Source organism: Rattus norvegicus, unplaced genomic scaffold (assembly GCF_021556685.1).
Source record: "Rattus norvegicus strain SHRSP/BbbUtx unplaced genomic scaffold, alternate assembly SHRSP_T2T haplotype2-0000026, whole genome shotgun sequence".
Taxonomy (NCBI): Eukaryota; Metazoa; Chordata; class Mammalia; order Rodentia; family Muridae; genus Rattus; species Rattus norvegicus.
In genome coordinates this window covers 725,828-796,648 of record NW_028238785.1, presented here as the reverse complement: position 1 = coordinate 796,648, position 70,821 = coordinate 725,828, and the positions used below count along the sequence as shown (strand labels likewise).

The 70,821-nt window shown below is 43.2% G+C and overlaps 3 protein-coding genes, 1 long non-coding RNA gene, 1 other non-coding gene and 1 pseudogene across 15 annotated transcripts in view; 4 read left to right on the top strand and 2 right to left on the bottom strand.

The window, feature by feature from the left end:
- Positions 1-4,953, top strand: part of LOC147997905 (disks large homolog 5-like) — a 15,902-nt gene extending 10,949 nt beyond the window's left edge. For 3 of the 6 annotated variants that reach the window (XM_087601521.1, XM_087601522.1, XM_087601523.1), the window contains 5 exons: positions 206-311; positions 1,377-1,536; positions 2,795-2,938; positions 3,570-3,732; positions 4,449-4,953. In XM_087601521.1, coding sequence (XP_087457647.1) covers positions 206-311; positions 1,377-1,536; positions 2,795-2,938; positions 3,570-3,732; positions 4,449-4,478 — 603 coding nt within the window. In that variant the 3' untranslated portion in view covers positions 4,479-4,953. The remainder of the gene's footprint in view (positions 1-205; positions 312-1,376; positions 1,537-2,794; positions 2,939-3,569; positions 3,733-4,448) is intronic. The other 3 variants (XM_087601526.1, XM_087601525.1, XM_087601524.1) reach the window with 3 other exon arrangements.
- Positions 4,954-13,936: 8,983 nt separating this feature from the next.
- Positions 13,937-14,043, top strand: LOC147997904 (U6 spliceosomal RNA). Its single transcript, XR_015647520.1, has one exon. It is a non-coding gene; the product is annotated as a U6 spliceosomal RNA (small nuclear RNA).
- A 10,027-nt stretch (positions 14,044-24,070) lies between these two features.
- Positions 24,071-55,274, bottom strand: LOC147997902 (disks large homolog 5-like). Of its 4 annotated transcripts, XM_087601503.1 has the most exons (7): positions 55,156-55,274; positions 51,797-51,897; positions 27,415-27,574; positions 26,088-26,231; positions 25,287-25,453; positions 24,465-24,570; positions 24,071-24,341 (listed from the first exon to the last, which is right to left on the bottom strand). In XM_087601503.1, exons 3-6 carry the CDS (start codon positions 27,423-27,425, stop codon positions 24,506-24,508), a joined length of 387 nt encoding a protein of 128 aa, XP_087457629.1. In that variant the 5' UTR covers positions 27,426-27,574; positions 51,797-51,897; positions 55,156-55,274; the 3' UTR covers positions 24,071-24,341; positions 24,465-24,505. The 4 variants fall into 4 exon arrangements, with proteins under 4 accessions (XP_087457629.1, XP_087457630.1, XP_087457628.1 ...); XM_087601504.1 differs by lacking the exons at positions 51,797-51,897; positions 55,156-55,274 and adding an exon at positions 50,979-51,523; XM_087601502.1 differs by lacking the exons at positions 51,797-51,897; positions 55,156-55,274 and adding an exon at positions 28,608-28,764 and having other exon boundaries at positions 27,369-27,574.
- On the top strand, positions 34,895-63,136 carry LOC147997900 (uncharacterized). 2 transcript variants are annotated; one of them, XR_015647513.1, is made up of 5 exons: positions 34,895-35,536; positions 53,616-53,782; positions 56,596-56,763; positions 58,909-59,022; positions 62,506-63,136. It is a non-coding gene; the product is annotated as an uncharacterized LOC147997900 (long non-coding RNA). The 2 variants fall into 2 exon arrangements; XR_015647512.1 differs by lacking the exon at positions 62,506-63,136 and adding an exon at positions 60,195-61,226 and having other exon boundaries at positions 34,908-35,536; positions 56,569-56,763.
- LOC147997903 (zinc finger CCCH-type antiviral protein 1 pseudogene) lies at positions 51,261-52,547 on the top strand (annotated as a pseudogene).
- LOC147997901 (uncharacterized) lies at positions 58,063-62,765 on the bottom strand. 2 transcript variants are annotated; one of them, XM_087601539.1, is made up of 6 exons: positions 62,599-62,744; positions 61,408-61,567; positions 60,085-60,228; positions 59,284-59,450; positions 58,458-58,563; positions 58,063-58,340 (listed from the first exon to the last, which is right to left on the bottom strand). In XM_087601539.1, exons 1-3 carry the CDS (start codon positions 62,723-62,725, stop codon positions 60,165-60,167), a joined length of 351 nt encoding a protein of 116 aa, XP_087457665.1. In that variant the 5' UTR covers positions 62,726-62,744; the 3' UTR covers positions 58,063-58,340; positions 58,458-58,563; positions 59,284-59,450; positions 60,085-60,164. The 2 variants fall into 2 exon arrangements, with proteins under 2 accessions (XP_087457665.1, XP_087457666.1); XM_087601540.1 differs by having other exon boundaries at positions 59,284-60,228; positions 62,599-62,765.
- Positions 63,137-70,821: the final 7,685 nt, after the last annotated feature.

Below are 70,821 nucleotides of genomic sequence, written 5' to 3'. Positions count from 1 at the left end.
AGTGGCTATGCCACAGGGAAGTCCCCTGAAAAGGGTCCATCAGCTTTTGCTCAGTACAGGGAGAACATTAGCAAGGAGGCAAAGTCTGTTATCCATGACATCAGCCGTCCCTTCGTGGACATTCTATTGTCTCCTAGAGAGACCTTGGAATCCCTGTGATGTCACCAGTATCGTTGTGACAACCAATCCCTACTTTTTCTCTTAGTGTCCAAAGGATATATCCACAGGCATGTTTGCCCGTCTTCTCAGGCGCTTTGGGAGAGTTGATGTTGATAGAGAAGAGTCTAGAGTGAAGCAAACGAAACCTAAAGGTAATGATGGACACAGGACATGGGGAATGTGGAGTAAGTTCTGGGCAGTGTATGTTGAGCTTCCTCTCAGGGGTGAATGTGGGGGACTTCAGCTGGCCTTTATAGCAATGGGCCACAACTACTGGAACATCTCCACAGATATTGAATTCCATGATTATCACAATTCCTGAAAGTCAGGGTTTTCACATTATTAGTTTCTCCATAACCACATGGAGGATATGGCAATGCCTATGCTATTATTGGGTGAACTTCTAGTCTTTACTTTTACAGTGCATTCGGTATGTTAAATTGATATAATAACACCATAAGTAGTCATGGAGGGTATAACTTTTCTGAATTAAACAGGGCATCAATGTACTTCACTTTCATTGCTTCTTTTAATTCAGTGACTATCTGACAGTAGTAAGAGGGAGAGAACTGTGCTCCTGGCATGACCTTATATTCTTAGAACTCCTTTGACTACCTCTGGCTGACGGGGCCAATCTTACCTTCATATATTAGAGGTTCTGTGTGGCAGATATTTTTCTACAGTAGCCAAACTATATGGAGCAGGTAGAGAAAGAGCCTGTAACCTATTGGCACTTCTGGGGCATTTGTCATTTCAGTAGGGGGAATTAATAAATCTGTTGACCATGTCCTCCCCCTACATGACTTTTTAATGCAAAGTTATTGGATTAGAGTAACAGTGTAGGATATCTGAGTATCCCTGATCAATCAAGTCATTGTGGATGCTGAATTGATGATCTGACTTCTGAAACCAGAGGGGTAGGGTCCTGAAACCAGGTTGTAGCCTGCGTACCTGATAATAATCCTGGAGAAGGCATCTCTCTGGTACTTGTAAGCCTGTGTGGGCGGGCATAGGGAACACCTGGCTGCTTACATCTCTTGGTCTCTATATAGTAGTGGGGGAACTGTGATCCACTTAGGATGCCTCTTTCACATAGACCAAACTCCTTGCAGTGACACTGGCTTCCAAGCATGTTCTCCTGTTTGGACCTCACTGTGGTCTGTGTATGCTCTATGCATTCGCCCCATGAGGGTTCACTTGTGTTCTTCTACCTACAGCAGCCTGCAGACAGACGTCATCCCCTGAAAATGTCCTAAACAAGGTGCAGGCCAACGAGGAAGAGGAGAGGCTGAATAGAGAACTGGAGCTAACTACGAAGGAGAGAAATGAGCTGACAGATCGCCTCCTTTATGTGACAGGTGGATCCATGAGCAAGAGGTATGCATTGCTCCAAACAAACGACCTTGTTCTAAACCTCATCTCCCATAGAGAGGAGATGCAGAACCTGACCCTTACTGAGGAGTGAGATTGAAAATGGACTCTCTGATTCTGCCTGTTGAAAATCTGAACTTGCAATCTGAGTGAAGATTTCAGGGATAAAGTCACTGGAGCATGAGTTCCCAGTGTACAATTGGAAAGCCCTTGACAGGTGGTAGTTTTGCAAGGTTCTAGGTGCTGTGAGTTTGTGGAGAGTGTTTGTACTTGCTAGGAAGGTGACTGAACGCTATCATCTCCTGGCAGCAGCCTTAGGTGACAGGACCCACAGTGTTCATATCAATGCTTAAGTAGAAGGCCTGAGGCTCTGGCCTGCTCCTTCTTGTCTCTGTGCCTTACACTCTGAGACAGTAATGGTGCATGCATTTCTACTGATTCTCATTGTGCTCTTTCCATATTTGTCTCTCTTTCTCATTCTCTGAGTCTGTTTACTTTTCTTTTCTTTTTCTTTTTTTTTTTTTTTTGGTTCTTTTTTTCGGAGCTGGAGAACTTACTTTTTTTTTCTTGTGGGTGTGCCCCAGTTTGTGTGTCTGTGTGTGCACAGGTCTGCATGCATATGCACAACCTTTATATGTTTCTCTATCCCTCCACCTTTGGAATTTAGGGGTCTGTTTTTTGACCTCAGGATTTACCTTTATAATAGTTTCATGGAGGTGTAAGTGCTTTATTTTGGAAGCCCCACTTTCAACAGCACAGTTCTTTGCCTGTGTAGTCACATTTGTCTATACATTTGTATGCCTTGGGCAGATTATAAGTTTGTGGCAATATCTGGTCTCATCTCCAGAATTATGTGTACTGTCTGCCTCTAGAATATTAGTTATTCGGCTTGTAGCATTCCACTTGTCAAAACAGGAAAAATGAAATCAGAGGTTTCTGGATGTGTGTGTGTGTGTGTGTGTGTGTGTGTGTGTGTGTGTGTGTGTGTTTGGGTAAGCTCTGTGGCCTAGGCTCTTGACAGCATAACAGGTTTGAATGCAGATCCAGCCCTCCTGATTGAAAAATGTGAGCCAGGGGACCCTTTATCTGGGTGCTTAGCTTCTGTTGTCCTGGGCACACAATTCCAAGTTTCTGAAGCTGAAGAAGATCCAAATATGTAGAATTCAGAAAGTGTCCTTCCAGGGCTGGGGTAGTACAGGACACAGCCTGAGTTCCTCTAATCCTAAACCTCGATGTTCATTGGGTTCTATCTTCCTGGGGCCAGCCCCTACTTCAGGCCAAATCCATTTTATGAAAACTTGAAGATAAAGGAGAAAGAGGTCATGTCATTACTGCACAACTTAGACACAAAGAACATTGAACATCGTGAGAAATTTCAGGAGCTCAAGAAGGAGATTAACTTCTATCGGTAAGTACTTGTCAGAAGGGCCCATCACTTGTGGAATATCCATTCCCGCCTCTCTTTGTTCTGGACTGGAGAGCCTGTAGCTCTGGGTCCATGTCGTCTGTTGTTTGAATATCACTGTGCCGTGGGTCTTTTGGACTCAGATTCAGTTCCATAAGGGACTGTCAGTTATCACCACAGTGTCTATGCATCTTTAGAAGGCTCTGGATAGAACTACACTGATTCAGGCATCAGAGTGTTATTAGGCCAACCTGCGGCTCTGGGGTCATACCAGGTTTAACAAAGCTCAATGTGTGGACCACATGGTTTACATGACCTCCCTTGGTTCTACTGTTCTCTTGTGGTTATTTGCCGCCTACTAATTGATGTTGCCCCGATGCATTGGGCTCTCATGGGTAGTTGTAGATCCCTTGTTCTTTTGGAGAGACATGGACTCTTATTGGTGCTTGGGTCACAGGAACAATTTATTCTTCCCTGGATTGGCCGTTTGCTGTTTGTGCAGCAGCCTTACATGTATGGAGATGTATTCTTGAAGTCTTTATGGGTATCTGGGTCCTGGTGGACTTTGTGGGATTTGGCAGTTGGAATGGGAGGAAGAAGCTTCAGGATCTTACTATGCAGAGTGTGTTTCCAGCAACCTGCACAGCCGGCTCCTGATGGACCAGGCATGTATGAAGAAGAAGTTGGTCACATTGAAGCAGGAGAGCAAGGAGTTACAGCGATATTTGTTTGAGTTGAACCCGAATGCTGAAGACGAACAGGAGAAGACCAGCAACCTCCAGACCCAGCAAAATGTGGTAGGAAAAAGCAGCTGAGTCAGATTAACAATGTCTGATACCATTTGCCTATTGGATACATCTTTGCTTCCCCTATCATCTTTCTAATCTCCCCACACCCAATCAGTCACCCACCTCATGTGATAGAGTTATTCATGGCTCTGTCTATGCACAAGTATTCTGGGATGTTAACCACTCTCCAGAAACTGAATTATTGGCAATTATACTTCTCTGCCCTTTTTGAAACTGCAGTCCAGAAATGGTGACAGAGGAATAACATATCACATGACTGCATCTCCCTGTCATAGATTGGATGCTATGAAGAGTTTTGAACGAGTTCTTGGTCGTGTGACAAAGGTCATACAGGGGTCATGTGATGGTTGGAAGCACCTTGTAGGGATAAGAACCAAGTGCAAATGGCAAATGAGTCCTGGTCATTGGCTTTGATCTCAGTATCATGTGGCCTTCTCCTTTCTTCCTGCAACCCAGTTAGGTCTCTTCTCCTTTCCCCGTTCTTGGTTTTCACTGGTAGAAGTTTGAGGAGCAGCTTGTTCTCCCACAGTACTGTGAGGGTTGTTGGTGACTTTCCCCAGGCTGCAGAGATATCAGCAATGATTTCAGTGAAAAGATCAGTGCTGTCTCTGCAATGCAGCTGAAGGGACAGAAGGCAGCAACTTGACAGCTGGTATGCGTGTCCCCACCAAATCAGTGTCTTAATAGCTGCCTTCTCCTCCCAGGTCTCAGAAACTGCAGGAGACATGGAATAGGACAGATCCCAGGAAGACAGCCCCCTGAAGAGTGAGTTTCTCTGTCAGGAGTTCCCTGCTGACGACAATCCTCAACAGTCAAAGACTTTTTTGGGGAGAATATTCTTCTTCTCAGTTAATTTCCTCATTGTATAGAGACCCTAAATTTATGTATCCGTATGCCAGCCTGTCTCATTGAGGTCTTTCTCCTCTCTCATACCGACAACACCATTTGAGAGACATCTGAGGGGACTGCCTTGAAATCTCGTGTCCTAGAGGAGAAACAGCACTACAACTGTGTTTCTAAATGTTCATTAAGAAAATGCTGTTAAGAAATATTTTTGGTTATGATTTTCATTGAAGTTTTCTTTTTGTTATATCATAGTTATATATTCTTGTTACTGTTTTTCATTTTTTATACCATTTTAGTTGTTCATTTTATGCCTGTTTTTTGTAAATTGTATTCCTTATGAATAAAAATTGATTTGTAACTCTTGACTCTTATGACCATCTTATTCAAGGGTCCTTTCCCCTCCTGTAGACTTAGAACTGACAGCTAGATATGGATCTTTGCATGGTCCAGTGAATTCAAAGCCACCAAGGGGTACACAGGGTGATGGTGTCTTTTGTGTATGACTTTTTTTATGGAAACACACTTTATGATGTAATCACTGACATACTGTATCCATGCTCTCATGTCTTCTGCTCATCCTAGTCTATATCAGTCTACAACACACATTCCTTATTGACTGTGTGCACCAGATATTGAGTAACACACACTCATGCCTGTAGAGCTGCAGAAAAAATGACAACTTTCACAAAGGAATATAGAATAATCCTAATCGAGAACCATGTGCCTCAGTTTTTCTTACAATACAGCATTATTATTAAACCACAAAGATAATGACCATCAACGTCATTTTGGGAAATAGGTTTTTATAGGTGCTGTTTCACTTGATCATTCATATGCTGTGTTTTTTATTGTTGCTGATTATATTTATTTTTATCATTTAACTCAATGGATCTTTTTTTTTTTCAAATGTATCTGGGCCACTCCTGAGTGCATTTCCCTCATGATCAAAAGAGGGAATAGCATTCCCCAGTGTAGATGATTGTTAGGGACCATGTGGTTCTTCTGAGAGAGAAGCAGATGCTCTAACCTGTGAGTCATCACCACAGCTCCTGTAGGTAGCTTTTGTCCTTCCAGGGCATGTGCTATACTAGATGGATATGATCACCTTCAATTAAGGAGAGAGATCTCAGGAGATGTGTATGTACAGGTGGTTGAGCGGTGCCTGCTCAATGTGGTAGCCTGCTAGGCATCCACACCGGGCTCTGGTGCCTCCACTGCTCATTGTGCATTCAGGATCATCCTCCAGCACCACTCAGTTTCAATTCCAAACAGATCTTTCACTTACTATCGATGATTATATACATTAAGCACATCTGATAAAATACAGAAGAGACTAGCCTCCTTCTACAGGCCAACTTGGCATAATGAATTCTTTTGATAGAAAGCAAGATAATTATCTCAATCTATGCAGCTTAGGGAGGACCTCAAGAGCATCCATATTGAATCCAGACTGCAGCTGTGACCACATGTTTCTTTTCCAGAGCAGGTCTGTGCAAGCCCAGAAGTTAGGTGGGATAGTTCATGTTTCACCTTTTACCTTGAAATCTGTGATTTTATTGAGAAAGTATATTTTCCACGTGACTCATTTCCAATTTATGGAATTAAACTGACTTACTGAGAGTGGAGGTGACTGGGAGAGATTAAGTGAAGAAGAATAATCCAGTATGCCTGCAAACAGATGCTGTCTCATTAGGGCTTTTCAATGCTCAGCAGCTGGAGAAGCAAGGGAGAGGCATTGGTGACTCTCAGGCTTAGGTCCTCTAGTCATTATAAGCTGAGCATGACACACAAAGGGTCATAGGCATCACACTAGAATCTAGTAACTAGATTTAACCAACCTATCACATTAATGCTGTGTTTGGTGGTATTTTTTGCTCTCCTAGAACCTGGAAGAGGCTTGGGGTTTTCTAATCCTACTCATAATTTATTAATCTTCCCAACACTATGTGCTTTGTTCTGTAAATGCTAACAGCGCCATCCAATACCTAGGATATTTTCTACTGACATGTGTGACATGAGACAAAACAGTCCCTGTCATCCCTCACCTCAATAAACTTCCTTAGAGTTCAGTGTAGTTGGAGGGTCCTTCTTTCCTCTCCAAGATCGAGAAACATTTCCAGTCTTCAGACAAGTGTGTCAGCCATTGTCCAGTGACTGTCCTGAGATGTCCACATTGTCAGCTGAGTGAGGGCAGGGCAGGGCAGGGCAGGGCAGGCCAGGGGATTGGGGCAGGGCAGGGCAGGGCAGGGCATTGGGGCAGGGCAGGGCAGGGCATTGGGGCAGGGCAGGGGTTTGGGGCAGGGCACAGCAGGGCAGGGCAGGGCATTGGGGTGGGGCAGGGCGGGGCAGGGCAGGGCAGGGCAGGGGATTGGGGCAGAGTCCATGAGATGTCAGTAGGCAACAGGCCAGCTGGGGCTAGTGTGGGTACAGGGCTTCTAGTGTGGGTGAGAGAGGAGGAAATTAGGAATGGTCAGATTCTGATGCAGCACATAGGCCGGAAGCAGCTTAGATCATCTCAGTGCCATATAGGGACATTGTAGAAACTGATGGGCAGTGTGGGGATGGTAGGATCCCATATAGTGCTCTCTGCAGGTGTCAGGAGAGCATACAGTGGCTCTGTCAGACTTATGACAATCAGGCAGGCACTGGGTGCAAGTGAGAATCATGGGACAAGTCCTGTGTGCAGCCTGGTTTGGGGACATTCCCAGGTGCCCCATGGACTGCAAATTAAAGGCAAAGGACACAGGGAAGCCAGCAATTCCCATGCACAGGACATAAATACCTGTAGAACTTTCTAGAATTTCCATAGACTATCTGTTACTAGTCCTCATTATAGAAGGCACCAACATTCTGCCCTCTACTTCAACTTGGTGAGACAGCTATTCTAACTCCAGCAGGAAGGCCTCAGGGAAGACAGTAAGAACTCGCAGGTGACCCCTTTTACCATTGAAACAGGGTCTTCCTATGGAGCCCAGAGTGGCTGTAGGATACTAATGCTCCTGCCTCACAGTGACTAGAATTCCAATCCACCCTCAAGAGCAGTTGATTCATCACTAGATCAGACTAAGGACATGTGAGGCCCCAGGGTGCTAGGATTACAAGGGTCCTAGTAAGTTTCTCCAGCCTAAATTACAACCTGAGTCAGTGCTGCTATTTGGGACACTGCCTGATGCCCAGTGACATCACACCTTGGAACTCTTTTTCAAAAATAAGCTGTTATAGGAATGAAGTAGCCACACAATAAACATTGGTCTGGACACTCCTAGGTCAAGAATCCCCTGTTGGAAATGCCTTGGATCGCAAAATTTTAAATTCTAGATCCTTCTGGGTTTTAGAAGATTTATAAATACAAAAAAAGAAAGATGGGCATAGTAATTTAAGCCTGTGATCCCAGTCATGGGAAACTGAGTCAGAGTGATGGAAGACTGTAAGTTCCAGGCCCACCTGTGTTTCAAGAAAAAAAAAAGGCATGGTGAAGATTCCACTCAAGTGGAAACCAAAAGGGTTTCACATGGGCCCTGCCATCCACTGGTCACTACATCCACTCTCATCACCACAGCCACAGGCAGACACTGGGGAACATTTCCCACTGTCTCTCTTTGGGATGCAATCCACCCCATGATTCTATGTGAGGAATCCCCCAAAGGTTGCATCATGTGAGGGACCTAGAAAGTTCCAGGATTGGGAGAATTTAGGAGTTTATAATTAAGGATGATCTACAGCTGTGGCAAAGCCTTTTCCCACCACATGGCAGCCCTAGGTTTGCCCCCAACAGTAAAAATAAAATCCCCCAAAATAATTCAAACAAAATGTCCTGAAGCCTGCGCCCTGACCAGTCTCTTCAAAAGTGCCAGGAACCTGGGTCCACATTTAGGACCCAGCACGACCTCTGTGACCCATGAGAAGGGATCTAATATGGGAATTAGTACAGTATGACTTATCCTTGTGGATACCTTTGGTGACAATAACCACCTGACCCCTGAAAACCCATCTACCTGGGAGGCTCAGCACTCATGTCACCTAAAAAGCCCAGATCCTAGGGCCAGCATGGGCAGGTGGTGAAGAAAGTTTGTCTCTCGTGAACATCAGTTGCCACTCCTGACTTGACTCTATCCTCAGGAGACAATGTCACCCCAGAAAGTGTGGGTGTCAACGGCTCTTCCCAGGCCAAGGCTGGAATACTGCTTAAGTTCCACAATGCACAGCAGTGCTCACTCTAGAGCTAAATGTTCTACAGCTGAAAGGGGTGGGTGCTCTGCTGGCCATGCCCCTTCCCTGCAGTATTTAGTGCACTCAGAGTGGTGCTTCAGATGTGAGGGACTTCTTGAGGCTACTCCCATGGAGAATGGCAGATTCATCAGAACGGGGCACAGGGTGAGTTCAGAGCACAGCTGGGAGGAATTTAGGGATGCCAAGCCATGACTAAGACCAGATCCTGGGCTGACAGGCAGTTGAGCTGGAGAACTGGCATCCAAAGTGTGACTGCCTGAATTCCTCTTAGACCAAAAGCCCTGGATCTGAGCTACTTTGGTGCGTGCTCCTAAGTGGGGTCCCAGACACAGCTCAGAATTGGGGCTGTGCATGGACTTTGGTGCTGGCAGCAGGTGGCTTAGCCATAAAGTGCCGAGCTTTCCCATCTGTGCCCACTCAAACTCCTCTGTTTCATTTTAGGTGTGTTTGGTATAATTTTGAGACAGGGCATCTTGTAGCAGCCCAACTCGCTTTGAGCAACAATGTAACATAAAAATAACCTTGAATTCAAGATCCTCCACCCCCTCTGTCCCAAGTCCTGGAATTAAGACCTCCAGCTGTGACCATTTTACTGTAGCATAGGATCCATCTGTATTAGAGTGAGCTTTGGAAATACTGGAGCTCCGACTGTTCCTTAGAATTCAGGTTTCCTTAATTCTTAGCAGGAGTTTTGTGATGATGCTGATGAGAGAGTCAGGAGTTACACTGGGAGAGGTAACAGTCCTGGCAGCCCTGAGTTCTCAGTGAAAGTCAAGACAGAAGCCTGCTGATTAGCACCTGAGTGAAAGTGGGAGGATTCAGAGTTCAAGAACAGACTCAGTTACATACCTACGACCATATTGCAACATTTTTGTTTCATTTTTGGCTTGTTTTCTTTGAGACAAGGTGTTAATTTATAGCCCTGGCTGTCCTGGAACTCACAATGCCTCTACCTCCCAACGGATGGAATTAAAGGCATGCGCCAACATGCACTGCCACTAATTAATTTTTAATTAAACATGCTGGCACAATCCAGTAATCCCAGTGCTTAAGAGGCCGAGGCAGGCAGATATCTGGTTTCCTGACAAGTCTGATCTACAGAGAGCCTGTCAGAATAGCCAGGGCCAAACAGAGAAACCCTGTCTCAAAAAATAAACAACAAAATGAATTTGTTTTAAAGAAGAGAGGAACTATTTAACAGAATTAGAGGCAGAGAACCAAAAGGTAATGGACAGTGCAGAGTCTAGCTTCTGAGATGAAAGTGGACACCAGGGGTTAGGGTGGGGATTCTCATCTTGTACTGGGACACAGAGGGTGGCTTCAGGGATGGAAGGCTCAGTCAGTCATTAGTCAGGATTCTCAATCAAGAGGGTGTTGTAAGATCCAAAATGTGTGAGCAGTGTTCTGCATGAGACTAGAAGAACCTGCCTACCTATACAAAACAGCCAATGAAGAGTAATCACAAGCATACATCTGGAGGTCCACAAGAGGTTAACGTCCACCTTAGTGTGGATTATACAGAGCACAGGTGGAGAGGAGTAGAAGAGCTGATGGTGGCTGAGGCAGGAGAGGAGTTCAGGTGTGAATTTGAGCCAGTAAAGGAGCTTGTAGGTCGGGCAGAGCAATGAGAGGTCTAACAGCATAGCTGTTGAGATCCTTCAGATTAATTTGTCTTAAGAGCCTCATGCCATAGCCAAGGACAGGAGTAGATCTGACTATTGGGTGGCTGGGCTCACATAGCCCAACAGGTTTGGCCTTGCATCTGTGAGATTCCAAGTCTCTCCCTTTAGACACAGCCATGGAGAAGGTGTAGCAGTGAAGGTGCAGATGGCTTTGCAATGCTTGGCTTATGGTGTTGAGTACTTCATGCTCCATAGAGCTAGGAAATGTCCTAGAAGCCAGGGAGGCTGAGCATGAGGAAGACAGGTCTCTGGGAGAGAGAAATGATAACCAAAGTCACTAAGAACTTCCTGAATCACAGTGTCTGTTAACCATATATTTTATTTACTTATTTTTATGGGCCTGAGTGTTTCACCTAATAAATGCTTGTGCACCATGTGGTATGTGTGGTGCCCGTGAAGTACAGACTGATTCCCTAGAATTGCAATTACAGGTTAATAGGAGCCACCATGTGGACACTGGGAACTGAACCTTGGTCTTATGCTCTTAGCCACTAAACCAACCATCTCTTCAGCACCACCCCCCAATTGTATAGTCATTAAGATTTAACCATTTGGCCTTCAGTATTTGAATTAATACAGATGTGACAAGAGTTATAGTTAACATGGTGGTTCAGGTATAGACAGGCAGGCATCTCATTGTATACAAAACATGAATCCTTCCTTCCTTTCTTTCTTTCACTTCTTTCTTTCTTTCTTTCTTTCTTTCCTTCTTTCTTTCTTTCTCTCTTTCTCTTTTTGTTTTACTCTTGGAGACAGTGTTGTTTTTTGTGTAGCTGACCTGGAATTAGCTCAGTAGAGGAAGCTGCCTTGAATTCAGAAATCTGTCTGCCTCTGCCTCCCAAGTGTTAGGATCAAAGGCCTGTGCCACCACCACCACACATCCTTCTGTTTAAAGGAAAAATGTAGTCTTACAGGGCAGCATGAATTTAGCCCCGGTATAGACATTTTCCTAGGCCTCAGGAGCTGTAGAGTTCATGAAGGATTTGCTGCCTTACCCTTTAGCCTGGCTAACTATGAGAGCTGCACACCCATGGGTGTTTGCTTCACAAGAGTCTGGAGGATGAGGGTCACAGGCTGAGGTAACTGTGTAGAGCAAAGGATGCTTGGTGAAGGTCAAGTGGGTAAAATGCTGAAATGCTGAGAGAAGAGGCCTATGGTAGGCGCCTCCTACACCTGAGACTTCCAACCCCGAAAAGCAGGGGGTAGAGAGTGAGGATGCAGAGTCCACACAGGTCAGGAAAAGGCCATGTTCCTGAAGCCTCCATGTGTGGTGGACAGGCTCTAGGGCACCATGAGGGAAATCAGGAGCTTCTGGACTTTGTAGAATTACAGGGTTCCATGTTACCTCACATGCCCATGATTTGCCCCCTACTGCATGGAGAAGCCAACACCAGAAGCCTCCAGCTCCCAGCCCTGCTTTTGCCATGTAGGTTTATCCAGAAGAGCTTGGAAGTCCCTGGACCTGGAGTCTCAGGTGGTTGTGAGCCACCTGACCCGGGTGCTGGAGACTGAACTCAAGTCTTCTGCAAGAGCAGCAAAGACCCGTGCGCTGCCTGGCCCAGCCAGGGCTGTGAAATGGTGTTTATTTTCATCTGAACAAGCCCAACAACAGTTTAGGTCCCTAGAAGCCACATAAACCTGGATGCAGTAGAGTCTGTCATCCAGCCCTTCCCACAGGGAGATAGGAGCCTAAAGTGGACAGTCTCTAGGATTAGAGGGAAGGGCTAGCCTAGCATACACAGCCATGGACGAGAGGTAGAAGGTGAGGATCTGTGCTCAGGTTGTCCCTGACCTTTACACAAGCACATGAGTACCTGTACTCACAGAACGCCATACAGACATACGTGAGTAAAGATATAAAACAAACAACATTGAAAATACAATATACTGGGGCTGGAGGGATGGCTCAGTGGTTAAGACCACTGACTGCTCTTCCAGAGGATCTGAGTTCAATTCCCAGCAACCACACTGTGTCATATAACCATTTCTAATCTCATCTTCTACCCTCTACTGTTGTGTCTGAAAACAGGGACAGTGTACTCACTCATATGGACAAAATAAATAGTTTTTGTTTTAATCCTTTTCTAAAAAAAGAAACCCATCTGTGACACATGATCATTGTGTGATTCCAAATGTGCCTAAGTCAGTACAGTCCTATTGCTACATGGTGCACCAGTTGTGTCAGCCTTGGTAGTAGAATGGCACAGTTGAAAAGATGCTGGTCACAGTGACCAGGCAGCCTAGAAAGTTCACCATGAGCAGAGAAGGCTGTGCTGTGTCCTAGTCCTCTACCCCACACTGCCACCTCATCCCTACGAATAGAGCAAAAAAGAACAGATGAGGAATCTTCCAGGTTTCTTTCCTCTTTGATTTCTTTATTAACCTAGCCCCTGTGCTACATGTAAACTTGTCACATCCACTGTCCCATCCCTAAGCCCTCATACCTGTCAGATAAGACCGGAATCTTGCTTTGGGGGGAAGCTCTGGTCCCTCTCTGTCCTAAGAGGCTCTGAGCCATCGCTGAAAGAGAGTCCTCTGAGGATTGAGGGAAGTCCATAGCCCGTACTCTGACTTCCAGGAAGGTTTGAGGAAGGTGGTCCTCTTCTTGTGGTTCCTCTAGTAGGAGCAGCCCACACTTGGGCCCAGCTCCCACTATCAGGAAAAGACAGGTGGCTCTGGTCTTTGCACAGCTCCAGCGGAATGAAGAGTGCATCTCTCCTCTCTCTCTTTCAGGAAGTCTCAGCCTCTGGTGCAGGTGATGTTCCCAAGGCAAAGGAAAGGGAAGTGCAGAGTGAGGACTCCCAGGATCCTTTAAAACATTGTCTGCATTGTCTTCATTAATTTTTCTGTTTAATTTTTATTCCATGTGTATTGATCTCATTGTAGGGGTGTGCATTCCAAAGCATGAGTGTTGAAGGTAGAGGAAAAAGCATGGGAGTCACTTTATCCTACCGTGTGGGGTCCCAGGCTCTGAACCGGGTTGTTGAGCTTGGCTACAACGATCTTTCATACTGAATTTCCTGCTGGCTCTGATTTCAGGGAGAGCGTCTCATAGAGCCCAGATTGGCCAGTAAACTACTGATCATCCTGCCTCAAGTATTGCCATCTAGTTCATGAAAGGGTTGAGTTATTGACACGAGGAACTGGGGATGGGTAGAGGTGCATGACTGAGGCTATCTCTGCTCAGTGGCATGCCTTTGGGGACTGATAGTTTTCATCACTGATATGTCATTTGACTGCAGTGCTCCTCTGGAGAGAAGGAGTCTCTTTTGCCAGGGCATCAGGCTCTCCAGACAGGCCTGGAAGGTGGAGGTCTAGAGGCCAGGCCTGCATTCCTCTTCAGAAGCTGCATTTACCACTCTGGACAGTGCTGTAGAACAGGGTCACATATCCAGTTCTACCCTGAGACCTGCTGATAAAGAATGTCTATCCTGGTGCTCGCTTCGGCAGCACATATAATAAAATTGGAACGATACAGAGAAGATTAGCATGGCCCCTGCGCAAGGATGACACGCAAATTCGTGAAGCGTTCCATATTTTTAGAAATAATTGACTCAACTGTCAAAGATAATGTAAAGCGGAAAAAGCTACTGGTCCAAAACATACAGGAAATCCAGGACTCAATGAGAAGATCAAACCTAAGGATAATAGGTATAGAAGAGAGTGAAGACTCCCAGCTCAAAGGACCAGTAAATATCTTCAACAAAATCATAGAAGAAAACTTCCCTAACCTAAAAAAAGAGACACCCATAGGGATACAAGAAGCCTACAGAACTCCAAATAGATTGGACCAGAAAAGAAACACCTCCCGTCACATAATAGTCAAAACACCAAATGCACAAAATAAAGAAAGAATATTAAAAGCAGTAAGGGAAAAAGGTCAAGTAACATATAAAGGCAGACCTATGAGAATCACACCAGACTTCTCGCCAGAAACTATGAAGGCCAGAAGATCCTGGACTGATGTCATACAGACCCTAAGAGAACACAAATGCCAGCCCAGGTTACTGTATCCTGCAAAACTCTCAATTAACATAGATGTAGAAACCAAGATATTCCATGACAAAACCGAATTTACACAATATCTTTCTACAAATCCAGCACTACAAAGGATAATAAATGGTAAAGCCCAACATAAGGAGGCAAGCTATACCCTAGAATAAGCAAGAAACTAATTGTCTTGGCAACAAACAAAGAGAATGAAAGCACACAAACATAACCTCACATCCAAATATGAATATAACGGGAAGCAATAATCACTATTCCTTAATATCTCTCAACATCAATGGCCTCAACTCCCCAATAAAAAGACATAGATTAACAAACTGGATACGCAACGAGGACCCTGCATTCTGCTGCCTACAGGAAACACACCTCAGAGACAAAGACAGACATTACCTCAGAGTGAAAGGCTGGAAAACAATTTTCCAAGCAAATGGTCAGAAGAAGCAAGCTGGAGTAGCCATTCTAATATCAAATAAAATCAATTTTCAATTAAAAGTCATCAAAAAATATAAGGAAGGACACTTCATATTCATCAAAGGAAAAATCCACCAAGATGAACTCTCAATCCTAAATATCTATGCCCCAAATACAAGGGCACCTACATATGTAAAACAAACCTTACTAAAGCTCAAAACACACATTGCACCTCACACAATAATAGTGGGAGATTTCAACACCCCACTCTCATCAATGGACAGATCATGGAAACAGAAATTAAACAGAGATGTAGACAGACTAAGAGAAGTCATGAGCCAAATGGACTTAACGGATATTTATAGAACATTCTATCCTAAAGCAAAAGGATATACCTTCTTCTCAGCTCCTCATGGTACTTTCTCCAAAATTGACCATATAATTGGTCAAAAAACGGGCCTCAACAGGTACAGAAAGATAGAAATAATCCCATGCGTGCTATCGGACCACCACGGCCTAAAACTGTTCTTCAATAACAATCAAGGAAGAATGCCCACATATACGTGGAAATTGAACAATGCTCTACTCAATGATAACCTGGTCAAGGAAGAAATAAAGAAAGAAATTAAAAACTTTTTTAAAATTTAGTGTAAATGAAGGTACAACATACCCAAACTTATGGGAAATATGAAAGCTGTGCTAAGAGGAAAACTCATAGCGCTGGGTGCCTGCAGAAAGAAACAGGAAAGAGCATATGTCAGCAGCTTGACAGCACACCTAAAAGCTCTAGAACAAAAAGAAGCAAATACACCCAGGAGGAGTAGAAGGCAGGAAATAATCAAACTCAGAGCAGAAATCAGCCAAGTAGAAAAAAAAAGGACCATAGAAAGAATCAACAGAACCAAAAGTTGGTTCTTTGAGAAAATCAAAAAGATAGATAAACCCTTAGCCAGACTAATGAGAGGACACAGAGAATGCATCCAAATTAACAAAATCAGAAATGAAAAGGGAGACATAACAACAGATTCAGAGGAAATTCAAAAAATCATCAGATCTTACTATAAAAACCTATATTCAACAAAACTTGAAAATCTACAGGAAATGGACAATTTCCTAGACAGATACCAGGTACCGAAGTTAAATCAGGAACAGATAAACCAGTTAAACAACCCCATAACTCCTAAGGAAATAGAAGCAGTCATTAAAGTTCTCCCAACCAAAAAGATCCCAGGTCCAGACGGGTTTAGTGCAGAATTCTATCAAACCTTCATAGAAGACCTCATACCAATATTATCCAAACTATTCCACAAAATTGAAACAGATGGATCACTTCCGAATACCTTCTACGAAGCCACAATTACTCTTATACCTAAACCACACAAAGACACAACAAAGAAAGAGAACTTCAGACCAATTTCCCTTATGAATATCGACGCAAAAATACTCAATAAAATTCTGGCAAACTGAATCCAAGAGCACATCAAAACAATCATCCACCATGATCAAGTAGGCTTCATCCCAGGCATGCAGGGATGGTTTAATATACGGAAAACCATCAACATGATCCATTATATAAAAAAACTGAAAGAACAAAACCACATGATCATTTCATTAGATGCTGAGAAAGCATTTGACAAAATTCAACACCCCTTCATGATAAAAGTCCTGGAAAGAATAGGAATTCAAGGCCCATACCTAAACATAGTAAAAGCCATATACAGCAAACCAGTTGTTAACATTAAACTAAATGGAGAGAAACTTGAAGCAATCCCACTAAAATCAGGGACTAGACAAGGCTGCCCACTCTCTCCCTACTTATTCAATATAGTTCTTGAAGTTTTAGCCAGAGCAATCAGACAACAAAAGGAGGTCAAGGGGATACGGATCGGAAAAGAAGAAGTCAAAATATCACTATTTGCAGATGATATGATAGTATATTTATGTAATCCCAAAAGTTCCACCAGAGAACTACTAAAGCTGATAAACAACTTCAGCAAAGTGGCTGGGTATAAAATTAACTCAAATAAATCAGTAGCCTTCCTCTACACAAAAGAGAAACAAGCCGAGAAAGAAATTAGGGAAACGACACCCTTCATAATAGACCAAAATAATATAAAGTACCTCGGTGTGACTTTAACCAAGCAAGTAAAAGATTTGTACAATAAGAACTTCAAGACTCTGAAGAAAGAAATTGAAGAAATCCTCAGAAGATGGAAAGATCTCCCATGCACATGGATTGGCAGGATTAATATAGGAAAAATGGCCATTTTACCAAAAGCGATCTACAGATTCAATGCAATCCCCATCAAAATACCAATCCAATTCTTCAAAGAGTTAGACAGAACAATTTGCAAATTCATGTGGAATAACAAAAAACCCAGGATAGCTAAAGCTATCCTCAACAATAAAAGGACTTCAGGGGGAATCACTATCCCTGAACTCAAGCAGTATTACAGAGCAATAGTGATAAAAACTGCATGGTATTGGTACAGAGACAGACAGATAGAACAATGGAACAGAATTGAAGACCCAGAAATGAACCACACACTTATGGGCACTTTGATTTTTGACAAAGGAGCCAAAACCATCAAATGGAAAAAAGATAGCATTTTTAGCAAATGGTGGTGGTTCAACTGGAGGTCAACATGTAGAAGAATGCAGATCGATCCATGCTTATCACCCTGTACAAAGCTTAAGTCCAAGTGGATCAAGGACCTCCACATCAAACCAGATACACTGAAACTAATAGAAGAAAAACTAGGGAAGCACCTGGAACACATGGGCACTGGAAAAAATTTCCTGAACAAAACACCAATGGCTTATGCTCTAAGATCAATAATCAATAAATGGGATCTCATAAAACTGCAAAGCTTCTGTAAGACAAAGGACACTGTGGTTAGGACAAAACGGCAACCAACAGATTGGGAAAAGATCTTTACCAATCCTACAACAGATAGAGGCCTTATATCCAAAATATACAAAGAACTCAAGAAGTTAGACCGCAGGGAGACAAATAACCCTATTAAAAAATGGGGTTCAGAGGTAAACAAAGAATTCACAGCTGAGGAATACTGAATGGCTGAGAAAAACCTAAAGAAATGTTCAACATCTTTAGTCATAAGGGAAATGCAAATCAAAACAACCCTGAGATTTCACCTCACACCAGTGAGAATGGGTAAGATCAAAAACTCAGGTGACAGCAGATGCTGGCGAGGATGCAGAGAAAGAGGAACACTCCTCCATTGTTGGTGGGAGGCAGACTGGTACAACCATTCTGGAAATCAGTTGGAGGTTTCTCAGAAAATTGGACATTGAACTACCTGAGGATCCAGCTATACCTCTCTTGGGCATACACCCAAAAGACGCCCCAACATATAAAAAAGACACGTGCTCCACTATGTTCATCGCAGCCTTATTTATAATAGCCAGAAGCTGGAAAGAACCCAGATGCCCTTCAACAGAGGAATGGATACAGAAAATGTGGTACATCTACACAATGGAATATTACTCAGCTATCAAAAACAACGGCTTTATGAAATTCGTAGGCAAATGGTTGGAACTGGAAAATATCATCCTGAGTAAGCTAACCCAATCACAGAAAGACATACATGGTATGCACTCATTGATAAGTGGCTATTAGCCCAAATGCTTGAATTACCCTAGATGCCTAGAACAAATGAAACTCAAGACGGATGATCAAAATGTGAATGCTTCACTCCTTCTTTAAATGAGGAAAAAGAATACCCTTGGCAGGGAATAGAGAGGCAAAGATTAAAACAGAGACAGAAGGAACACCCATTCAGAGCCTGCCCCACATGTGGCCCATACATATACAGCCATCCAATTAGACAAGATGGATGAAGCAAAGAAGTGCAGGCCGACAGGAGCGGGATGTAGATCTTTCCCGAGAGACACAGCCAGAATACAGCAAACACAGAGGCGGATGCCAGCAGCAACCACTGAATTGAGAATAGGACCCCCGTTGAAGGAATCAGAGAAAGAACTGGAAGAGCTTGAAGGGGCTCGAGACCCCTTATGAACAAGAATGCCAAGCAACCAGAGCTTCCAGGGACTAAGCCACTACCTAAAGAGTATACATGGACTGACCCTGGACTCTGACTTCATAGGTAGCAATGAATATCCTAGTAAGAGCACCAGTGGAAGGGGTAGCCCTGGGTCCTGCTAAGACTGAACCCCCAGTGAACTAGATTGTTGGGGGGAGGGCGGCAAGGGGAGGAAGATGGGGAGGGGAACACCCATAAAGAAGGGGAGGAGGGAGGAGGATGTTTGCCCGGAAACCGGGAAAGGGAATAACACTCGAAATGTATATAAGAAATACTCAAGTTAATAAAAAAAAAAAAAAAAAAAAAAAAAAAAAAAAGAGAGAATTCTGGTGTAATTCAGATAGGTCTGAATTCATTTGTTACTGCATATTTATACCTTACCCCTTTTAATATTCTTTCTTGATCTGAGCATTTAGGGTTTTAATTGTTATGTGAATGGAGGAATATTTTCTGGTCTGCTCCCATCTGTCAGATTCTATGGCCGTGCTTCTCAACACTCCTAGTGCTGCACACCTGTAATACAGTGCTTCATGCTGTGATGACTCCCACCATAAAATTATTTCAGTACTACTTCATAACTAATATTGCTACTCTTATAAGTCATAATGTGCAAGGTATCTGATATACATTCTTTGTGAGTGGTCGTAGCCCAGAGTTTGAGAAACATTGCATTATATACATTTTTTTTTAAAGAGAAGCCTTCATCTAAGACGGTCCTGATGCAGGTGTAAGAGCAGAGACACCCTGACATAGTGACAAGTTAGCAGGCCCAAGGCCGCTTGCCTTAATGGCAACAGAGATTCCTGGGTAAAGGCACAATCTGAAATCACTGTCCCCAGGACATTTCTTACCTCAGTTTTTCCCCATTACACGGTGTGTCTGCTTGGCCATGTCTGTCCAGGAAGCCAGTCCCTGTAGTCTCTGATACAGACAGAATCCTAAAGGTGAGAATGTTTTCCCTCTGTTGGCTCCCAGTCACTTCTACAGAAGTAAGTTCAAATCACCCGTGGGTATATGTGTCTCTCTCCCATAATGTGTGAGACTTGAAATGTCATCCATTTGAGTTGACAAAAACCAACTCTCACTTCAGATTTACAGCTGACCAACACTTAGTTTCAGGAGAATGAAGAAGCTGGCCAGGCCTGCAGAGTCAGATCCCCTCCCTGCCTGGGACAATCCCACCCACAGTAGACTTCAGCTTCACCTAGCAGCTGTTATCAGAAAATCTGACCTTAAGGTTCTGAAGTCCACACATGCACAAACCCTAAGGTTGTTAGATGGTGGATATGGGGTTTTTCTCCAATTTAAAATCATTCAGGCCTCTTTTCTCCCCTGGGATGCACTTTGTTCTCTCAGGTCTGTTCTTCTCAGAAGTCAACTCTCAGAAGGGGCACTTTGCTCTAACTCCTCCATGGGACCCACCCAGCATTGTGACTGGAGGATCCTATGGAGTTGTAGCTCTGAGCTGGGAGGGGCTGCTCTCACCCTGACTTGAAGAAGCCTGTTTTCACAGCTGAGCTAGATCTGAGGAACAGGTGCTTTTAAAGAAGCATGTGAAAGTATCTCCTGCAGGAGAGCTCACTATGCAGGGAAAGTCACACAGGACAGGGAAAAGTGGCTTCCCAACTTCCCGAGGGCGCTCAAATCAGGGAAGGTACCTGATTTCAGAGAGTTTGAGAAAGGCCTCCATCTCCCTGAAAGACTTCCCTCAATCATAAGTCCCACCACTATCCCAGGCTCAGCAAAGCCCTGCACCTGCCAGTTTCCTGCAAAGAAACCCAGTGTGGAGAATTGAGGATAACACTTCTAGGAAAAGGAAGACACAAGTCTCTGGGGGTCCTGGCCTGGAGTCTGTCCCTTAGGCTCTCCTCACTTCCCCTAGGTGCCTAGGGCAGAGGCAGGGTCAGGAGTAGGGGGAGGGGCAAGTTCATGGTCAGGGGCAGGGTCAGGGGCAAGCAGTGACCTCCAGCCACAAGATAGGCTTTGGGTGCATGGAACAGGCAGCAGCAGAGCTCGCCCTGCCCTCCTTCTCTCTGGAGTGGGAAAGCATGGAGACCTGAGTGGTAGGGAAGAGTTGGGGAACTCACAGCTGCTTTTCCTCTGGCTGCAACTGCAAGTGGAGGGCGAAAGAAGCCAGAGAGTCTCAGGGGATCCCCCCATTTCCTGATTTCATTGTCCTTGTGGATGTCCAGGATGAAGGCTGTGCTTGGCTGGGCCAGAAGCCCCGCAGACAGGTAGAAGATGCACAACTGGCCTGTGACCTCCCTGGGCACCCACTGGGACCCAGCTCAAGTGGCCACAGACACTCACCAGGCACCCTGCCCCAGCCCTAAGCCTGTACACACCAAGGCCACAGCACCTCTCCTAGTCTCTCCCACCATGAGCACTCACCCTGGCACCCTGGCTGGCTTACACTCTCTGTAGGGAGCTCCTTGTCTGGTTTAGACACCAGGTTGATTATGGCCTCAGAGAAGGAGTTTGACATTGTTCCTTCTCTTTCAATATAGTGGAATAATTGAAGCACTACTGTTCTTAGGTCTTCATTAAAAGTCTGATAGGATTCTGCATTAAAGCCATATGGCCTGAGATTTCGCTTTTTAATTTTTGGAGGGGCAAACTATACTGACTGTATCTATTTTCTTCTGAGAATTATCCATGTACCTTCCCAGATCTGTGTTTATGTTGGTAATTGTTATCTGTCTAGAAAATACCAATATCAAATAGATTTTCAGTTTTCTGGAGTAAAGGCCTCTGAGGTAAGACCTAATGGTTGTTGAATTTGTTCATTGTCTATTGTTAGATCCCCCTTTCATTTCTAATTGTGTCAATTTAGGTATTGTCTCTGGTGTGCAGTTTGTTTGAGGAAGGGGTTGCCTCTCTGGTTGATCTTCTCAACAAAAATACAAAAAAAGAAACAAAAAAAAAAATAAAACAAACAAAAAACCCAACACACAGTACTTGATTCTCTTGACTCTTTGTATTTTTCACTTTATTTGTAATTGACTGATTTGATTTGAGCCCTGAATTAATTTCCTGCCATCAAATCGTACCTGACATTCTATGGGATGAGGTTTGGCCTCATCTTGTTAACAGCAACATGTAACTTCTGAGCTGTTTCTGCTCTCTGTAGTGGTAATGATGTCAAATCTTACTGAAAACCATGCATAGCCTGGTTTAGGCTGTATTAAAGTAGCCCACCAATTCAGTGTTCCCTGCAAGGTGCCATGGGACAGCAGTAGCATGAGTCTGCATGCACCTCGACAGTTTTCATTAGGGACTACACACACACACACACACACACACACACACACACACACACACACACTTTACTGACATGGTGCACATTCTTTGCACATACAGAAGAAAGTGAGAAGTAATGAAAACACACCAATAATGGAATTGATGGAGGGAGCTGTGGGAAAGCTGGGGCTTAGAGTTATTTAAAGGCCCTGTGCAGGCTCTCCTTTTGTTGGAGGAGAAACTTCAAGTGCAATGTGGTTCTTTATTTTCTTTCTCTAAAGCACAGAGGGCTAGGGAGGAACACAGGGCTTTGAGCATGTTCGGCAAGTGCAGTCACACTGAATTAAATCCTAGGGCTGGAACCCTATTAATCTTCTACAGAATTACAGAGCAGCCTGGATGAAGACTCTCAGCTGAAAAGGTGGACATCTCAAGACAAGCACTGGACAATGGCTGACAGACTTGACTGAAGAGTGGTAATGTTTTGCTATCTCACAGGAAAAGAAGGCCCCTCCCACTACACTGTACTCTAAGGACAGTTTATTCAGGTTAGGATGACATGAACTATTGTCTCATGTCACAGATGTCAGCACAAAGTATCCAAGGTATTGTATGCCAATGGTAGCATTAACAGAACAAAGCACACAGTGTCATGAAGACATAAATCATGAGTTTGTGTAGCAAGACCCAGGCCTCTTCCAGGGTCTTAGATAGTAATGGAGAACCTCAAATACGGTAGTAATGTGATAGTGTGGTGTGAATCTAGTTACAACTAGCTTCTATTGTGACACAGATGACTCTTTTTGTGTCATGGTCAGCTTATAATGAATGACTAGACCCAAGCATGAGAATAACCAAATACTACATTTCTTCTCTAGCTGCTGAGCTTTTAAAAGCCCTGGGGTGACAGCAAGCTTTTGTGGACATTCTGGATTGGTCCTTGTGTACTTTAACTCTCTGAGTCACCTCCACTCTCAGTAAGTTAGTTCAATTCCATATTGGAAATCAATCACCTGGAAAAAATACATTCCCAATACGATCCCAGATTGGCCATGGAAAAAGGGTAGCTTGAACTGTCCCACCTAGGTTCTGGGCTTGCACAGGCCTCCTCTCCAAAAGAAACCTGTGTTCATAGCTGCAGGCTACATTCACTATGGATGCTCTGGAGGATCCTCCCTAAATGGCTCAGATTAAAATAATTTTCTTGTTAACAATCAAAAAACTGATTATGCCAAGCTGGCCTACATGAAGCTAGTTTCAGTTCTGTATTTTATCAGATGTGCAGAATACATGTGGTCATCATAGATAACAGGTGAAAGATCTGCTCTAATAAGGAAACTAAGTGATGCTGGAGGATGATCCTGACCCACACTGAGCAGTGGGGACACCAGAGCCCTGTAGGGATGCCTGACAACCTAACACGTTGAGCATGCACAGCTCAGTAAGTTCCCTGTGAACACACATCTCCTGAGATCTCTCTATTTAATTGGAGGTGATCCTGTCCACCTAATACAGCACCTCATGTGGAATAACAAAAGCCACCTGCAGGAGCTGTGGTGATGACTCACAGGGTAAAGAAACTGCTGCTCTCTCAGAGGAACCACATGGACCCTAACAATTGGGTAAAGTGTGTCATTGATTACATCACAATGTGTGTGTCCAAGACACAGCCACATTCTCCACACAAAAGACACTATCACACTGGGTATCCCTTGGTGACTTTGAATTCTCTTATTAGCTCAGGCTCCATGGAACATGCAGAGATCCATCTGTAGCTGTCAGTTCTAGGTCCACAGGAAGGGACAGAACCCTTGAGTAAGAATGATGGTCTTAAGAGTCAAGAGATAGAATTCAATTTTTATTCATAACAAATACATTTTTACAACAAAACAGGATTAAAATGAATAAAAATATTTAAAAATGTTTGAAAGTAAAAATAGTAACAAGAACATATAAATATGAAACAACAAAAAGAAAACTTCAATTAAAATCATAACAAAAATATTTCTAAAAGCATATTCTTAACGAACATTTAGAAGCACAGATGTATTGCTGTTTCTCCTCTAGCACACATAATGAAAGGTGGTCCCCCAAGTTGTTTCTCAAGTGCTGTTTTCTGAAGAAGAAAGTGAGTAAGACCTCAATCAGTAAGGCTGGCTTAGTGTTATATAAATTTAGTGTCTCTAAGAAATGACAAATTAACTCTGAGGAAGAATACTCATCCAAAAAATGTTGTTACCGTTCACGATGTTTGTCATCAGGGACTCCTGAGAAAGCAACTTATTCCTCAGGAAGCTCTCTTACTGGCGTGTGTCCAATTCCATCTCTCTTGCACTTTCTGAGACCTGGGAGAGGAAGGCAGTTTTTCAGACACTGATTTGGTGGTGAAACGCAAGCCAGCTGTCAGAATGCTGCCTTCTACCACCTCAGTTCTATTGGACAATTAACATGGACCTTTTAACTGATATCATTGTTGCTAACTCTGTGGGCAGGGCAAAATCTCCAGCAAGCCTCACAGTAATGTGGGCTGACAATATGGGACCCAGACTTATACCAGTGCAAACCAAGAACAGGGCAATGGAAGGGACCGCATTGGGTTGCAGGAAGAAAGGAGATGTCCATATGTCACCAAGGTTAAAGCCAATGACAAGTACTAATTTGACATTTGCACTTAGTTCTTATCCCAGAAAGGTGCTTCCTACACAAGAAGTCACATGACCACTTGTCATTTGTCAAGAACCAAGAACATGTTCAAAACTCTACATAGCATCCAATCTATCACGTGCATGTGCAATAATGTGATATGTTATTGATCTGTCACCATTTCTATAATGCAGCTTCAAAAAGAGCAGCAAAATATACTTGCAAAATAATTCAGTTTCTGAAAAGTGGTTGGCTTCCCAGAATACTTGTGCATAGGCAGAGCAATGAACAATTCCATACATGAGGTGGTTGGCTGGTTGTGAGTGTAAATTAGTAAGGTGGTAGGAAAAAGCACAGATGTATCAAATTGGCAAATTTTATCAGATATTGTTAAGCTAACACAGCTACTCGTCCCTACCAGATGATGCTGGGTCTGGACGTTGCTGGTCTTTATCTTTCTTGCTGAAGTCAACCAAATATTTCTGGTTCAGTGCACACTCAAGATGTCTCTCCTTGCTCTCCTGCTTCAGTGGGACCAACTTCTTCCTACATGTGTTTTCCATCAGGAGCTGGCTGAGCAGGTTTCTGGAAATACAGTCTGCATAGTAAGATCATGCTGCCCCTTTCTCCCATTCCTATTCCCAAGTCCCACTAAGTCTACCAGGTCCCAGGTACCCATGAAGACTTAATAAAATACATCTTGATACATATAATGCTCCTGCACAAAACACAAAGAGTTAATTCGGGGAAGAATAAATTGTTTGTTTGGCCGGAGCACCAATTAGAGTCCACATCTCTCAAAAAGAACATGGATCTTCATCTATCCATGAAAGCCCAATGCATGAGGGCAACATCAATTAGTAGTTGGCAAACACCCGCAAAAGAGGTCAGTAGAACCAAGGGAAGGTCATGCTAACCATGTGGTCCATGCACTGAGTTTTGTAAAACCTGGCATGACACGAGAGGTCCAGGTCAGCCTAATAATCTTCTGCTGACTTCAATCAGTGCTGTTCTATCTAGAGCCTTCTGCAGATGCCTAGACAATCCTGGGATGAGGAACAGTCTTTTATGGAACTGAAAGCTGAGTCCTAATGACCCTGGCACACTGATGTGTAAACAGCACAAGAGATAGAATCATAGCTGAAGACCGTCCAGTCCAGAACAAAGAAAGTCAGAAATGGCCATTTCACAGGTGATAGCCTTTCTGACCAGGACTTACCTAGAGAAGGTAATCTCCTTCTTCAGCTTATGGCTGTTCTCATGGATCACAGTGTTCTCCATCTCTAAGTTGTGCAGAATTGACATGACCGCCTCCTCCATTCTCTCCAGGTCTTCATAATATGGATTTGGCCTGAAGTGTGGCCTGGACCCAAATGATAGAATCCAATGAACATCAGCATTTAGGAATATATGAGCTCAGGGTGGGTCCTGTACTACCCCAGTCCTGGAAGGACACCTTCTGAATTGTACATATTGGATCTTCTTCAGCTTCAGAAACGTGTTTTTCTGTGTCCAGGACACCAGAATCTCAGCATCCAGATGGAGGCTTCCCTGGCTCCCTTTGTTCAATCAAGAGGAAATCTGCAGTCAAGCCAGTTGAGCTATCAAGAGCCTAGGCCACACCTCTCCATGCTCCCCCACCCAACACAGCCAGAAACCGGTGATTTCTTTTCTCCTGTCCCGATAACAGACCATATATCAACACAAAATTATAATCTGCACAAGGAATACAAATAAACAGACAATTGTGGCCACGTAGGCAAAGAACTGTGCTGTTGACAGTGGGGCTCCCAGAACAAAGCATTCACTTCACCATGAATGTGTTACAGGTAAATACTCAGGCTAAGAAATAGACTCCTATATTCCAAGTGTGGAGTGAAATATAAACATATAACAGTTGTGCATATGCATTTGGATGTATGCACACACAGACTCACAGACTGAGACACACCCACAAAAAAAGAGAAATGTAAACAGAGTTAGAGAAAGAGAAAAGCAAATATGGAAACAGAGAGCACTGTGAGAACCAGGAGAAATGCATGCACCATTGCTGTGTCCGAGGGGCTCCCACAGACACACAGACAATAACAAACAGGCCTGAGCCTGACAACTTCTATTCAAGCATTGAGATGAACAGTTTGGGACCAGGCCCCTCAGGCTGCTGCCTGTATCTTCCAGCACTCAGTCCCCTGCCTAGCACGTACAGAGACTCACCATAAACTCACTGCAATTACAATCTTGCAAAGCCACCTGATGTCAAGGGCTTTGCAAATGCACACTGGGAACTCATTCTCCCTGACTTTATCCCTGAATTCTTCATTCAGACCACAAATTCTGCTTTTCAATAAATGGAAGCAGACGAGTCCACTGTCCATCTCTCTCCTCAGGAAGGGTCAGGTTCTGAATCTCCTCTATATGGGAGGTGAGGTTTAGCACAGGGTGGTTAGGGAGGCACAGCTTTCTAGAACCCAAAACCTTAATAGGATAAGATGAAGGTGACCTTGCAGACCCAGGAATGAAACAAGAGCATTTGGAGCGATTCATACATGTTCTTCATGGATCTCTCTGTCAGAAACCTCAGGCGATCTCTCAGGTCATTTCTCTCCTCGGTAATGAGCTGCAGCTCTTTAATCAGCCTCTCCTTTTCCTTCTTGGCCTGCTTCTCGCTTAGGGCAGTGCCAGGGGATGATGTTTCTCTCCCAGCGTCTGTAGGTAGAAGAACACAAGTGAACCTGCATGGGGAGAATTCATAGAGTGTACATAGACCTCAGTGAGGCCTAAACAGGAGAACAAGCCTGGAACCCAGTGTCACTGCTAGGCGATTGGTCTATGCTTAAGAGGCCTCCTCAGTGGATCTCAGTTCTCCCACTACTCTATAGAGACCAAGAGATGTAAGCAGCCAGGTGTGCCCTATGCCGGACATCACGTGCTTACATGTACCATGGAGATGGCTTCTCCAGGATTAACATCAACTGACCAGGGTACAGCTTGGTTTCAGGACCCTCACCCCTGTGGTTTCAGAACTCAGATGATAAATTCACCATTCACAAAACTTGAGTGATTGGAGACACTCAGATGTCCTACCCTGATACTCTAGGCTAACAACTTTGGATTTAAAACACATTTCCAGGGAGGTCATGTTCAACAGACTTATCAATTCCCCTATATGAAATAACAAATGCCCCAGAAGTTCCAATAGGTTACAGGCTGAATCTTGGTCCACATGTTCCAAACAGTTTTGGTATTTTAGAAACATGTGTGTAACACACAACCTCTAATATATAAAGCTAATGATGACCCTGCCAGTTAGAAGAAATCAGAGAAGGTCTAAGAACATAAGGTTATTGCCTGGAGCACAATCTCTCCCTGTTCTTACTGTCAGGTGTCCACTGTATTTAAAGAAGCAATGATAGTGAAATACATTGCTGCCCTGTCTAAACTCAGAAAAGGTGGACCCTCCATGACTCCTGATCGTGTTATTATATCAATGTAACCTAACAAATGCACTGTAAAAGTAAAGGCCAGAAATTCACAGTATAATAGCATTGGCCTTACCATATACTCCCTGTGGGGTTGGGGAAACTAAAGTTCTGAAATCCTGACTTTCAGGAATTGTGATGTTCATGGAAATTCAATTCCTTTTCAGATGCTCCAGTTGCTGTGGCCCATTGCTAGAAAGGTCAGCCTAAGTCTGCAGCCCCCCTGACAGGGAGCTCCAAATATACTGCCCAGAACTTACTAAACATTCCCCAGAAGTGCTGTCTCTGTCCATCATTACTTTGAGACGAAAGGCCAGATTCCTTCACTCTAGTCTGTCCACAATCGACGTTCCCCCTCCCAAAACGCTTGCGAAGACGGGAAAACATGTCTTAGGGTGTAACCGCCAGATTCAGACTGAGAGAAACTAGGGCACTGGTTGTCACTACAACACTGGTGACATCACAGAGGATGCCAGAACTCTCTAGGAGACAATAGAATGTCCAAGAAGGGACAGCTGATGTCATGGGGAGCAGACTTTCCCTCCCTGCTAATGTTCTCCCTGTACTGAGCATAAGCTGAGGTGCCCTTTCCAGGAGAATTTCCTGGGGCAGAGCCACTGAGCATCTCCTGCTTCCAAAGCCAAATTTTCCTCAAGGCTTGATTATAAAAAAACCTTAGTAATTCCTATGCATCTAAATGACTGTTTCCTTCCATATCTTGCCCCAAAATGTCTCACTAACTCAAATTGTCCTCATTCACCAATGTTAGCCATTAAAACTTCCTGAGATTTCACACCAGCTTGAATATGCAGTCAAAAGTTCTCCTGTCTCATTCTGTACAGGTGCTTTATATCACATCAAGAAATAGTCTGCATGGTAGGTTACAACATGCGTGTGTATTAGGGGAACACTCATGAAGTCATGTGCTTAGCAATCGACAATTGCCAGAAAATTCCTTAGGAGAAAGAGTTGAATTCTTTATGGTGCTAGGAAAAGTGTGGAGACCAGTTGGCAGAGGAAAATGCAATATTGGAGCCAGCAGTGAAGGGAACCTCATGCTGGTGGTGGGGTTCTCCTCTCTGCACCAATGTCGCCAAAGGAGCACTGCTCACAGGCCTGAGTAAGATATACCATGAGCTTCTATCAGAAAAATAAAATAGTCAAGAGATATAGGGGGTGCACAGAAAGGTCTAAAATGAGGCTATAAACATCATTAAGTGGATAGAGCAAGGTCCCAGCACCTGTACACTGGGAAATGGCCACCACACCAAACACAAAAGCATCTATCATAGTGAAAAATGAATACTTTACAGAATGCACCCACTAACACTGATTGATCACATCCATAGTTCAAATTTTGGGGGCAAATTCATGGCCCTAACTATCTTTCTCTCAACTTATATACCAAAAAATAAGAGAGACAGAGAAAAGAAAAAGTCAAAACAAAATCCCAAGTTTCTCATATGAGGACTGCAGGAAGTGTTATATGGTAATCAGTTCTGATTAGACATTTTAGATAGAACAGTACATAGTGACCCTTGATGTGATGGGCCCTATATAAAGCTTTTTGCAATATTGGAATTTTAACAAACCTCATCCAGAACGTACAGAAGAGGTAAGGATGTGATCACCATGTCCTTGCTCTCTATCAGGTTATTTTTCTGTGTCCCCGATTGTCAGGCATAGAACAGCAACACTCTGAAATAGCTGGTAGACATGGGAAAACGTGGCTAAAACTATAGTTGTGGGTTGCACACCTCAACTGTCAAAGGCTAATGCTGTCCTCACAGTCCTTGGAAGCCACTCTTGTAAGCCTATCTATTGGAAAGTGGAAGGAGGTTTATCTGAGCTCAAAGTGAACCTGGCCAGCCAGGGAGAGGGCAACATGGGATACTTGAGACCATGTCTAAAACTAGCACAGAAACCCACCGGCATTCAAAGCATCATCCACCAATTCTCGATTATCTACCATTCTCTCCCTACCAGTCGTTCAGTTTGGAATGGTAGAAAAAAAAAACTGGGACTGATCTTTCCATTCTAAGGACCTTGATCTCTCTTTCCTTAGGTTCACCTTAAGAGTGCATACAAATGGATATCATCATCTGAACATCGTAGTATTATCTACTCTGTATATGTAGCATAATACTGTGCCTATGACAATCTCAAGCTTCCTTGAGTGTTGTTGCCCCATCAAGAAGTGTGATGTACTGAGGCCAATCCCTAGGGATCCTTTCAAGGGATTAGAAGGAAGCCATCAGAGATACTCCACTTCTTTGTCATTAGATTAAATCAAGTTGACACAATGTGAACCTGGTGGGCTATTTGACCATGCATCTTTCTCACAACCCCTCTTTTCTGAGTTCAGTCCATGGCAGAATTCATTGCCCAACATCGTAGATATTTCTTTGTATATTTCCACAAGAGCCAGGTTTCTTTTCTTTTTTTAAAATAGAATTAGTTGTAGTCAATCAACTGTTGCCCTATGTAAGAAATGATTAGTATATATTGTAACTTACCACACTGTATTTGTGTATACAAGTACATTATTGGAAATCCAGCATTACTGAGGAATTGGAAACCAGTGCTGTGGCCTTGCCTTTCTGTGCCTAGTCCTGGCTCACAGGCAGCAGGGGGCAGACCTTGAGGTCCTCTTCAGGGACAGAGTGATGGTGAATGGGCACTGAGCAGGCAGAAAAACACAGCTGAGGCAGCTCCTTTCAGATATCAAACACATCATCTCCTTCCCATCTTAAGGGCTGTTACTGAGGTCTTGCCCCCATACCTACCTTAATAGCAGCAAATTTGTTACACAGCAGCCAGCTCTTTCCTATTGTTCTGTAATACGCCTCTACATCATGGATGCCAACAAACAAACTAACAAAAAACAAAAAAACCTGACATTGAACTGTGTGGTGCAGGTCACATACCCTGTTATATTCTGTATGTTACGAGGTTTGTTAATCTTAACAAGTTCCCCAACTATGAGCTTCACATAGGACCCATTAGATTCAAGGAAAATAGGAACAATTATGTGTAAAATGACCCGAGTCAGGGCCCATAGACAGCAGCATTTCCAGCACTTGTGCTTTAGCCCATGTGGATTTTGCAATGAGCTGGGCCTAGCAATGTCCAGTACACAGTTGTGAGCTGTTGCTCTGGTTGAACTGTATTGGTGTGTGCATTCAATAAACTACACCTATTTAAATGAATTCAGTGTTCCTGTGGTCTGAGTCCAGACCTCTTGACACCAAATCTTCCCTTCAGCAGCACTTAGGAAAAGAAGCTAAGGTTAGGAAAGGTGACATCTTGTCATAAATTATGTGACAAGAGGGATGGAGAAATGATCCCTTGTGTTAAGAATCAAGGTGTCCTCTGTAATATTCAGGTCTATACTGGCCCTGTGCATCAGCTTCAAGGACCCATTTCTGATTTTCTTTGGGGTTCCCGTGATGATGCACTCAGACATGATTGGAAAGAACCAAAACGGTGGTCAGACTTGATTTATAAAATGCAGGCAACATTGCAAACTTATGTTGCAGGATATTTGATTCATATTATCAGCCCCAAGATAGTGTTATTTGCTTTAAAAAAAATTACCTCTGGCAGTTCAATTCAGCACTAGCACCGATATTTTACCCTAGAGCTTTTTTTGGTTGTTTGTTTGTTTTTTGTTTTTGTTTTTGGATGAACAAGTACTTTCTTATTTTGTGGCCCAGCCCTAGCTCTTACTTCTTTGCACAGTCACAGAGAGACCTCAAACATATACTCAGCCAAAGGCAGGGGAATGTAGAAAAGAGCCTAAGGCAATACCACATAATGACATTGAAAGTGGGTGGCCAAAAGGTGTTATAAAATTCACCTCACTTCAGTGAGTGATGACATACCAACCTGGTGGCCTACGATTCTGGAATATTAATCAGAATCCTTTCGTCATATTAGATCTTAATAGAAACAAGGAAGCAGTCCTTTCCTGAAGTATATATTCATCATACGTAAAGAAGATATTACATCCATATACAACTCAGAATAGAATTATCCCCCAACACCGGAAAGATCTGGCAACATTAATATTAGAAGCTTCTCCTGTGTTACAGTGGTAAGCACAGAAGAAAGAGGAAGATAGGGCTGAAAATAAAAGCATCAGGCCAGAGCACTGTTCCTCAGGATGAGTTGCTAGGTGAAGGTAAATAAACCTTACTAAGTTTAATACAGTATTACATACCCTGTTGTAAGTAACTGGAGCCGAGGCTATCCCCAAAGGTTTGCCTGTCTGTGAAATCTGATACCCTAACTCAGGTGTCTTCCCTGGCCTCAGTGGGAGAAGGTGCACCAGCCCTACAAAAACTTGATGTGTCTTGGTGGAGGCACACTCTGAGGGATATTCCTCTACTCTCTCAGAGGAGATGGTGTGAGGACATTGGGGAGGAACTGTGGGAGAGAAGTAAATAGAGAAAGGACAAAAATTGGGATGCAAAGTGAATTTAAGCCTGTCAGTCACTGCTCTATTGCTGTGAAGAGACACCTTAACTAAGGTAACTAATAAAAGAATCAGGGTGTGCCCATGGCTCCAGGTAGATATGTAGCAGAGGACTAGCTTATCTGGGATCACTGGGACGGGAGAACCTTGTTTCTGAGGAAGCGTCATGGACCATGATATTGGAACTTAGGCCTCTGAGGCAGGAGTGAATTGGTGGGTGGAGGAGAAATCTCATAGGGAGAGGGCGTGGGGGACAGAAGAGAGACTCATGTAGAGGAACATGGAGTGGGAGATAAATTGGAAATGTAGATAAAATAATGAAAGAAAACTAAAAAAATGAGACTATGAGTATCATTCTAATTCAAGCCTCAAATAATAAAAACATAAATGCGAGAGTCGCCTGGTCCTGTTCATGTCATCCTGAATCTTAAAATCTTTTTTCCTCCAAATTCCGTGCCACATGAGGTGCACTGACCTGTCAGCTGCCTGCTTGGATGACAACTGCAGCAGCTTCCCTATGCACTTGCTTTGTAGGAGCACGAAATCTATTGAGCTCCCTTTTCCAAGTTGGAACTTTAATTGGTAAGAGTCTTGCCTTGAGGACACCTTCCACATCTCTACAGTACAGAGGCAGGAGGCTTATTGTTAATAACATTCATCTCCTTAACTATGTCACCCTCCTCTTCAGCACATGACTTTGCTGTGACATTAAACTTCTTAGTGATCTTTTCCACTCTAAGCTGCACATGGTTTTCATGTGTTTGCCCTGTGTGTTGTTCCTTCTCCTGCAGTCTTGAGGAACAGTGACCAAAAGTAACCAAACCACAGACTCAAAGCCATGTTAATACTGTATTGTGTACTATTTTCACAGAGTTGCCTGAGGTGTGAATGGGACATGGAGAATTCGAACATAGTTTGAATCTTAGGCCTTTCACTGGGCAGTCCCTCATCTTCTCTAAAATTTAACCCCATTCTTCTACCATTGAGACCCACCTGCTGCTTAGCTCTTTACCCCTCTGCCGTGGTCTGTTCCATATCTCTTCCTGCCCATGTCTATTCTGAATCTCCTGCTTCAGCTTGCCTCTGCCTATGTCCCTCTCTATGCCCGGAAGTTCTGCCCACATACTTCCTGACGCAGCTCTTGGCCATCAGATCTTTATTACATCCAGTCAGCAGTGAGACAACACCTGATACATCTCTTAGCTTGTGTTGAGCTGGTGAGAAGGACAAACATCCACAAAATAGCAAAGCTGATGATGGGACATAGAAATGACAAGAGAAATCCTGCCAGCACTTAGCTCACTGCCAGTACAGAACTAACAATTGAAAGTTGACACACCTTAGTACAAAGGGAGGTCACCTCAGCATTTCCGCTTTTACTCCAAGAAATACCTTTAATTTAACATTAATAAGCTAGATAAAATAAGAAAACTTATGAGATGCATCAGGTAAGAATTACTGTCACAATATTCTGTCCATTCGTATTTTGCAAAATTGGAGAAGGTACTTTGTTATCTAAATTATATTAGTCTAAATTTTTGTACCTAAATCATTTTCTATCACTTTTTAAGCTTTGTATCCCTTATCTATCATAACTTGCATTTATTAACCATAATAAGTCTTCTGAGACCAAATGTACTTTCATTAATTCCAAACAATTTAAGCGTTTATGTCTTTCATCCTTAAAATTTGACACATTTTTTGCGTACAAATTTTCTTTTTCTTTTTCTTTATTCAGCTTCCACACGAAGATTATTTTTGCTCTGATTTAGAGCAGGATGCAAAGGTGGAGTGCAGACCTGAGGGGAGGGCAGATGAATGGAGTTGAGCTGCAGGATGTGAGGTTCACAGAGAATAAATAAGAAGTTAAAAAAATAAGAAATAAGCACAGTGGGGATGAAGCTGTGAATGCTTGGCATGGGGAGGTTTGGCAGTGGACTGGGCATTTTAGGGGTGGGGTGGGATTGGCGTGGGTTCTGGAGTAGTAAGGATGGTGTCTGTTCTTGTCTTTTGGGGAAACTCCTCGGTCTTCTCCCATCCCTCCTCCACCTCTACCCCCACCTCCAACCGCCATAACTGCCTCCTACCACAGCAGAGGCTTCTGGGCATCGGCCTCTTTCTGCTCAAGCTCTTCTATGTGCTCGGGGGTGGTACAAGCTTTTAAAAGTCCCAGGCAGTGGGCAGACCACGCACACTCTCCTGGCATCCCCATCCTCTCTCAGGACTTATGGTGCCAGAGCGGTTATCACAGGAGTTTGGATACTGCTGTGGACTGTCCATAGAGCCCTGCTTTCTGAGCCTCCCATGTCCACCCTGTTCCTGTCCAGGTTCCTGGCTGTCACATTTCTGCACGATGGTGAACAAGTTTGTTTTTCTGATTCTCATAACAAGAAAAGGTTAAGACTAAACTATCTAATCTTCAACCCCATCCAAGATCTGAGGAGGAGAAATGTTGCCTGAATAAAAGGAAATTCAGAGCAAACAGCTTCCAAACCTAAGAAATAACAGAAATGGTTGGCTACCCTGGGAGTCAGTCAGCAAATATTCACTGTGGCATCCACCTTCAACTCACTGGGCCAGGAGCTCTGACAACAATCCTTTGAAGCAGGTCACTTGAAGGACTATCCTATTTTTTTTTTCCAAAAACTGGGACACAGAGTTCCCCATGATCAACTTCTGCACAGTCTGGACAGCTTTCTGGCAGCAGTAGAGGTAAGTAGGTAGTATTTCACCCAATGGTTCTTTAGAGCCCATCATCTTTTTCAGAATAGATTGGGGACACTACCAGGAGTTGAGGTCTCTCCCACTGTGAAAAGCCTTTAACTATTAGGACATCTGAAATGGCAGATTCTTCAGATCTCTAAAGGATTTGAGAACCACCTTTGTATGTAATGTCTATCTCAGTGGACAAATGTGGCTTTTTTCCCAAGGGATTTACTTCCTACTTAACTTTAAAAACATACACAGGAAGTTAAATAAAGCTTATTTCTGTACCTAACTAAAGCAGTACCTAACATGACTGGAAGACTGATTATTTATAGTTGGAAAGTACTAGCTTGAATTCCTTAATTATCCACGGCAGTGTGCAGTAGTAATTTTATAAAATTAGAATTTTACACCACATTGTGAATAAGTTGCATATACTTATATCTTAAAAATGAATTGAATCATTTATGCAAGTACAATTTTAAATTCTATCATCATTCAAGAATCCATGCAATCCTAAAATATTTGAGACTTGGTATTGCTTTCTAGTATAAATAGAGATACAGTGATCTATGATTTTGTCATTTTAGTCCCTTCTCCTGATTTCCCACAACATTAGACAGAGAATTGAGGACAGAAAGAGAAAGGAAGAAAGACATTCCTGATTCGAATCTGCTTTACTGTTTCCTCCCTGACCATGGCCAGTAAGAACTTGCAACCAACCCCCTAACTGACAATAATCATCCATAACCAACGGCAGACAAATAACCACCCACCCACCCTTCCTCTTGAGAATGAGGGGGTCATGTTCCTTTAAGTTGCTTCCCAATGTGTGTGGGGTGACAACATGTTTTGGGGACCTTACAACAATTGGGACATTTTCCAAATCCTGGGAGATCTTGCAGTTTCCTATGCGTCCAGACCCTGAATGTGGCGGGATTAACTGAAGTCCTGGCTACATTAACAATGAAAAATACAAACACACATTCCTACCATATGAGGAAGGTCACCGGATATCTACCCCTTGAAGTTTGCTCAAAACAATTAGTCAATTAGCTTTTTATTCATCTTCAGGTCACTTCTTAGTAAACAGGCAGAAAAGAGACAGATTGTTTGCCAAAATTATATCAATTGCTTCTAAGCCAGTCACCAATAGAGTTCCTGCCATCCTTTGAAGTTTCATCAGAGAGGCTCTATTTTGCACAGACTCACAATACTTATGTCTCCCATGTGGCAAACTAAAAGAACTGTTAAGATCTCCTTAAATAATTCAACAGTTTTCCCAATCCAAAGTCTCCCACCCTCCTCCAAAAAATCAAGAGATTCCTCACAAACATCTCCACTCACTTCGGTACCAGTTTATATATCAGTCACATTTCTGTTACTGCAGAAAAATACTATGACCAAGAACAACTCAAGGAATACAGTTCTTCACATTGTGGTAACCAACCCCAACTACCAAATTATTTCATTGCTAAGTCATAAATGTAAGGTGGCTACTGTTTTGAATTGTAATGTAAATAGCATGTATAAAGTATGTCTCATATGTGGTTGTTCCCTGAAGGGCTTGCAACCCACAGGTTGAAAACTGCACTTGTGTGTGGTGGTGGGAGGGGGGGTTATGAGTTTTTTGTTTTGTTTGTTTGTTTCCCTTTTTCTCAAAACCCAAATGCTGATAAGAACATAGGCCAATATCAGGCTCTTCAATTTTATTCCATTAGGCACTGTGTCTGCTCTCATGATATTAACATGCTGGTTTTTCTTTTTTACTATTCCCCAAAATGAAGGTGAAATCATTAAAGGTGATGCCTCCCGCAGTGCTTTACTGTCTTATTAGTTAGCAGTGTCTGACTGCCCTGCTCAGTTGTGCTTTCATGTGAGTTCTGAGATTTTTTTTTTTTTCATTCCCATGAAGCTCTGTATTGGGATTATAATGGGATGGATTTAAACCAGTAGATGACTCTGGTAGAATTCTATATAATAATATAAATCATACTGATACATGAAAATGAGAGGTCTCTTCATTTTCTGGTTTCTTCAGTTTTTTTATTTTTCCTAATGATTTCATTTTAACAAGTCTTTACTTCCTTAGATACTGCAAGATTTTTATTCTGAATGGGTTTGTTTTCTTGGCTTCTTTCGTCATATTTATTGTTGGTATACAGGAGTTCTATTGATTTTACTGTGATTTTAGTGAATGTGTCCATGAGCCATAGGAGTTTGCCAGTGGTTTCGTAGTGGTCTTTATATATGGATCATATCGCCTGCAAATGAGAATGCTCTGACTGCTTTCTTTCATATTGACATGCCTTTCCATCTCTCTCTTGTCATATTGTTTGGATAAGACTTCACATACTAGTTGAATTAGATGAAAAGAATGAACATCTGTGACTTATTCCTGATTTTAGTGGAAATCCATTATGATTTCCTCCAGTTAGGATGCTGTTTGCCTTGCATATAGCCTTTATAATGTTAAGGTGTGTCTTCTCCATATCCCAGATTTCCAGGAATTTTGCATTAATCACTGTGGGATTTTGCCAAAGAGATTGTCTGCCTCTACTGCAGTGATCATGTGTTTCCTGTTCTTGGTTTTCTGTGGTGAATTGTTTATTCATTTGTATTTGTTGAAACATTCTTGCACCTCTGCAGTCAAGCCAGCTTGATCACGGTACCTGACACTTTTGGTAAATGTCTGAATTTTATTTTCCAGGATATTACTGAGAAATTTTTCACTTAACTGTTCCTTCCAATCTTAGTTTCTTTTCTATGCTGTGAAGAGACACCATGAGCAAGGGAACTTGTAGAAGAAAGAGTTTATTTCAGCTTACAGTTTCAAGGATCATGAGTCTATGAATATTATGCTGGGGTACACGGCAGCAGGTAGGACACCATGTTTCTAGAGAACTGGCTGAGAGCTTACATCTTATGTGCAAGTCGGAGACAGAGAAAGTGTTAACTATAGATGGTGTTGAATTTGGAAACCTCAAAGCCCAATCCCATACACTCCTCCAACAAATCCGTATCTTATAATTCTTCCCGAATATTTCCACTAACCTGCAAGAAACATTCATATATGTGAGTTTATGGGGGCCATTATCATTCAAATCACCATATTCCACTCCCAATTCCCCATAGGTTCTTAAACATATCATAATAAAAATACATTAGCTCAGCTTCCAAAACCCCTGTAGTCTTTCGGTCTCTACACAGTTTATCCACAGTGCTTTTCGACCCTCCAGGAAGTCCCTTAATTATTCCCCTATGAAATCAAAAGGCAAATTGCATATATCCAATGTGTAATGCCAAAAATATGTTATCATTGCAAAGGGAAGTTGGGAATGTGGTGAGCCAGTTCAAGGCATTAACCCAACAGGGCACAGTCCACATTCTCTACTTCTGATGCATGACAAAGGGATTAGATGGGTCCACTGCTCTGGCTTTGCTGACTGCAACATAATTCCTAAAACTATGTTGTATCGCATAGATCTGTGGTGGTTGTGTTTTCATTGTCACTCATTTCTAGGATTTTAATTTTTCCTTATGTGTTCTCCCTTGGCCCTTTCAGTAGTGTGTTGTTTGTGTTGCTGACCTTCCACGAGAGTGTGTCCTGACTGCACTTTCTATTGTGTGATACCAGTTTGATTCCTGTGTGCCTAGATAGAATGCGTGACACTACTTCAGCTTTCTTATCTTTCCTGAGGGCTGTTCTGTGTCCTAATCCGTGGTCAATTTTGGAGACAGATCCACAGGCTGATAGAAAATATATGTATAGTTCAGTGTAGTTTGTTAGGTCCATTTGACTGATGATGTCACTGAATTCTGCTCCTCCTCTTTTGTTTATTTGCATGTGATCTGCCAAGTGGTCAGAATAGACTATTAAAAACAATCACAACCACTATTATAGCTAATGGGTAATTTCAGATCTATCTGATAATTATGTATTTAAATTTGTGACTGCTGTGTTTAATATGTATATATTTAGAATTGTAGTATCTTTTGGTAATTGCAAAGTATGAAATGAATGTCCTTACATCTTCTGGACAGGATTGGTTTGAAATCTATTCTGTCAGCTAGATAGAGAAACTGCATAGAATTGCTATAGGGACCTGTGTCTTAGGTCTGTTTCCCTAGTATATCCTCTACATCTCTCATGATGGTGATCCTGTTTCTGGCTAAATAATGTCTGTTCACTGGGGAATTGAGTTTAGTGACATGCAAATATTATTTAAACCTATGTATTTAATTTTGTTAATTTTTGTGGGTTTTATTGGCTTCTTTTGATTGACTGTTCTAGTTTTGTTAAATTATTTCCTGTTTCCTCTGGTATTTTATCCTTCTCTTCAAACTTAAGTATGCCTTTTAGGATCCTCTATAGAGCTCCTTACTGGTTATACATATTTTGTAAATTTATTCATCATATGCCTTAATCAGCACAGTAGCTGGGCAGCTGCCTGCCCGCCATGGTATCAGATCTACTTTCCAAATAATAACGCTCAACTCTTACTGGCTGTGTAGCATCTTGGCTGCTCTTTGCTGCACTTGGACAGCCCTCAGGACCAGGCTCTCCTCTCCCTTAACCATGGCTGCTGTCCTCTTCCTCTCTCCTCTCCATCACACATGTTCTTCCTTTATTCTCTGGCAGCGTCTTCCTCCTTCTTCCCTCCTCATGATCCTCTCTAGCAAAGCCCTCAAAGCTCACCTCCCCCATCTCTCTGCTGTGCAGCTGTTGGCTGTTGGCTTCTTTATAATCACAGTTACCTGGGAGGAGGGTCAGTTTTTGGAGGTTAAACAGTCTTGAGTTCTACATATTAGCATTAAAATACAAGCAGAATTAGGCCAATCCACTACAAGGATTTCTTTTGTTTTGTTTTGGTGTAAGTTTTCTTTTACCTTTTCACTTTTTATTTTATTTTTGGCTATTTTTTTATTAATTGGTTATTTTATTTATTTACATTTCAACTGTTGTCCTGCTTTCCACACTCCCCTCATCATATCTTACATCCCATTTCTGCTCAGCTTTGCCTATATGACAGTGTTCCCCCACCTACACATATCCATTCCCACCTCACAACTCCAGCATCTACTTTTGGTGGGCAACAGGCCTCAGCGTAGTCAATGGCCTCCCGCCACATGGGTGCCACTTGAATCAGTCCTCTTCTACACAGTTACCTAGAACCATGGACCCTGTATATACTTTGGCTGGCAGTTTATTCCCTAGGAGCTGGGGGATTGGTGACAGAGGGTCTGGTTAGATATTAAAGACCAATAGTTGCTGCTTTCTCTTCTTTTTCTGGTTATGGGTGAAATGGTGATTGTGTGCTTCATTTTTTGAAATTATTGAGAGATGATTTATTTCTTGGTTTTTCTTGGGTATAGTTTAGCTCATTGTCTTGGAGTTTCCCTACTACAATCCTCTGTTGTGCTTTCTTAGAGAAAAATATTGTTTAAATTTGGTTTTGTCATGAAATATTTTGGTTTCTCCATTTATGGTGATTGAGAATTATGCTGGTTATAGGATCCTTGGTCCGCATTACATCTGCCCAAGATTTTCTGGCTTTTGGAGTCTCTGTTGAGAAGTCTGGTGTAATTCAGATAGGTCTGAACTTATTTGTTACTGGTTATTTATACCTTACCCCTTCTAATGATCTTTCTTTGATCTGTGCATTCAGTGTTTTAATTATTATGTTAATGGAGGAATTGTTTCTGGTATGAATAAATTGGCATTCTGTAGGCTTGTTGTACCCTCATGGCCTTTTCTTCCTTTACCTTAAGGATGTTTTCTGCTATGATTTACTGAATATGCTTACTGGACCTGTGAACTGGAAATCTAAATTCTCTTCTATTCTATTATCCTTAGGTTTGGACTTTTAATTCTGTCCTGAAATTCATGGATGTTTTGTATTCAATAAACCATACATGGTTATCTGAGATGGGTATTTTGTGATTTGTGGGGTGATCTCCTTGACCCCAACTCTTACATTTAGTACCACGTTTTATAGTGAAACAAGGTCAAGAATGGTGACCTCTTGCCATAAACTATATGAAAAAGGCAGGTGAATTAATGTGTGTCAAGTATCAGTAGATTCCTGGGTGGTTTTTGCTCCGGGTTGGCCATATGCAACAGTTTCAAAAGCCCAAGTTTGATGTTCCTTGGGATTCCCAAGATGACGCACTCAGACCTGACAGACAACACCCAGAATCCTCGTCAAAGAAATTGATTTATAAAATCGAGGGAACGTTACTAAGTCATGTTACAAAATATTTGATCACACTGTGATCTCCAAGAATGTATTATTTACTGAAAAACTAGTGTGTGGTATAGCAGGGCCATGGCACAGACATTTAAAGCAAGAGTTGTTTATTCATGTAAACATGGACTTAATTACGGTATGGCTCACCTACCACACACATTTATGGCAAAGGTAAAAAGTGCACTTAGGTCCAGCAGATCAAGACACAACGTGAAAGGAAATCTAGATAACTAAACCAATGGAAAGTTTTTGAGTTAAAGGATTTTTAAGAAAGTGTTCAGAGGGAACAGGACTGCTCTTCTTCTGGGAGGTCAGTGAATCAGGAAAGACAGTTGGGAGCTTTACTTGACTTCAGCATCTGACTCCTGAAACTTCATTGGTAAAATTAATGTCTGGAATTTTGGATTGTAAAACAACAGGTTGGCCCTGCAACTTTGGGCAAGGCCCATGGACAAAGAGATCGCACCTGATGGGAACAATCTTAAAAGCCATCTGATTCTGGTAAATCACCTGAGAAGTCCTCAAGGAGAGAGGAATGAATGGGTAGCACCATAATAGAAGGCTTTAGGATCTCGGATAGTGCTACTCTAGGTGCCTTGGAAATAGAAGCAGAAAATGTAAAGCTAAATGACTTCACAGGAATTAGCTCATTTCTGATTATGATTTTTTCATTTTGGTATTTTATATTTATTCTTTTTTTTTAAATTTAAATCAAGAGCCTTAGGTTGTAAGGTGAGGCGGTCTTAGAATCAGAAAATGCTTAGAACACTTGTATGGCGCCCCGCAACTAACACTATCTGGCTAGAAATTCTACTTTTAATCTCGTCATCATCGACAGCTTCCATTTAACCAGCAGGGTCCATGCCAGGCAGACACTGAGCAGGTTGTATGTTCTGTTAATCTCCACAACAACCCAATTCAGCAGAAACACGTCCATTTTACAGGTGAAGAAACCACAGCTCAAAGCAAATGAGTATCAGGGTCCCCTCAGTCTCACTGTCACTTAGACCCACATCCTTCTCTGTAAAGCGAAGCCATGGGCCTGATGTGGGCTGTGCAAGCTGACTCTGCTGAGATGACCAATGCTATTCTTGACCCTGGGAGAATTTAAGACAAGGTGACCCACAGACTCCTGGGATAGATTCTATCTCTGGGTTCTAGGGTGTGACACAGTATCCCTTGTCGTGGGTCTCTACTCAGCTGAGGAGTCTGCTCCCATGTGTCAGCTTCTATGGCAGTGGTTCTCAACAGTCCTACTGCTGCAACCCTTTAATACAGCTCTTCATACTGTGATGATCCCCTCCATAAAATTATTTCATTGCTACTTCATAAATAATATTGCTACTCTTATGAGTCATAATGTACAAGGTATCTGATATGCAATCTCTGTGAAGCAGTTGCCACCCACAGGTGGAGAAATATTGCTCTATAAACTTTTTTTTTAATGAAAGGCTTTCACCTCAGAAGTACCTGGAGCAGTTGTAAGAGCCCTGAAATACTGACAAGTTTTGGCAAGCCCAAGACTGCTTGCCTTAATGACAACAGAGATTCCTGGCTAAAGGCACAATCTGAAATCACTGTCCCCAGGTCATTTCTTGCCTAAGTTTTCCCTCATTACAATGTCTGTCTGCTTGGACATGTCTGTCCAGGAAGCCAGTCCATGTAGTCTCTGATACAGACAGAATGCTAAAGGCAAGAATGCTTTCCCTCTGTTGGCCCACAGTCATTTCTATAGAAGTAAGTTCATATCCCCTGTGGATAAATGTGTGTCTCTCACATGGTGTGTGAGACTTGAAATGTCAACCGTTTGAGTTGACAAAAAACAAATTTCACTTCAGATTTACAGCTGACTAAAAATTATTTTTGGGAGAATGCAGAGGGTGGCCAGGCCTGCAGAGTCAGATCCCCTCCCTGCCTGGGATGATCCCACCCTCAGTAGACTTCAGCTTCACCTATAAGGTGTAATCAGAAAAATCTGACCGTAAGATTCTGAAGTCCACAATATGCAAACCCCTAAAGTTGGTAAACGGCCTATATGGGGGTTTTCTCTAGTTTAAACTATTCTGGCTTCTTTTCTCTCTTGTGCTGCAATCTGTTCTCTCAGGTCTGTTGGTCCTGGAAGGACCTGGGTTCAAGTCAAGGCCTCGTGGGTGGGGAGGAAGATGTTCTGTTGTGTGAATGAGTATGGATTAAGAATGTAGCCCCACCAACAGATTGGGAAAAGATCTTTACCAATTCTACAACAGATAGAGGGCTTATATCCAAAATATACAAAGAACTCAAGAAGTTAGACCGCAGGGAGTCAAATAACCCTATTAAAAAATGGAGTTCAGAGGTAAACAAAGAATTCACAGCTGAGGAATGCCGAATGGCTGAGAAACACCGAAAGAAATGTTCAACATCTTTAGTCATAAGGGAAATGCAAATCAAAACAACCCTGAGATTTCACCGCACACCAGTGAGAATGGCTAAGATCAAGAACTCAGGTGACAGCAAATGCTGGCCAGGATGTGGAGAAAGAGGAACACTCCTCCAATGTTGGTGGGAGGCAGACTGGTACAACCATTCTGGAAATCAGTTGGAGGTTTCTCAGAAAATTGGATATTGAACTACCTGAGGACTGAGCTATACCTCTCTTGGGCATATACCCAAAAGATGCCCCAACATATAAAAAAGACACGTGCTCCACTATGTTCATAGCAGCCTTACTTATAATAGCCAGAAGCTGGAAAGAACCCAACAGAGGAATGGATACAGAAAATGTGGTACATCTACACAATGGAATATTACTCGGCTATCAAAAACAATGATTTTATGAAATTCATAGGCAAATGGATGGAACTGGAAAATATCATCCAGAGTGAGGTAACCCAATCACAGAAAAACACACATGGTATGCATTCATTGATAAGTGGCTATTAGCCCAAATGCTTGAATTACCCTAGATGCACAGAACACATGAAAATCAAGAAGGATGACCAAAAAGCAAATGCTTCACTCCTTCTTTAAAAGAGGAACAAGAATACCCTTGGCAGGGAATAGAGAGGCAAAGATTAAAACAGAGGCAGAAGGAACACCCATTCAGAGCCTGCTCCACATGTGGCCCATACATATACAGCCACCCAATTAGATAAGATGGATGAAGCAAAGAAGTGCAGGCTGACAGGAGCCGGATGTAGATCGCTCCTGAGAGACACAGCCAGAATACAGCAAATACAGAGGCGAATGCCAGCAGCAAACCACTGAACTGAGAATAGGACCCCCGTTGAAGGAATCTTAGAAAGGACTGAAAGAGCTCAAGGGGGTTAAGACCGCATATGAAAAACAATTCCAACCAACCAGAGCTTCCAGGGACTAAGCCACTACCCAAAGACTGACCCTGGGCTCCAACTGCATACGTAGCAATGAATAGCCTAGTCAGAGCACCAGTGGAAGGGGAAGCCCTTGGTCCTGCCAAGACTGAACCCCCAGTGAACGTGATTGTTGGGGGGAGGGTGGTAATGGTGGGAGGATGGGGAGGGGGACAGCCATATAGAAGAGGGGGGGTTAGGAGGATGTTGGCCAGGGAAACCGGGAAAGAGAATACAATCGAAATGTAAATAAGAAATACTCAAGTTAATAAAGAAAAAAAAAAAAAGAATGTAGCCCCACTTTGACTGGCCAACTAAGCTCCAGAAAATCTTCCCCAATCACAAAACTGGGCCATGTGGGAGCCTAAACTGTTTAAAGGGGAGAGCTGAGTGCTTTCTCCTGGAAGAAATACTTGGGAGTTGACTGTCACTTGTGAACCTTCTGTGTTAAGTCACTTCTCAGAAGGGAAGCTTTCCTCTAACTCTTCCATGGGACCCACCCAGCACTGGGGCCTGAGGATCCTATGGTGTTGCAGCTCTGAGCTGGGAGGGGTAGCTCTCACCCTGGCATGGAGAAGCCTGTTTTCACAGCTGATCTAAATCTGAGGAACAGGGGCTTTTAAAGAAGCATGTGAGAGTATCTCCTGCAGGAGAGCCCAGTCTGCAGGGAAAGTCACACAGGACAGCGAAAAGTGACTTCGCAACAAACACAGGGAATGGGAACCAGGGAGGGCACTGGATGGATGGTCGGAGAGTTTGAGAAAGCCTGCATCTCCCTGAAAGACTTCCCACAACCATAAGTCCCACCACTGTCCCCTTCTCACAGGGGAGGCTCAGCGAAGCCTGCCACCTGCTGGGATCCCTGCAAACTAAAACCGGAGTGGAGAACTGAGGAAAGCACTTTGGTGGAGGGGGAGACACAAGTCTCCAGGGCCAGGTCAGCCTTCTGTCCCTTTGGTTCTCCTCACTTCACAGAGGTGCCTATTGAAAGGTAAAGCTCAAAACACACATTGCACCTCACACAATAATAGTGGGAGATTTCAACACCCCACTCTCATCAATGGACAGATCATGGAAACAGAAATTAAACAGTGATGTCGACAGACTAAGAGAAGTCATGAGCCAAATGGACTTAACGGATATTTATAGAACATTCTATCCTAAAGCAAAAGGATATACCTTCTTCTCAGCTCCTCATGGTACTTTCTCCAAAATTGACCATATAATTGGTCAAAAAACGGGCCTCAACAGGTACAGAAAGATAGAAATAATCCCATGCGTGCTATCGGACCACCACGGCCTAAAACTGGTCTTCAATAACAATAAGGGAAGAATGCCCACATATACGTGGAAATTGAACAATGCTCTACTCAATGATAACCTGGTCAAGGAAGAAATAAAGAAAGAAATTAAAAACTTTTTAGAATTTAATGAAAATGAAGATACAACATACTCAAACTTATGGGACACAATGAAAGCTGTGCTAAGAGGAAAACTCATAGCGCTGAGTGCCTGCAGAAAGAAACAGGAAAGAGCATATGTCAGCAGCTTGACAGCACACCTAAAAGCTCTAGAACAAAAAGAAGCAAATACACCCAGGAGGAGTAGAAGGCAGGAAATAATCAAACTCAGAGCTGAAATCAACCAAGTAGAAACAAAAAGGACCATAGAAAGAATCAACAGAACCAAAAGTTGGTTCTTTGAGAAAATCAACAAGATAGATAAACCCTTAGCCAGACTAATGAGAGGACACAAAGAGTGTGTCCAAATTAACAAAATCAGAAATGAAAAGGGAGACATAACTACAGATTCGGAGGAAATTCAAAAAATCATCAGATCTTACTATAAAAACCTATATTCAACAAAATTTGAAAATCTTCAGGAAATGGACAATTTCCTAGACAGATACCAGGTATCGAGGTTAAATCAGGAACAGATAAACCAGTTAAAGAACCCCATAACTCCTAAGGAAATAGAAGCAGTCATTAAAGGTGTCCCAACCAAAAAGAGCCCAGGTCCAGACGGGTTTAGTGCAGAATTCTATCAAACCTTCATAGAAGACCTCATACCAATATTATCCAAACTATTCCACAAAATTGAAACAGATGGAGCCCTACCGAATTCCTTCTACGAAGCCACAATTACTCTTATACCTAAACCACACAAAGACACAACAAAGAAAGAGAACTTCAGACCAATTTCCCTTATGAATATCGACGCAAAAATACTCAATAAAATTCTGGCAAACCGAATTCAAGAGCACATCAAAACAATCATCCACCATGATCAAGTAGGCTTCATCCCAGGCATGCAGGGATGGTTTAATATACGGAAAACCATCAACGTGATCCATCATATAAACAAACTGAAAGAACAGAACCACATGATCATTTCATTAGATGCTGAGAAAGCATTTGACAAAATTCAACACCCCTTCATGATAAAAGTCCTGGAAAGAATAGGAATTCAAGGCCCATACCGAAACATAGTAAAAGCCATATACAGCAAACCAGTTGCTAACATTAAACTAAATGGAGAGAAACTTGAAGCAATCCCACTAAAATCAGGGACTAGACAAGGCTGCCCACTCTCTCCCTACTTATTCAATATAGTTCTTGAAGTTCTAGCCAGAGCAATCAGACAACAAAAGGAGATCAAAGGGATACAGATCGGAAAAGAAGAGGTCAAAATATCACTATTTGCAGATGACATGATAGTATATTTACGTGATCCCAAAAGTTCCACCAGAGAACTACTAAAGCTGATAAACAACTTCAGCAAAGTGGCTGGGTATAAAATTAACTCAAATAAATCAGTTGCCTTCCTCTATACAAAAGAGAAACAAGCCGAGAAAGAAATTAGGGAAACGACACCCTTCATAATAGACCCAAATAATATAAAGTACCTCGGTGTGACTTTAACCAAGCAAGTAAAAGATCTGTACAATAAGAACTTCAAGACACTGAGGAAAGAAATTGAAGAAGACCTCAGAAGATGGAAAGATCTCCCATGCTCATGGATTGGCAGGATTAATATAGTAAAAATGGCCATTTTACCAAAAGCGATCTACAGATTCAATGCAATCCCCATCAAAATACCAATCCAATTCTTCAAAGAGTTAGACAGAACAATTTGCAAATTCATCTGGAATAACAAAAAACCCAGGATAGCTAAAGCTATCCTCAACAATAAAAGAACTTCAGGGGGAATCACTATCCCTGAACTCAAGCAGTATTACAGAGCAATAGTGATAAAAACTGCATGGTATTGGTACAGAGACAGACAGATAGACCAACGGAATAGAATTGAAGACCCAGAAATGAACCCACACACCTACGGTCACTTGATTTTTGACAAAGAAGCCAAAACCATCCAATGGAAAAAAGAGCATTTTCAGCAAATGGTGCTGGTTCAACTGGAGGGCAACATGTAGAAGAATGCAGATCGATCCATGCTTATCACCCTGTACAAAGCTTAAGTCCAAGTGGATCAAGGACCTCCACATCAAACCAGACACACTCAAACTAATAGAAGAAAAACTAGGGAAGCATCTGGAACACATGGGCACTGGAAAAAATTTCCTGAACAAAACACCAATGGCTCATGCTCTAAGATCAAGAATCGACAAATGGGATCTCATAAAACTGCAAAGCTTCTGTAAGGCAAAGGACACTGTGGTTAGGACAAAATGGCAACCAACAGATTGGGAAAAGATCTTTACCAATCCTACAACAGATAGAGGCCTTATATCCAAAATATACAAAGAACTCAAGAAGTTAGACCGCAGGGAAACAAATAACCCTATTAAAAAATAGGGTTCAGAGCTAAACAAAGAATTCACAGCTGAGGAATGCCGAATGGCTGAGAAACACCTAAAGAAATGTTCAACATCTTTAGTCATAAGGGAAATGCCAATCAAAACAACCCTGAGATTTCACCTCACACCAGTGCGATTGGCTAAGATCAAAAACTCAGGTGACAGCAGATGCTGGCGAGGATGTGGAGAAAGAGGAACACTCCTCCATTGTTGGTGGGATTGCAGACTGGTAAAACCATTCTGGAAATCAGTCTGGAGGTTCCTCAGAAAATTGGACATTGAACTGCCTGAGGATCCAGCTATACCTCTCTTGGGCATATACCCAAAAGATGCCTCAACATATAAAAGAGACACGTGCTACACTATGTTCATCGCAGCCTTATTTATAATAGCCAGAAAATGGAAAGAACCCAGATGCCCTTCAACAGAGGAATGGATACAGAAAATGTGGTACATCTACACAATGGAATATTACTCAGCTATCAAAAACAACGAGTTTATGAAATTCGTAGGCAAATGGTTGGAACTGGAAAATATCATCCTGAGTGAGCTAACCCAATCACAGAAAGACATACATGGTATGCACTCATTGATAAGTGGCTATTAGCCCAAATGCTTGAATTACCCTAGATCCCTAGAACAAACGAAACTCAAGACGGATGATCAAAATGTGAATGCTTCACTCCTTCTTTAAATGAGGAAAAAGAATACCCTTGGCAGGGAAGGGAGAGGCAAAGATTAAAACAGAGACTGAAGGAACACCCATTCAGAGCCTGCCCCACATGTGGCCCATACATATACAGCCACCCAATTAGACAAGATGGATGAAGCAAAGAAGTGCAGACCGACAGGAGCCGGATGTAGATCGCTCCTGAGAGACACAGCCAGAATACAGCAAATATAGAGGCGAATGCCAGCAGCAAACCACTGAACTGAGAATAGGTCCCCTATTGAAGGAATCAGAGAAAGGACTGGAAGAGCTTGAAGGGGCTCGAGACCCCAAAAGTACAACAATGCCAAGCAACCAGAGCTTCCAGGGACTAAGCCACTACCTAAAGACTATACATGGACTGACCCTGGACTCTGACCCCATAGGTAGCAATGAATATCCTAGTAAGAGCACCAGTGGAAGGGGAAGCCCTGGGTCCTGCTAAGACTGAACCCCCAGTGAACTAGTCTATGGGGGGAGGGCGGCAATGGGGGGAGGGTTGGGAGGGGAACACCCATAAGGAAGGGGAGGGGGGAGGGGGATGTTTGCCCGGAAACCGGGAAAGGGAATAACACTCGAAATGTATATAAGAAATACTCAAGTTAATAAAAAAAAAAAAAAAAAAAAAAAAAAAAAAAAAGGTGAGGCAAGCCGGGATCTCAACAGTCTTTGGCCAAAGAAGTGAGAGCCCACAGGGCAGAGCAAGGCAAAGCAGAGCCAGGCAGAGCAAAGTGAAGCCCTGCCAGTCAGCAAATAGGCCTTGCGCATGTGGGACTGGTGGCAGCAGTGCTTGCCCTTGCTCTCCTGGTGGTGCAGAACACCTGCCTGGATGTGGGGAAACTCACAGTGGCTTGTCCTCCAGCTGCAACTGCCAGTGCTTGGGGAGGGGGAAGTTGAAGATGCTCCCATGATCCTCCGATTTCTGGCCCACTTTGTCCACGGTTGTCCATGTTCAAGGCTGTGGTCAGCCCCGCCAGAAGCCCCGAGGACAGGTAGAGCAAGCACAACTGGCCAGCAACCACCATGGGCATCTGCGGTGGGACCCAGGCCAAGTAGCCACAGAGGCGCACCAGGCAGCCAGGCACCAGCCCCAAGCCTGTGCATACTGAGGCCAATGACACTCCACTAGTCCCTCCCACCATGCACATCCCACCCCTGGTAGGCAAGATCTCTCTGTCCAGGGCTTCCCCCAGACCTCCAACTACCACCAGCTCAATGAGCCTTTACTTAATTCTTGTTAACCATAATGGCTTGTCATAAAAGGTCATTGGGAAAGTCAATGATGAGATGAAAGCCTTAAAAGAAAACTAGAGAGACTTACAGAAATGAAGAAGAAAGCTCTCTTCCCAGTAGGAGCCTGGCAGTCCCAAGCTCAGGGCACCTCATGTCCAGTCTTGAACCCAGCATGCATTGTTGTGGAGAACCTGCCTGCTTAAGGACCTGGCTTCCCACTCATTCTCCTGAGATGATGACTTTAATTCTTTTAATTTTTACTGGTTATTTTCTTCATTTCCATTTCATGTGTTATCCCCTTTTCCAGTTTCCTTTCTCCACAAAGCAGAGTCCAGCTCACAAGCCTGAGCAGCTGCAGCCATAGTGCACCATGGGGGATCCTGGGGCAGACTGTTTCATCACCAAGATCCTGTGGACCCACAGGGGATGCATGACCTTAAAGGAACTGCAGAGTAGGATCAGGCTCCAGAGGCAGAGCTCTATGAGCTGCTGGGCAAGACTGCTTATTCCTATTGGAGACTGGAGATCAGGCAGGGATCATGCTGTAGGTGGCGGCTACTACTGAAGCCTGTGGCTTCAATCTCAAGTGCATCCAGGGACCATGCTACAGATTGCCCAAGCCTCTGCAAGCTCAAACTTCTGGGACAGAGTCATTATGCAAAATCCCAGAGAAACCTCTGCAAATATCCACACCAAGTTTTTAGGAACAGAGCTTCCAGGTCCTGAAGAATCATGAGCTTTCTGGGCTTAACCAAGAGGAGCCGGCCTTCTTCCTGGTACAGGGGGATTCTTTTCTCCTGCAAAAGTTACTACAAAGGAGACAGCCACAAACAGATCTGCTTGAAGCCACAGCCATGCAAGAGAGTCCAAGTCTGTGAGCACTTCACCCAGGCCAACTGCCGTTACCTCAATTGTCTCAGGTCTCATGACCTGTTGGACAGGAAGGTGCTGACCTCCGTGACTGAGCACGGGCTGAGTTCTGATGGGGTCCAGAACATCCAGGACATCTGCAACAACAAACACATTAGGAGGAGACCCACTGGCATGAGAGCTCCCCATGAACATCATAGCAGCAGGGCACACAGAGACAAAAGCAAAAGCAGAGACTGATTCCTTCCAAACAGTCTAGGATTTCTCTCCCATGTCTCATTTTGGCATCTGGTTCACCTTGTCCAGATGTCACCAGCTGTAAGGATTCCCTGGAGGATGTGTCTATAGCTGTCACTCAGGAGGTCAAGAACCTGGGGACCCAGGACTCTGCACAGCTTTCCTTGGTCTCATCTAAGGCTGCTGGTGTCTGAGGACCCAGTCACATGAGAGCAAGCCAGGGGTTTTCTGAGAATGGACATCTGGATGGCTTCTTTTCTAGAAATCCTACTGATTCTTTGTAAGCTCCTGCCTCCTCTGCTGGCTTTCTTCTTGCTGCAGCAAAAAGAGATGAGTCCATGTCCATGAGAACAGGCATGCCTTCTGGACACCGCATGGAGGTCAAGGGAAAGAATGAGGCTCCAGACATCGATTACATCCCATTTTAAATGGTTCTATTGATGGGGTGACAATGGAAGAAGCAACAGACTCAGGAATTCTAGGTAAAAGGAGAAACTCAGGGAAGGAGTTTGGCAATGTTCCTTCTCTTTCAATTCAGTGGAATAATTGAAGCACTATTGTTATTGGGTCTTCATTAAAAGTCTGGTAGAAAGGATGCATTAAAGCCATGTGGCCCTGATTATTATTATTTTTAATTTTTGGAGTGGCAGCCTTTAATGACTGTATCTATTTTCTTATGGGAATTATTCATTACCTTCCCAGATCTGTATTTAACTTGGTATTTGTTATCTGTTAGAAAAATCACCAGTATCAAATAGATTTTTCACTTTTCTGTAGTAAAGGCCTCTGAAGTAAGCCCTAATGATTGTTGAATTCACTCAGTGTCCTTTGTTATATCCCCCTTTTCATTTCTGATTTGGTACTTTAGATATAGGCTCTGTGGTTTGTCTGTCTTGTGGATCTTCTCAAAAAAAAAAAAAAAAAGCCAGCTCTTGCTTTGCTTGGCTCTTTGTATCATTCTCTTTGTTTGTAATTGATTGATTTTAGTTCTGAGTTTATTTCCTGCCATCAAATCCTACCAGACTCTCTATGGGATGAGGCTTTGCCTCACCTTGGTAACAGCAGCATGTGATACATGAAGCTTTTGCTGCTCTCTGTAGTGGGGACGACGACACAATTTCACTGAAAACCATGCACAGCCTCGTTTTAGACTGTATTAAAGTAGCCCACGATTTCAGTGCTCCCTGCAAGGTGCCATGAGACAGTAGTAACATGAGTCTGCCTGCACCTCGACAGTTTTCACTAGGGACTTCTGAGTGATTTTATGAAAATTTATAGTGAGTTCATGGATGAACATGCACAAACACAAACGCACACACACACTTTACTGACATGGTGCACATTCTTTCCACACAAAGAAGAAAGTGAGTATTAATGAAAACACACCAATAAAGGAATTGATGGACGAGGTTGTGGGGAAGCTGGGGCTTAGAGTTATTTAAAGGCCCTGTGCAGGCTCTCCTTCTGTTGGAGGCTAAACTTCAAGTGCAATGGGGTTCTTTATTTTCTTTCTGTATAGCACACAGAGCTAGGGTGGAAACTAGTTTTTGAGCATATTTGGCAAGTACTAGAACACTGAATTAATTCCTAGGGCTGGAACCCTATTAATGTTCTACAGAATTACAGGGCAGGCTGGATGAAGACTCTCAGCTGACAATGTGGACATCTCAAGACAGGCACTGGACAATGGCTGACAGACTTGTATGAAGGCTGGAAATGTTTGGCTATCTCAGAGGAAAAGAAGGCCCCTCCGACTACACTGTACTCTAAGGACAGTTTATTCAGGTAAGGGATGACATGAACTATTGTCTCATGTCACAGATGTCAGCACAAAATATCCTAGGTATTGTATGCCAATGGTAGCATTAACAGAACAAATCACACAGTGCTGTGAAGATATAGAATATGACTATATGTAGCAAGAACCAGGCCTCTTCTAGTTTCTAAGATCATACCTGAGAACCTCAAATATAGTAATAATGTGATAATGTGGTATAAGTCTAGTTACAACTAGTTTCTATTGTGACACAGATGACTCTTTTTGTGTCATGGTCAGCTTATAATGAATGACTAGACCTAAGCATGAGAATAACCAAATACTACATTGCTTCTCTAGCTGCTGAGCTTTTAAAAGCCCTGGTGTGACAGCAAGCTTTTGTGGACATCTGGATTATTCCTTCTGTACTTTAACTCTCTAAGTCAACCCCACTCTGAGTAAGTCAGTTCCATTCCATAAGTTGGAAATCAGTCAACTGGAAAAAAAATACTTTCTCAATACAAACACAGATTGGCCATGGAAAAAGGGCAGCTTGAACTGTCCCACCTAGGTCCTGGGCTTGCACAGGCCTGCTCTCCAAAAGAAAAGTGTGTTCACAGCTGCAGGCTGCATTCACTATGGATGCTCTTGAGGTTCCTCCCTAAACTGCTTAGATTAAGATAATTTTGTTGCCATCTATCAAAAGAATTCATTATGCCAAACTGGCCTTTCTTCTGAATCTTCTGTTCTGTGGGCAGGGCAAAATCTCCAGCAACCCTCACAGCAATGTAGGCTGCCAATCTGGGACTCAGAATTATACCAGTGCAAACCAAGAACAGGGCAACTGGAAGAGACCTCATTGGGTTGTAGGAACCTTCTGTTCTGAGTCACTTCTCAGAAGGGGCACTTTGCTCTAACTCCTCCATGAGACCCAACCAGTACTGGGGCTGGAGGCTCCTTAGGTGTGGCAGCTCTGAGCTGGGAGGGGGAGCTGGCACACTGACAGGGAGAAGCCTGTTTTCACAACTGATCTGGATCTGAGGAGCAGGTGCTTTTAAAGAAGCATGTGAGAGTATCTCCTGCAGGAGAGCTCACTCTGCAGGGAAAGTCACACAGGACAGGGAAAAGTGGCTTCCCAACTTCCACAGGTCCTGTGACCCCAGGGAGGGCACCAGATGGTCCAAGAGTTTGAGAAAAGCCTGCATTTGCCTGAAAGACTTCCCTCAACCATAAGTCCCACCACTGTCCCAGACTCACACCTGAGGATCAGCAAAGCCTGCCACCTGCTGGGGTCCCCACAAACTGAACCCAGAATGGAGAACTGCGGGAAAGCACTTCCAGGGAGGGGGAGACACAAGTCTCTGGGGCCAGGCCTGGGGTCTGTCCCTTAGGCTCTCCTCACCTCTGTTAGCCTCCTAGTGCAGAGCGCTGCAAGCCGGGATCTCAAAAGTCTTGGGCTGAAGAAGTGGGAGAAGGTAGCAGCAGTGGCGGTGGGGTCGACAGGGGAGTTGAAGACGGAATGGTAGCAACGCAAGCAGCGGCGGCGAGGGCGGAGGCCGGGGGGGGGGGGCGAAGGAGAGGACGGGTGTGGGGGGGGCGGGGCGGGGGCAGGGTAGGGGCGAGGGCAGGCTGGGGGCGGGGGTTGGGACGGGTCTGAGTCGAGGGCGGTGGTGGGACTGGGAGGGGGGGATGGGTCGGAGGCGTTGTCGAGTGCGGGTGTGAGGCGGGGGCTTGGGCAGGGGCAAGAGCAGGGGCGGGGGCAGGAGCAGGGGCAAGCAGAGCAAAACCCAGCCCTGTCAGCTGGCAGAAAGACTCTGGGGCTGGACAGACTCGCCCTGCAGCTCTATTGATGGGGTGACAATGGAAGAAGCAACAGACTCAGGAATTCTAGGTAAAAAGAGAAACTCAGAGAAGGGGTTTGGCAATGTTCCTTCTCTTTCAAATCAGAGGAATAATTGAAGCACTATTGTTATTAGGTCGTCATTAAACGTCTGGTAGAAAGGCTGCATTAAAGCCTAGTGGCCCTCATATATATTTTTTAATTTTTGTAGTGGCATCGTTTAAATACTATCTATTTTCTTATGAGAATAATCTTATGACTCTTTGTATTATCCTCTTTGTTTGTAATTGAATGATTTTAGTCCTAAGTTTATTTCCTGCCATCAAATCATACCAGACTCTCTGTAGGATAAGGCTTTGCCTCATCTTGGTAACAGCAGCATGTGATAAATGAAGCTTTTGCTGCTCTCTCTAGTGGTGATGACGTCACAATCTCTGTGTAAACCATCCACAGCCTGTTTTTAGGCTGTATTATAGTAGACCACCATTTCAGTGTTACCTGCCAGGTGCCGTGGGACACTAGTAACACACGTCTGCATGCACCTCGACAGTTTTCATTACAGTCTTCTAAGTCATTTTATGAAAATTGATAGTGAGTTCATGGATGAACATACACAAACACCTGCACAGAAACACAAACACAAACTCTCTCTCTCTCTCTCTCTCTCTCTCTCTCTCTCTCTCTCTCTCACACACACACACACACACTTTACTGACATGGTACACATTCTTTGCACACCAAAAATAAAGTGAGCAGTAATGAAAATACACCAATAATGGAGTCGATGAAGGGAGTTATGCAGAAGCTGGGACTTAGAGTTACTTAAAGGCCCTATGCAGGCTCTCCTTTTGTTGGAGGAGAAATTTCAAGTGCAATGTGGTTCTTTATTTTCTATCTCTAAAGCACACAGGCTATGGTGGAATGTAGGGCTTTGAGCATGTTTGGAAAGTACAATCACACTGAATTAAATCCTAGGGCTGGAACCCTATTAATCTTCTACAGAATTACAGAGCAGCCTGGATGAAGACACTCAGCTGAAAAGGTGGACATCTCAAGACAGGCACTGGACAATGGCTGAAGACTTGTCTGAAGACTGGAAATATTTTGAAAATTCAGAGAGAAAAAAAAGGCCCCTCTGACTACACCGTACTCTAAGGACAGTTTATGCAGGTTAGGCATGGCATGAACTATTGTCTCATGTGACAGATGTCAGCACAAAGTATCCAAGGTATTGTATGCCAATGGTAGCATCAACAGAACAAAGCACACAGTGTCATGAAGACATAAATTATGAGTTTGTGTAGCAAGACCCAGGCCTCTTCCAGGTTCTTAGATAGTAACTGAGAACCTCAAATACGGTAGTGATGTGATAGTGTGGGGGTGAATCTAGTTACAACTAGCTTCTATTGTGACACAGATGACTCTTTTTGTGTCATGGTCAGCTTATAATGAATGACTAGACCTAAGCATGAGAATAACCAAATACTACATTGCTTCTCTAGCTGCTGAGCTTTTAAAAGCCCTGGGGTGACAGCAAGCTTTTGTGGACATACTGGATTGGTCCTTGTGTACTTTAACTCTCTGAGTCACCTCCACTCTCAGTAAGTTAGTTCAATTCCATAAATTGGAAATCAGTCACCTGGAAAAAATACATTCTCAATATGATCCAGATTGGCCATGGAAAAAGGGTAGCATGAACTGTCCCACCTAGGTTCTGGGCCTGCACAGGCCTGCTCTCCAACAGAAACCTATGTTCACAGCTGCAGGCTGCATTCACTATGGGTGTCCTTGAGGTTCTTCCCTAAACTGCCTAGATTAAAATAATTTTCATGCTAACAATCAAAAAACTCATTATGCCAATCTGGCCAACAGGAAGCTAATTTCTATTCTGTATTTTGTCAGATGTGCAGAATACATATGGTCATCATTGATAATAGGTGAAAGATCTGCTCTAATATGGACACTAAGTGGTGCTGGAGGATGATCCTGACCCACAATGAGGAGTGGTAACACCAGAGCCCTGTAGGGATGGCTGGCAAGCTAACACATTGAGCATGCACAGCTCAGTAAATTTCCTGTGAATACACATCTCCTGAGATCTCTCTATTTGATTGGAGGTGATCCTGTCCACCTAATACAGTACATGATGTGGAAGGACAAAAGCACCTGCAGGAGCTGTGGTGATGACTCACAGGATAGAGCATCTGCTACTCTCTCAGAAGAACCACATGGACCCTAACAATTGGGTAAAGCATGTCAGTGATTACTTCATAAAGTGTGTGTCCGAGAAACAGCCACATTTTCCACACAAAAGACACTGTCACACTGGGTACCCCTTGGTGACTTTGAATTCACTTATTAGCCCAGGATCCATGGAACATGCAGAGATCCATCTCCACCTGTCAGTTCTAAGTCCACAGGAGGGGACAGAACCCTTGAATAAGAATGATGGTCTTAAGAGTCAAGAGATAGAATTCAATTTTTATTCATAAGGAATTCATTTTTACAACAAAACAGGATTAAAACAAATAAATTAAAATATTTAAAAATATTTGAAAACATAAAAACAGTAACAAGAACATATAAATATGAAACAACAAAAAGAAAATTTCAATTAAAATCATAACAAAAATATTTCTAAACAGCATATTCTTAACGAACATTTAGAAGCACAGATGTATTGCTGTTTCTCCTCTTGCACACAAAATGAAAGGAGGTCCCCCAAGTTGTCTCTCAAGTGCTGTTTTCTGAGAAGAAAGTAAGACCTCAATCAGTCAGGCTGGCTTAGTGTTATATAAATTTAGGGTCTCTAAGCAATGACAAATTAACTCTGAGGAAGAATACTCATCCAAAAAATTTGTTACCGTTCAGGATGTTTGTCATCAGGGACTCCTGAGAAAGCAACTTATTCTTCAGGAAGCTCTCTTACTGGTGTGTGTCCAATTCCAGCTCTCTTGCACTTTCTGAGACCTGGGAGAGGAAGGCAGTTTTTCAGACACTGATTTGGTGGTGAAATGCAAGGCAGCTGTCGGAAGGCTGCCTTCTACCATCTCAGTTCTATTGGACAGTCAACATGGACCTTTTAACTGATATCATTGTTGCTACTCTTTGGGAAGGGCAAAATCTCCAGAGAGCCTCAAAGTAATATGGGCTGCCAATATGGGACCCAGACTTATACCAGTGCAAACCAAGAACAGGGCAATGGAAGGAACCTCATTGGGTTGCAGGAAGAAAGTAGATGTCCATATATCACCAAGGTTAAAACCAATGACAAGTTCTAATTTGACATTTGCATTTTGTTCTTATCCCGCAAAGGTGCTTCCCACACAAGAAGTCACATGACCACAGAGTGTCATTTGTCAAAGAACCAAGAACTTGTTCAAAACTCTACAGAGCATCCAATCTATCACGTGGATATGCAATAATGAGGTATGTTATTAATCTGTCACCATTTCTATACTGTAGCTTCAAAAAGAGCAGACAAATATACTTGCAAAATAATTCAGTTTCTGAAAAGTGGATGACTTCCCAGAATACTTGTGCATAGGCAGAGCAATGAACAATTCCATTACATGAGGTGGTTGGCTGGTTGTGAGTGTAAATTAGAAAGGTGGTAGGAGAGAGCAAAGATGTATCAAATTGGCAAACTTTATCAGATATTTTTAAGCTAACACAGCTGCTCAACCCTACCAGATGATGCTGGGTCTGGACGTTGCTGGTCTTTATCTTTCTTGTTGAAGTCAACCAAATATTTCTGGTTCAGTGCACAATCAAGATGTACCTCCTTGCTCTCCTGCTTCAGTGGGACCAACTTCTTCCTACATGTGTTCTCCATCAGGAGCTGGCTGAGCAGGTTTCTGGAAATACAGTCTGCATAGTAAGATCATGCTGCCCCTTTCTCCCATTCCCACTCCCGAGTGCCACTAACTCCACCAGGACCCAGATACCCATGAAGACTTAATAGAATTCATTTCGATACATATAAGGCTGCTGCACAAACCACAAAGAGTAAATTCCGGGAAGAATAAATTGTTTGTTTGGCCCGAGCACCTATTAGTGTCCACATCTCTCAAAAAGAACATGGATCTACAACTATCCATGAAAGCCCAATGCATGGGGGCAACATCAATTAGTAGTGGGCAAACAGCCTCAAAGGAGGTCAGTAGAACCAAGAGAAGGTCATGCTAACCATGTGGTCCACACACTGAGTTTTGTAAAACCTGGTATGACACCATAGGTCCAGGTCAGCCTAATAACCTTCTGCTGACTTCAATCAGTGCTGTTCTATCTAGAGCCTTCTGAAGATGCCTAGACAATCCTGGGATGAGGAACAGTCTTTTATGGAACTGAAAACTGAGTCTTAATGACCCTGGCACACTGATGTGTAAACAGCACAAGAGATAGAACCAGAGCTGAAGACCGTCCAATCCAGAACAAAGAAAGTCAGAAATGGCCATTCCACAGGTGATAGCATTTCTGACCAGGACTTACCTAGAGAAGGTAATCTCCTTCTGCAGCTTATGGTTGTTCTCATGGATTTCAGTGTTCTCCATCTCTAAGTTGTGCAGAATTCACATGACTGCCTCCTCCATTCTCTCCAGGTCTTCATAATATGGATTTGGCCTGAAGTGTGGCCTGGCACCAAATGATAGAATCCAATGAACATCAGCATTTAGGAATATATGAACTCAGGGTGGGTCCTGTACTACACCAGTCCTGGAAGGACACCTTCTGAATTCTACATATTGGATCTTCTTCAGCTTCAGAAACGTGTTTTTCTGCGTCCAGGACACCAGAATCTCGGCATCCAGATGGAGGCTTCCCTGGCTCCCGTTGTTCAACCAAGAGGAAATCTGCAGTCAAGCCAGTTGAGCTATCAAGAGCCTAGGCCACACCTCTCCATGCTCCCCCACCCAACACACCCAGAAACCTGTGATTTCTTTTCTCCTGTTTTGACAAGAGACCACATATCAACACAAAATTATAATCTGCACAAGGAATACAAATAAACAGACAATCGTGATCACATAGGCAAAGCACTGTGCTGTTGACAGTGGGGCTCCCAGAACAAAGCATTCACATCACCATGAATGTGTTACAGGTAAATACTCAGGCTAAGACATAGACCCCTAGATTCCAGGTGTGGAGGGAAATATAAACATTTAAAAGTTGTGCATATGCATTTGGATGTATGCACATACAGACTCACAGACTGAGACACACCCACAAAAAAAAGAGAAAAGTTAACAGAATCAGAGAAAGAGAAAAACAAATATGGAAACAGAGAGCACTGTGAGAACCAGGATAAATGCATGCACCATTGCTGTCTCAGAGTGCAAGACACACAGACAATAACAAACAGGCCTGAGTCTGAGACCTTCTAGTCAAGCATTGAGATGAACAGTTTGGGAACAGGCCCCTCGGGCTGCTGCCTGGATCTTCCAGCACTGAGTCCCCTGCCTAGCAAGTACAGAGACTCACCATAAACTCACTGCAATTACAATCTTGCAAAGCCACCAGCTGTCAAGGGCTTTGCAAATGCACACTAGACACTCACTCTCCCTGACTTTATCCCCGAATTCTTCATTCAGACCACAAGATCTGCTTTTCAATAAATTGAAGCAGATGAGTCCATTTTCCATCTTGCTCCTCAGGAAGGGTCAAGGTTCTGAATCTCCTCTATATGGGAGGTGAGGTTTAGCACAGGGTGGTTAGGGAGGCACAGCTTTCTAGAACCCAAAACCTTAATAGGATAAGAAGAAGGTGACCTTGCAGACCCAGGAATGAAACAAGAGCATTTGGAGCAATTCATACCTGTTCTTCATGGATCTCTCTGTCAGAAACCTCAGGCGATCTCTCAGGTCATTTCTCTCCTCGGTAATGAGCTGCAGCTCTTTAATCAGCTTCTCCTTTTCCTTCTTGGCCTGATTCTCGCTTAGTTCAGTGCCAGGGGATGATGTTTCTCTCCCAGCGTCTGTAGGTAGAAGAACACAAGTGAACCTGCATGGGGAGAATGCATAGAGTGTACATAGACCACAGTTAGGCCTAAACAGGAGAACAAGCCTGGAACCCAGTGTCACTGCTAGGCGATTGGTCTATGCTTAAGAGGCCTCATCAGTGGATCTCAGTTCTCCCACTACTCTATCGACACCAAGAGATGTAAGCAGCCAGGTGTTCCCTATTCCGGACATCAGATGCTTACATGGACCACGGAGATGGCTTCTCCAGGATTATCATCAGCTGAACAGGGTACAGCTTGGTTTCAGGACCCTCACCCCTGTGGGTTCGAACTCAGATGATAAATTCACCACCCACAAGACTTGAGTGATTGGAGACACTCAGATGTCCTACCCTGATACTCTAGGCCAACAACTTTGGATTAAAAACACATTTCCATGGAGGACATGGTCAACAGACTTATCAGTTCCCCTATTTGAAATACCAAATGCCCGAGAAGTTCCAATAGGTTACAGGATGAATCTTGGTCCACATGTTCCAAATACTTTTGGTATTTTAGAATCATGTTTGTAACACACAACCTCTAATATATAAAGCTAACGATGACCCTGCCAGTTAGAAGAAATCAGAGGAGGTCTAAGAACATAAGGTTATTGCCTGGAGCACAATTCTCCCCCTGTTCCTACTGTCAGATATCCACTGTATTTAAAGAAGCAATGATAGTGAAGTACATTGCTGCCCTGTCTAACACAGAAAAGGAGGACCCTCCATGACTCCTGATGGTGTTATTATACAATGTAACATAACAAATGCACTGTAAAAGTAAAGACCAGAAGTTCACAGAATAGTAGCATTGGCCTTACCATATCCTCCCAGTGGGGATGGGGAAACTAAAGTTCTGAAATCCTGACTTTCAGGAATTGTGATATTCATGGAAATTCAATTCCTTTTCAGATGCTCCAGTTGTTGTGGCCCATTGCTAGAAAGGTCAGCTTAAGCCTGCAGCCCCCCTGGCAGGAAGCTCAAAATACACTGCCCAGAACTTACTCAACATTCCCCAGAAGTGCTGTCTTTGTCCATCATTACTTTGAGACGAAAGGCTAGACTCCTTCACTTTAGTCTCTCCAGAATCGACATTCCCCCTCCGAAAATGCTTGCGAAGACGGGAAAACATGTCTTAGCTTGTAACCGCCAGACTCAGACTGAGAGAAACTAGGGCACTGGTCGTCACTACAACACTGGTGACATCACAGAGGATGCCAGAACTCTCTAGGAGACAATAGAATGTCCAAGAAGGGACAGCTGATGTCATGGGGAGCAGACTTTGCCTCCCTGGTAATGTTCTCCCTGTACTGAGCATAAGCTGAGGTGCCCTTTCCAGGAGACTTTCCTGGGGCAGAGCCACTGAGCATCTCCTGCTTCCAAAGCCAAATTTTCCTCAAGGCTTGATTATAAAAACCTTAGTAATTCTTATGCATCTAAATGAATGTTTCCTTCCATATCTTGCCCCAAAATGTCTCATCCTAACTCAAATTTTCCTCATTCACCAATGTTAGCCATTAAAACTTCCGGAGATTTCACACCAGATTGAATATGCAGTCAAAAGTTCTCCTGTCTCATTATGTACAGGTGCTTTATATCACATCAAGAAGTAGTCTGCATGGTAGGTTACAACATGCGTGTGTGTTAGGGGAACACTCATGAAGTCATGTGCTTAGCAATTGACAATTGCCAGAAAATTCCTTAGTTGAAAGAGTTGAAGTCTTTATGGTGCTAGGAACAGTGTGGAGACCAGTTGGCAGAGGAAAGTGCAATATTGGAGCCACCAATGAAGGGAACCTCATGCTGCTTGTGGGGTTCTCATCTCTGCGCTAATGTCGCCAAAGGAGCACTGCTGACAGGCCTTCTATCAGAAGCTGAGCTTCTATCAAAAAAATAAAATAGTCAAGAGATATAGGGGGTGCAGATAAAGGTGTAGGACGAGGCTATACACATCACTACGTGGATAGAGCAAGGACCCAGCACTTGTGCTCTGGGTCATGGGCTTCCCCACAAACACAAAAGTATCTGTCACAGTAAAAAAATGGATACTGTATTGAGTGCACACACCAACACTGATTGATCAGATCCATACCCCAGATTTTGGGGGCAGATCCATGGCCCCAAATATCTTCCTCTCAACTTATACAGCAAAAAATAAGAAAGAAAGAAAAAAGTCAAAACAAAAAGCTCAAGCTTCTCATATGAGTATTGCAGGAAGTGTGATCTGGTGGTCAGTTCTGATTAGGCCATTTTAGATAGAACAGTGCACAGTGATGCTTAATGTGATGGGTCCTATATAAAGCTTTCTGCAATATTGGAATTTTAACAAGCCTCATCCAGAACATACAGAACAGGAAAGGATGTGATCACCATGTCCTTGCTCTCTATCAGGTTATTTTTCTGTGTCCGTGATTGTCAGGCATAGACAGCAACAATCTGAAATAGCTGGTAGACATGGAACAAAGTGGCTATAACAAAACTATAGTTGTGGGTTACACACCTCAACTGTCAAAGGCTAATGCTGTCCTCACAGTCCCTGGAGGCCACTCTTGTAAGACTGTCTACTGGAAAGTAGAAGCAGGTTTATCTGAGCTCAAAGTGAACCTGGCCAGCTAGGAAGAGGGCAACATGGGATACTTGAGACCCTGTCTAAACCAGCACAGAAACCCACCCTGCATTCAAAGCATCATCCACCAATTCTCGATTATCTACCATTCTCTCCCTACCAGTCTTTCAGACTGGAACTGTAGAAAAGAACTGGAAATGATCTTCCTATTCTGAAGACCTTGATCTCTCTTACCTTAGGTGTACATTAAGAACTCATGCAAATGGGTATGACCATCTGAACATCTTAGTATCACCTACTCAGTATATCTAGCATAATACTGTGCCTATGGCAATCTCAAGTTTCCTTGAGTTTCGCTGACCCAGCAAGAAGTATGAAGTACTGAGGTCAAACCCCAGTGATCCTTTCAAGGGTTTAGAAGCAAGCCATCAGAGAAACTCCACTTCTTTGTCCTTAGATTAAATCAAGCTGATACAATGTGAACCTGGTGGGCTATTTAACCATGCATCTTTCTGCCATCCCCACCTTTCTGAATTCAGTCCATGTGAACCTGCATGGGGAGAATGCATAGAGTGTATGTACATAGACCACAATGAGGCCTAAACAGGACAACAAGCCTGGAATCCAGTGTCACTGCAAGGAATTTGGTCTATGCTTAAGAGACCTCCTCAGTGGGTCTCAGTTCTCCCACTACTCTATAGAGACCAAGAGATGTAAGCAACCAAGTGTTCCCTATGCTTGCTGACACACGCAATAAATGCAGTAAATTTTAATTTTTGTTCAGTTGTTCAGTAACTTACATATTGCTGTGGAAGTGATGGGGTTTAATGATCAGCATTGCATTTAACAATGCATAACCAATCATCCCTCCTAGAATGACTGTATATAGAGAAAGAAAATTTATTAGAATGGTGTATAGGCTGTGGTACAGCTAATTCAACAAGGAATGGAAGGTCCAAATTGCAGTAGTTGCCCCTGTTGAAGCCAATCCCCCTAGCATAGCTGTAGCCATTTTGTTCCATGCCTGCCAGATAGTTCATATTCTTGCTGTACTATGTCTGTCTGTCATGATTGTCTGAAAATAATTTAACTCAGAGCAGGGTCAGGAATGATCACATAACTTGTGTATGTTTTTTTTTATTGGTTATTTTGTTTATTTGCATTTCATATGTTAACCCCCTCTCCAGTTTCCCCTACAATAACCCTGCATTCCACCCCCTTCCCCAGCCTCTTCGAGGGTGCTCCCCCACCCACCCATTCCGGAACCACTGGAAGGAAGTTCTTTATGTTGTGAGGTTTCTTAATCTTAAATTTCATAATTATAAGCTTCATGTAGGACCAATAAAATTAAAGGTCAATATGAGGGCTGCAGTGATGGCTCCATGGTTAAGAGCACTGACTGCTCTTCCGGAGGTCCTGAGTTCAAATCCCAGCAACCACGTGGTGGCTCACAACCATCTGTAATGAGACCTGATGCCCCCTTCTGGTGTGTCTGCAGACAGCTACAGTGTACTTATATATAAATAAATAAATCTTTAAACAGATAAAAAGTCAGTATGAACCTTTGTTGTCTAAAATGGCTTGAGTCAGGGCTGACAACCAGACAGCCCTTCCAGCACCTGCCTATGACCTCACAGTTTTAGTCTTTATAAACTGACATAGAAAAATGTCCAGGGTCGTAGCCTGACAAATTCTCAGCTATGTCTCTGATGATCAGTCTTAGGGTGGGCATTCAATAAACCATCCCTGTCTAAGTGAGGTCAGAGTTTGTGTGGTTTATGGGGCAACCCCTGGACTCCAACGGTTTTGTCCATAAGGCTGGATATTTAAGCTGGTCTTCAGTACATGCAGTAATCCTGAAGAAGTAGGCGAATTAATAAAGCAAACTTCCTTCTTCCATGTCCTTGATATGAGCCAGCAGAAGGTGTGGTCTAAACAACAACCAATGGATTGGGTAAAGATCTTTACCAATCCTACAACAGATAGAGGGCTTATATCCAAAATATACAAAGAACTCAAGAAGTTAGACCTCACGGAGACAAATAACACTATTTAAAAAATGGGGCTCAGAGCTAAACAAAGAATTCACAGCTGAGGAATGCCGAATGGCTGAGAAACACCGAAAGAAATGTTCAACATCTTTAGTCACAAGGGAAATGCAAATCAAAACAACCCTGAGATTTCACCTCACACCAGTCAGAATGGCTAAGATCAAAAACTAAGGTGACAGCAAATGCTGGCAAGGATGTGGAGAAAGAGGAACACTCCTCCATTGTTGGTGGGATTGCAGACTGGTACAACCATTCTGGAAATCAGTCTGGAGATTCCTCAGAAAATTGGACATTGAACTACCTGAGGATCCAGCTATACCTCTCTTGGGCATATAACCAAAAGATGCCCCAACATATAACAAAGACACATGCTCCACTATGTTCATAGCAGCCTTATTTATAATAGCTAGAAGCTGGAAAGAACCCAGATGCCCTTCAACAGAGGAATGGATACAGAAAATGTGGTACATCTACACAATGGAATATTACTCAGCTATCAAAAACAATGACTTTATGAAATTCATAGGCAAATGGATGGAACTGGAAAATATCATCCTGAGTGAGGTAACCCAATCACAGAAAAGCACACATGGTATGCACTCATTGATAAGTGGATATTAGCACAAATGCTTGAATTACCCCAGATGCACAGAACACATGAAAATCAAGAAGGATGACCAAAATGGAATGCTTTACTCCTTCTTTAAAAGGGGAACAAGAATACCCTTGGCAGGGAATAGGGAGGCAAAGTTTAGAACAGAGGCAGAAGGAACACCCATTCAGAGCCTGCCCCACATGTGGCCCATACCTATACAGATATTAGATAAGATGGATGAAGCAAAGAAGTGCAAGCCGACAGGAACTGGATGTAGATCTCTCCTGAGAGACACAGCCAGAATACGGCAAATATGTAGCTGAATGCCATCATTAAACCACTGATCTGTGAACCGGGCCCCCGTTGAAGTAATCAGAGAAAGGACTGGAAGAGCTTGAAGGGGGTTAAGACCCCATATGAACAACAATTCCAACCAACCAGAGCTTCCAGGGACTAAGCCACTACCCAAAGACTATACATGGACTGACCCTGGACTCCAAGTTCATACGTACCAATGAATAGCCTAGTAAGAGCACCAGTGGAAGGGGAAACCCTTGGTCCTGCCAAGACTGAACCCCCAGTGAACATGATTGTTGGGGGGAGGGCGCTAATGGGGGAAGGATGGGGAGGGGAACACACAAATAGAAGGGGAGGGGAAAGGGTTGAGGGATGTTGGCCTGGAAATCGGGAAGGGGAATAACAATCGAAATGTAAATAAGAAATACTCAAGTTAATAAAGATGAAAAAAATAAAAAGAAAAAAGAAGGTGTGGTCCACATTAGAGGTGGGCCTTTCCATCTCAAAAGATCTGAATTAAAGATTTATCTTCTGATCTCCAAGATTTGGATTACAAGTAGGTCTTCTTGCTTCAGAAAATTTAATTAAGAAAAAAAATACAATGGTGCTTATGCCTTTAGCCTTAGCATCCAGGAGGTAGAGGCAGGTGGATCTCTGAGTTCAAGGCCAGCCTGGTCTACAAAATGAATTCCAGGACAGCCAGAGCTACACAGGGAAACCCTGTCTCAAAAAAAAAACAAAGAAGAGGAGGAGGACCAAGAGGAGGGGGTTGAAGAGAGGAAAACAGAAAGAAGGAAGGAGAGAGAGTAAGAGAGAGAGAGACAGAGAGAGAGAGAGAGAGAGAGAGAGAGAGAGAGAGAGAGAGATCTCCCCCTCACAGGGCATCAAGCCATTTGGCATTAGTTAATTCCAGGTACACTCAAGTTGACAGCCAAGAACAGCAATCACATTACCCGTGGTTGTGATCTCACCCTGGTAGGCTCCTGAGTAGGAGGCTGAAGCAGGAGAATTGCCATAAGTCTGATGCCAGCATGAACTACACACATGTTCCAAGCCAAGCCAATCTTGGCTACAATTTGAGATTCTGTCTGAAAAATATGAAAGAGAAAGAAAACATAAATTCCTAGAGCAGTGTTTCTCAACCTTCCTATGGCCTCAACCCTTTAAAACAGTTCCTCATGCTGTGGTGACCCCAACTACAAAATTATTTTGTCGCTACTTCACAACTGTAAATTTGCTACTGTAATGAATCTTTATTGTAGTGTAAACTATCTGATAGGAGACCCTGTGTGGGTCACGACCCCCAGGCTGAGGGCCTTTGCCCTAGAGGTGGTCTTGACCTAGTTCATATAGTTCATATTATAATGGGCTCTCTCAGTGTTTGAAGGTCAAGTATATTCACTTGTAACATCAAAACTTAAAAATTCAGTTGACCTGCTGGCTGGTATGGTCTGACATCCCCCAGAATGCCTTTGCCATTTTGTTCCATGTCTGCCAGCCATTTCATATTGTTGCTGTAACACGCCTGCCATCACTGACGAGGAGAAGGGACTTGGCTCAAGGACATGCTGACCACACACCTTGCTTTGTTCTGAATGTTCTGTATGCGGTTTGCTAATCTTGAGAAATTCTACACCTGAAGGAGTGGTTCCCTGAAGTGGACACAGGTGAAAGGCTAAGGCAGATGTGTGAAGGAACGTTTCACTGAAGGAGACACAGGTAAAAGGATGTTCTGCTAAAGGACGCATGTGAAGGGACACGTGATGAAGGGTTCTGCACTAAGGACACACATGCATTGGTCTGCCTTGCATTCTGTAATTGAGCTGCATTTGTTGGGACTTCATAGAACCACAGCAAAAACCCTTCTGGTGGGCTGCGTAGTTTCTCACTGTTTCCTTGGACTCGGGCTGATGGGCAGAGTGATGTCAGCTGAGACAGACACATGTGCTGACACAGGACACACGCTAAGGCCAGGCCCATGGAGGACACGGATATTGAGAGGGAGTTTGGATGGAGTTATGCTTGCGTAGCTTATTGGTCTGGGGTCTCTGCTGATCTCTGCTCGCCTGAGAGCTGCTCTTACTACTGTGTAGCATCTTGGCTGCTCTTTGTTCCCCTTGGACAGCCCTCAGGACCAGGCACTCCTCTCCCTTAACCATGGCTGCTGTCCTCTTCCTCTCTCCTCTCCATCACACATGTTCTTCCTTTATTCTCTGGCAGCTTCTTCTTCCTTCTTCCCTCCTCATGATCCTCTCTAGCAAAGCCCTCAAAGCTCACCTCCCCCATCTCTCTGCTGTGCTGCTGTTGGCTGTTGGCTTCTTTATAATCACAGTTAACTGGGAGCAGGGTCAGTTATTTGGGGTTAACCAGTCTTGAGTTCTACAAATTAGCATTAAAATACAAGCAGCATTAGGCCAATACACTACAGGGATTTTTGTTTGTTTGTTTGGTTGGTTTGGTTTAATTTTTATTTACCTTTTTACTTGTTATTTTGTTTTTGGCTATTTATTATTAATCGGTTATTTTATTTATTTACATTTCAAATATTTTCCTACTTTCCACACTCCCCTCATCATACCTTACATTCCATTTCTGCTCAGCTTTGCCTATGTGACAGTGCTCCTGCACCCACACATATCCATCCCCACCTCACTCCTCTAGGATCTGTGTTTGGTGGGGCAATAGGCCTCACCTTTAACCATAGAGCATCCTTGCATACACTTTGGCTGGCAGTTTGGCCCCTAGGAGCTTGGGGATTAGGGAAAGACGATCTGATCAGATATTAAAGCCAATGATTGCTGCATTTTCTTCTTTTTCTGGTTGTAGGTGAAATTATGTTTGTGTGCTTCTCTTTTTTGAAATTATTGAGAGATGATTAATTTCTTGGTTTTTCTTGGTTATAGTTTAGCTCATTGTCTTGGAGTTTTCCTCCTATTATCCTCTGTTGTGCTTTCTTAGAGAAAAGTATTGTTTATATTTGGTTTTGTAGGGTTGGGTATTTAGCTGAGTGGTAGAACGCTTGCCTGGCAAGCTCAAGGCCCTTGGCTCGGTCCTCCGCTCCGGAAAAAAAATTATTCATTAAATTTGGTTTTGACAAGAAATATCTTGGTTTCTCCATTTATGGTGGTTGAGGATTATGCTGGATATAGGAGCCTGCGTCTGCATTACATCTGCCCAAGATTTTCTGACCTTTAGAGTCTCTGTTGTGAAGTCTGGTGTAATTCAGATACGTCTGAATTTTTTTGTTACTGGATATTTATACTGAAAGAACCCCAAATTTGGAGAGACTCTCGCTCCAGTCTCGGGATGGTGTGCCCCAGGAAACACGCATAGCGGATCTTGATGTAACAACAAGAGGTAGCTTTATTAAAGAGATCTCGGGCCGACATGTATCTCATGGAGCCGTCCTTGAGCCTCTAAAGGCAGGGGTTTATATAGGGAAAGCCAGGGGATTTCGCGTGGTTACACATGATTGGCTGATTCAAATGGTGCACAGTTACTTTTGTCGCGGAGTTACATCAGCAGAGAATACGTGTAATCTAGCATCTCAGCAATGTGTGTAGGGTGACTCATCTCACTCAGCAGGGGGATGACTAATCCTCAGGGAGTGAAGGAAGGGGAAAGGGTGGCTTCAGATGGCCAGTGTCCTTGGGGGCTGATAGCCGGGTCAGTGAACCCTATCTCAAAATCTCTTAGGCATGTCAGGACTTTGTTTGTGA

Bases quoted from the DNA above. Each gene is read 5' to 3' on its own strand.
- LOC147997902 (XM_087601501.1), bottom strand. From the start codon at position 28,734: ATGTTTTCCCGTCTTCGCAAGCGTTTTGGGAGGGGGAACGTCGATTGT. The intron at 27,575-28,607 runs GTAAGTTCTGGG...TTCTACCTACAG, and splicing joins GCACTTCTGGGGAATGTTTA to ACGCTGGGAGAGAAACATCA. The intron at 24,571-25,286 runs GTAGGGACGAGT...TTCCTCTCCCAG, and splicing joins TCCAGACCCAGCATCATCTG to GTCTCAGAAAGTGCAAGAGA.
- LOC147997901 (XM_087601540.1), bottom strand. From the start codon at position 62,725: ATGTTTTCCCGTCTTCGCAAGCATTTTCGGAGGGGGAATGTCGATTCT. The intron at 61,568-62,598 runs GTAAGTTCTGGG...TTCTACCTACAG, and splicing joins GCACTTCTGGGGAATGTTGA to ACGCTGGGAGAGAAACATCA. The intron at 60,229-61,407 runs GTATGAATTGCT...ATTTGGTGCCAG, and splicing joins GAGAGATCCATGAAGAACAG to GCCACACTTCAGGCCAAATC.